This window comes from Trachypithecus francoisi, unplaced genomic scaffold (genome assembly GCF_009764315.1).
Source record: "Trachypithecus francoisi isolate TF-2019V2 unplaced genomic scaffold, Tfra_2.0 Lachesis_group20, whole genome shotgun sequence".
Lineage (NCBI taxonomy): Eukaryota > Metazoa > Chordata > Mammalia > Primates > Cercopithecidae > Trachypithecus > Trachypithecus francoisi.
Window position 1 is genome coordinate 25,056,432 of NW_022681466.1, and position 69,277 is coordinate 25,125,708.

The window sequence follows — 69,277 nt, forward strand, 5'->3', positions numbered from 1 at the left end:
CAGGTTCGAGCAATTCTCCTGCCTCAGCCTCCCGAGTAGCTGGAATTACAGGTGCGCACCACCACACCCAGCTAATTTTGTATTTTTAGTAGAGACGGGGTTTCTCCATGTTGGTCAGGCTGGTCTCGAACTCCTGACCTCAGGTGATCCACCCACGTCGGCCTCCCAAAGTACCAGGATTACAGACGTGAGCCACCGCAGCCGGCCCTTCTGTGTACTCTTTACCCAGATCTCCCATTTGCCAGTTCACTACAGTTGCTTTATCCTTCTCTCTCTGTCTCCACACACACACACGCACACACACAATTTCTAAACTGAATATGTTGCAGATATGATGCCCTTTTATCACTAAATATAGCAATGTGTTTTTCCTAGGTACAAGGAAAGATATAACCATAGGACAATTGTAAAAATCAACAAATTCACACTGATCAATACTACTCTCTAGTCTATAGACTTTATTCTGATTCCATTAATTGTCCAGCATGGTCCTTTTTTTTTCTTTTGTAAAAACAGCCAGATTTAATGGCTTATGCCTGCAGTCTCAGCTACTTGGGAGGCTGAGGTGGAGAATGGTTTGAGCCCAGGAGTTTAAGATCAGCCTGGACAGCATAGCAACTCTTCCTCTCTTAAAAGAGAAAATAAAAATTATATATATAATATTAACAGAGATATGATATATTAATATATAATATATAATAATATATATAAAGGAGATAAACATATTTGTATGAGCCTAGGAAAATGTATAGCTGAATATCCATACTTTTTAAACCTAGTTCACCTTAAAGATTTGCTAAAATCAGACTTATTGCTTTTGTAATAAATTATAATATAGAAATGTTTATTACAAATAAACAAGCAATGAATGAATGAATAAATAAAATCATCAGATGTTGAGATGGAATTGAGATCAAATCTTGTTCTACCAACTTTGGACACATTACCTAATCTCTCCAAGCCTGGATTCCTCAATCATAAATCTCCACCTATAGAAGAAACTATTTTGTTTCTTTATTTTATTTACTTATTTTTTTACAGACAGAGTCTCGCTCTGTTACCCAGGCTGGAGTGCAGTGGCGTGATCTCGGCTCACTGCAACCTCTGCCACCCAGATTCAAGCGATTCTCCTGCCTCCGCCTCCTGAGTAGCTGGGATTACAGATGTGTGCCACCATGCCTGGCTAATTTTTGTATTTTTGGTAGAGATGGGGTTTCACCATGTGGCCAGGCTGGTCTCAAACTCCTGACCTCAAGTGATCTGCTCACCTCAGCCTTCCAAAGTGCTCAGATTTATAGATGTGAGCCACTGAGCCCAGCCTGTTCTTGTTTGTTTGTTTGTTTGTTTTGAGACAGGCACTTGGTCTGTTGCCCAGGCTAAAGTGCAGTGGTGGCGTGATCACGTCACTGTAACTTTTTTTTTTTTTTTTTTTTTTAAATAGAGACGGAGTTTCACCATGGTGCCCATGCGAGTTTTGAACTCTTGGGCTCAAGTGATCTGCCTGCCTCAGCCTCCCAAAGTGCTGGGATTATAGGCCTGTGCCATGGCACCCAGCCAGCTCACTAACTTCAAACGCCTGTGCTCAACGATTCTCCCACTTCAGCCTCCTGAGTAGCTGGGACTACAGGTGTGCACCACCACGCCCGGCTAGAAGCTATTTTTTCATAAGGATTAAATGAGTTCTTAGTCCATAGAAGGCACTCAAAAAATCATTCCTGTAAAACTGTTCATCTCTTCCTTATTCCTGCCTTCTCCCCTCTGTTCATTCCATTTGGCTTAGAATGCCCTTTCCTTTCTCCCTTTCCATGGTCACCATCCTTTTCATCCTTCAAATTTCAGTCCAAATGCCACCTCCTCTAATAAGTCTTACCTGATCATGCTGAACAAAAGTGAGCTGTTCTGCTGATGCCCATAGCACTATGTCCTGCTTGGCATTAGTTGCTGGCATGCGTAGCAGTGATAGCAGAGGAGCCTGAGGGCAGTCTGCTGGGGGTTTCCAGAGAAAGGCTTTCCTTGCTCATCAAAGGCATACCAAGACCATGAGGGAAGACACTACCTAATTCAAAAAAAATAAAACAGGCCGGGCGCAGTGGCTCAAGCCTGTAATCCCAGCACTTTGGGAGGCCGAGACGGGCGAATCACAAGGTCAGGAGATCGAGACCATCCTGGCTAACACGGTGAAACCCCGTCTCTACTAAAGAATACAAAAAACTAGCCGGGCGAGGTGGCGGGCGCCTGTAGTCCCAGCTACTCGGGAGGCTGAGGCAGGAGAATGGCGTAAACCCAGGAGGCGGAGCTTGCAGTGAGCTGAGATCCGGCCATTGCACTCCAGCCCGGGCAACAGAGCGAGACTCCGTCTCAAAAAATAAAAAAATTAAAAAAATAAAATAAATAAATAAATAAATAAAAATAAAAAAAAAAAACAAAAAAAAAATAAAACAAAGAAGGCAGAGGGAGATTCGACAAAGAGGAGGAAATGTGAGCACAGAGGCAGAGATTGGAGTGATGTGGCCATAAGCCAAAGAACAACTGGAGTCACTAGCTGCTCTAAGAGATAAGGAATAGATTCTTCTCTGGCTTCCCTCAAAGGAACCAGCCCTGCCAACACCCTGATTTTGTTTATTTATTTATTTATTTTTTTGAGACAGTCTCACTTTGCTGCCCCGGCTGGAGTGCAGTGGCATGATTGATCTCCGCTCACTGCAACCTCCGCCTCCCGCCTTCGAGCGATTCTTGTACCTGAGTAGCTGAGATTACAGGTGTGCACCACCACGCCCAGCTAATTTTTATATTTTTAATAGAGATGGGGCATCACCATGTTGACCAAGCTGGTCTTGAACTCATGACCTCAGGTGATCCACCCACCTCGGCTTCCCAAAGTGCTGGGATTACAGGCATGAGCCACTGCACCTGGCCCAACACTTTAATTTTAATCCCGTAAGACTCCCTTCAGACTTCTGGCCTCCAGAACTGTAAGACAATAAATTTCTAGGGTTTTAAGCCACTACATGTGTGCAGTTTGTTCCAGCAGCAGTAGGAAACTGACACATTGCTTCTTTCTCAGGACTAGATGCAAACCTCCAGGAGACCTTCTGCAACACACCTTGGGTAGATGCCTCTCCCCCAGCCTCCCTCACACAGCACTGGCCGCAGTGCAGGCCATTGTCAGTCTCAGGACTGGTGTTTTCTCCTAGACAGCGAGCTCACTGAGAGCAGACGCCATGTCTCATTCATATCATGCTTGTCAGCAAGTAGTTACTCAATGAATGAAAGCTGAACCAAAAAAAAAAAAAAAAAAAAAAAAGAAAGTTGAACCAATGAATAAAAAAGGGAAGTTAAATTAGATTTGGTTTAACACTGGGTCTTTATCCAAGACTTCATAGTTGACTTTAGTTCTTGACTTTGACCCAAGGAAAGTAAAATATTATGCCATCCAAATAAAGATTTTTGTCCTATCCTCTTACAAAAGCAAGGCTTTCATAGTTTTTTTGGCAGTTGCTGGGATTATGGCTTAGTTTTTCAATTTGGGGATGTAAGCAAGAAAATACAGATTATTTAAAAACACGTCTGCCTGTGCCTGCAGCAATTGTTAGTCTCAATCAAGATAATTTTACTCAGCTGGGTATGGTGGCGCCTGCTTGTGAATCCCAGCTCTCTGGGAGGCTGAATCAGGAGGATTACTTGAGCCCAGGAGTTCAAAATCAGTCTGGGTAACACATTGAGATCCTCATCTCTACAAAAAAAAAAAGAAAAATTAGCCCAATGTGGTGGCATACGCCTGTAATCCCAGCTACTCAGGAGGCTGAGGGGGGAGGATCACTTGACCCCAGGAGTTCAAGGCTGCAGTGGGCTATGACTGCCCTACTGCACCACTCCAGCTCCAGCCCAGGTGAGAGGGAGACAGTCCCAAAAAAAAAAAAAAAAGATAACTTGATTCTACACGGTAGTTCAGAGCAAGTTCCTTATTTTCACTTTCAGTTTGAGAATGAGAAACATCCATGTTTAGAACAATTTTTATTAGGCATTTTATTTTTATATTGACTACAGGATCTAATTGACTTGATTAGCAGAATATATGCATTCTGTTCCAAGTCGTTTCAACCTCTTTGAAAACTGAAACTTCCTCATCTTCCTCTCCCCTTTTCTTTCTGTGGCTGCCAGCGGTCTCTCCTTTTTTTCCACCTCTCCTTCATGATCACTGCATTTCTTATTAGACAGCTCAGTTCTCAAACACATAGTGAAGGAAATTCTTTAAAAGGACCATTTTTCACTAACTACTTGGAGACAATTACCACAGAGAGCTATGAAAAATTACACTAGAGAAAAGGGATTTGCTCAAGGTCATTGACAGAAAAAGCACTAAGGCTGGATTCTTTCCAGATCTGACGCTGAAGTTGATTGAAGTTGATTCTAAGCCTAAGTAAACTCTTTGTACTCATTTTTTTACAGTGAAAACCTCATCAAACTCATTAGTTCCTGTAACTGATTGAAGCCTCCCTCAGGCATGTTAATAAAAAATTTTATTAAGAGAATCATATACACCATCTTAGAAAATAAAATAAGGAAACAGTTTTGTTTTTTTTTTTTTTTTTTTTCAGACTGGGTCTTGCTCTGTCACCTAGGCTGGAGTGCAGTGGCGTGATCTCAGCTCACTGCAACCTCTGCCTCCCAGGTTCACGCCATTCTCCTGTCTCAGTCTCCCGAGTAGCTGGGACTACAGGTGCCTGTCACCACACCCGGCTAATTTTTTATATTTTTAGTAGAGACAGCATTTCACTGTGTTAGCCAGGACAGTCTCGATCTCCTGACCTTGTGATCCGCCCGCCTCAGCCTCCCAAAGTGCTGGGATTACAGGCATGAGCCACTGCAACCAACCGAAAATAGCTTTTTTAACAAAAGCCTGTTCTCTGCCCTCACTGTTCCTCCCACTGCCATGCCCCAAAGAAAAGTTTTTTTAAAAGTTGTGGAAAAATGGACATAAATAAAATATATCATTTTAGTCATTTTTAGGGGTACAGTTCAGTGGCATTAAGTATATTCACATTGTTATACAACCATTACCACCATCCATCTCCAAAACCCTTTCATCTTCCTAAACTGAGACTCTACACCCATTAAACAAATAACAACTCCCTATTCTCCACCCCACACACCTCACCCCTGGCAACCACCATTCCACTTTGTCTCTATGAATTTGACTGCTCAAAGTGTCGCATATGAATGGAATCATACAGTATTTATTCTTTTGTGTTTGGCTTATTTCACTTAGCACAATGAGTTCAAGGTTCATGTGGCTTGTAGCATGTGTCGGAATGTCCTTCCTGTTTTGAAAGCTGAATAGCATTCCGTTGTATGGATATACCGCATTTATTTATGCATTCAATCATTGATGAATATTTGGGTTGTGTCTGTCTTTTGGCTATTGGGAATAATTCTGTTGTGAACGTTGGAACACAAATGTTTGTTGGAGTCCCTGCTTTCCATTATTTTAGGTATATACCCAGAAGTAGAATTGCTGGATCATATAACTCATTTTTAATTTTTTGAGGAACCACCATACCATCCATTGTGGTGGCCCCATTTTATATTCCCACCAGCAATGCACATGTGTTCAATCTCTCCACATCCCCATTAATACTTGTTATTTTCTGGGTTTTTTTGTGGGTGCTCTTTTTTTTTTTTTTTTGAGACAGGGTCTTGCTCTGTCACCCAAGCAGGAGTGCAGTGGTGTGATCTCAGCTAACCACAGCCTCAACCTCTCGGGGTCAAGCGATCCTTCTGCCTCAGTCACGCACCACCACGCTCAGATAATTTTTGTACTTTTTGTATAGGCAGTTTCTCACTTCATTGCCCAGGCCTGTCTCAAATTTCTGGACTCAAGTGATCCACCCACCTTGGCCTCCAAAAGTGCTGCAATTACAAGCGTGAGCACCCGCACCTGGCCTGTTGCTGTTTTTAAATAACAACCATCCTAATGGGTGTGAGGATGGTTTTGATCTGAATTTTTTGAGTACCTTCTCAAGTGCTTATTGCCCATCTGTATATCTTCTTTGGAGATATATTTCTTTTTTTTCTTTTTTTGAGACAGAGTCTCAAGCCTGTCGCCCAGGCTGGAGTGCAGTGGCGGGATCTCAACACACTGCAAGCTCTGCCTCCCGGGTTCAAGCCATTCTCCTGCCTCAGTCTCCCAAGAAGCTGGGACTACAGGCGCCTGCCACCATGCCCAGCCAATTTTTTCTTTTTCTTTTTTTTTTTTTTAGTAGAGACAGGGTTTCACCATGTTAGCCAGGATGGTCTCAATCTCCTGACCTTGTGATCCGCCTGCCTTGGCCTCCCAAAGTGCTGGGATTACAGGCATGAGCCACCATGCCCGGCCTGGAGATATATTTCTTTGGGGAATATATATTTCTGTTTTTTTTTTTGAGGAGGAGTCTCGCTCTGTCGCCCGGACTGGAGTGCAGTGGCCGGATCTCAGCTCACTGCAAGCTCCGCCTCCTGGGTTTTTTACGCCATTCTCTCCTGCCTCAGCCTCCCTAGTAGCTGGGACTACAGGCGCCTGCCACCTCGCCCGGCTAGTTTTTGTATTTTTAGTAGAGACGGGGTTTCACCGTGTTAGCCAGGATGGTCTCGATCTCCTGACCTCGTGATCCGTCCGTCTCGGCCTCCCAAGTGCTGGGATTACAGGCTTGAGCCACTGCGCCCGGCCATTTCTGTTTTATCTTCTTCTGCTACTTGCCTCTAAATGACATACTTATTTTGCCATTTTTAGATTTTCTGTTTGATAAGTGGGGATTTGCACCCCATCTCTCCTCCCTAAGTCTTGCTACTATAGTTTTTTTTTTTTTTTTTTTGAGATGGAGTCTCACTCCGTCGCCCAGGCTGGAGTGCAGTGGCCGGATCTCAGCTCACTGCAAGCTCCGCCTCCTGGGTTTATGCTATTCTCCTGCCTCAGCCTCCCGAGTAGCTGGGACTACAGGTGCCTGCCACCTTGCCCGGCTAGTTTTTTGTATTTTTTAGTAGAGATGGGGTTTCACGGTATTAGCCAGGATGGTCTCGATCTTCTGACCTCGTGATCCGCCCGTCTCGGCCTCCCAAAGTGCTGTGACTATAGGCTTGAGCCACCGCGCCCGGTCGCTACTATAGTTTTATTATTATTTTTGTACATAATGACATACCCCTTTATTTTTATTTTATAGTCTGCCCCGCCCCTTCCCTCTCAACTACTAACAGATGTAACTTCCAAGGTTAGTGATACTTACATTTACATTCTGTTCTGTAACTGTGACTAGGTCTTCTGTACTTTATCCATAGGTTGATGTTACAAGTGACAACAAAAATCAATAAATGGTGTTTTCATTTTGAGCCTGCTTTTGAAGCACAGAAGCAGGACATGGGCAAAGGGGCGGGAACAAGGGCTTTCTCATGGTAGCCAATGGCATGAGCCAAACTACAGGGACCATAAATCATGCAAGTCACTTGCAGCATAAAGGAGATGTGATGGCTCAGGCAGAAGGCCCCTTGGGGAGCAATGGGGAATTGAATTGGTTAAAGGGAAGGAAGGGAACTTGGAGGGCCTGGATGGCCCACTGCCCTGCTCCCCACTCCCCTATACTAGCCCAAGAATGCTGGGTCAACATGATTCCCCCACCATGGCTCACAGACTTCCCCACCAGCCTTCCTTCCTACCCACAGAACTTTCTCCCAGCCTTCCTTCCTACCCACAGAACCAGTGCCTACCAGGGCTTTGCAGAAATAAAACAATTCCCCCTCCTAAAAAAGGTTTGCAATTTCTAACACAGAGAAAGGTCTTAGAGTGAAGACACGAGAGGAAGGAGAGGATGGAGGAAGAAACCATCACTGAAAACTGGCCAACTACCAGTTCTGTGCCACCTACTCAATTCTTATCCAGCACTCTGAGTGAAGTTGGTATTATGATCCCCATTTGACAGATAGTGAGGCTGGAGAGGTCCCGTGACTTACCCAAAGCTGCAAAGAGACTACAGGCAGAGCTTTGGCCTATGTTTAAGAGGCTGAACCTCTTTAGGATTCAGTTTCTTTATCCATAAAAACAAAGACACATTCCAAGGTATGCCTGTTCCTTGCAGGGTGTTTGTGAGGGTCAGAGAAAATGTCCTTGAAGAGCCTGGCATGTACAAGATACCCTGAAACTGGTGGCTACGATGCCACAGCCTGTGCACCTAGGAAGAGTCAGGAAAGCCCAGTGTCTTGAAAAGCCGAGGCTGGAGCAAAGTTCAAGGAGGAACTCACTTCTCTTCTGCTCCAGGACTGACCCTCAAACTAGCCAGGAGAGTGGAAGGACCTACAAGATCAGTACCTACCCCTCACGTCATAGGCCAAGAGAGGCACAACGGTTTACCCAGGGTCACCAAGCAAGCTAGAGGCTGAGCCTGCCAGTCAGGGCTGGGACCCTAGACTTGTGAATGCCCCAGCCCTCCACTTTCCCTGGTCCGCTATCAAAGAATTAGTCTAATTAGGAAGGCACACCCTTGCAGGCCCAGCCTCCTGTGATCTCTTTGTTTCTCTGTCTCTTCCAGCCCCAACCCCACAGAAACTGAAGTGTGTGGACCCTCCCTAGGAACCGGGGTTCCAGGAAGGATTTGAGGTCATGCTCAAGATCATAAAGAGGCTCAGCGTGGACTCCTTCTCATGACCGAAATGGAGCCAGAGTTCCCAGCTAAGGGCAAAGGTCACCTCAGGCCAGGCTCCACTCTCAGCCACCCCTTCTGCCTGGCAGAGTTTACTTCATCTCCTCCTGTCAGGAGAGGGGAGGTCACACTGCCAGGGCCTTTGCCTCGTTCTTCTCCAGCTCCTTCTCTAGAGGAAGAGTCATGGCTAGCCCAAGGCAGTGTGGACCCGGAACAGGCATAAACTGTGCTACTCTTTGGTGCTCAGTGCCACCTTTCCTAGCCAGGAGCAAAGCAGGATTATCAACTTCTCTGTCCCGCAGCTCGCGCATGTCTTAGTACCCCACCCACCCCTGGAACTCAGGAACCCTCTGGAGGGGCATAAGGTTGCTTTCCATTCACACCTAGGGCAGCACAGGGAACTGTGCCACAGGCCCCAAGACAGGCAGATGGAGGATGAAATACACAGGTCCCAGTCCCTGAGGCCACCTTACGGTGCCTGGCCCTCAACCCTGTGCAGGTCAAGGCAGAGGCGGCCGAGGAGGGATGGGAGGATGCCTCATGTGAGATGGTGTACAACTGGTGTCCCTTCTGAAGCCGACATCTGGCCTCAGCTGGGACTCTGGCGCCAGCGGGCTCGCAGGGGGCTCACCCGTGACACCCTTTGTCCCGGCTGCCTCCCCACCCCCGCGGGCCCTCTGCTCCAGCTGGCATGCCTCAAGGGCGCTTCACGCCTGCTCCTTTGGCCCCTGGCTTGCAAGCAGCGGGGCCAGCTCGTGACCCGAGCGCTAAAGGGGGCAGGGGATGGACGGATCTTGACCTTGCCATCTGGCCCCGCACGGATGTGCTGCTGGCTCTCCCTCTGGGAAATCAACAAACGTTTGCGCCTCTAACATCCAGGCCCCTGAGAATGGTCGCGAGGAAGATCTGTCTCGGACTGCAGCTGCGGCCTTCGGATACAGAGGAAACCAGTGCTATTCTTCGAGGGTGGGAGGGGGAGGGTCGCGGGGTCCGAGGGGAAGGTGGCCCCGCGCGAAGTCGCCACTGCCGCGCCTCGCCCCGCCCCACCGGCCGAGACCCAGTCCGCCGCACCCCATAGGCAGAGGCCACCCTCCCCGCCTCCCCGCCTGCTCCGCGCCCGCCCCGCCCCGGCTCACTTTAAAAGTTTACTCGGGCCGGGACGCTGGGCTATGCGAGCCACTGCAGCCTACGTCGGGATGCTGCGCCTGGGGAGAATGTGCGCCGGGAGCCCGGGGCTGCTGGGGGCCCGGGCCGCCCTCTCTCGGAGTTGGCAGGAAGCGAGGTTGCCCGCTGTCCGCTTCCTCAGGTACTGGCCCCCCGCGGGAAGAGAGGGGGCGGGGCAGTTCCCTGGGAGAGGAATTTGGAGGTCCCGCCGAGCTTCGGAAGCCCCACCTCTGGACGAGTGCACCGGGGGGGAGGTACCCGCCCCCTACCAGCACCTAGGCAATAGGAAAAGCTGGCTTGGCCTGGTGGACTTGGCAGGGGGCTTTGGTTGGTGGCTGCAGGGACTTCGAGTTCTGGTCCGAGACTCTCGATTCTTTCTTCTTTATGGGCACAGAGGGCAAGGAATGTGGGCTTTAAGGAGAATATTCCGATGGGGAGGAGCAAGGGCCAAGGCCTAGGCGCCACTGCCTCTGAGTTGGAACCCCTTCATGGGCAAACTTGGGGATCAGCCCCATTCTCCCCGACCCAGGCCACTAAACTTAGCAGTCTCCTCTCTCCTCATCAGCTGCTCACTAACATGGCTTTCATTCTTTGCTGCCTGCTCCTGGGCCTATTTTCTTCTATCCTCAGTGCAAGGGGTGGGATGGAAACTGGCAGAGGATTTAAGTTCCCAGTAGTTTCACTGCCTCTGCAGCAGCACAGTAAGTAAAGCTGCCTTCCGGTGTGACCAGTCCCTGGGAGGACCCCGTGAGATGGCAAATGTGAAAGTGCTTGAGTCACAGAGAGCAGGCTGCCACCAATGCTATCAGTGCTGTTAGCTTCAGCAGCACCACTTGGGAGCCCTGTGCACCACTGAGCCTGTCCTACCACTCAATGAGGCCAGATACTAAGTCTGTGGTCAGGACACCACTTTCAACAACATCAGATGGGGTGTGGGCCTGGACGTGGAAAAAGGAGAAGTCAGAACAAAGCTGTGTCTCAGAGAACTAGATTTGTTTTTGTTTTTAAAAAGGCTAAGCAGGAAGAGTTGGAGGAACATGCAGACTCCTTTTTTGCTGGAACTCCAAGATCACAATTTTTGAACTTGCTGATTCCTGAATGCTAGAAAGCATGCAACGCCTTAACATCACTCTGCCTAATTTGCTGAGAAAACTAAGTGGATCAAGGCTGGTCAGTAGATGGGACTGAGATGAGGACAGTGGGGTCCTCTTCCCAGTGACCCTGGGAAGTCACTCACTACTTCCCAGGGTCTCCCTAGACAAGTTCAGCCCTCCCCTGACCCCCTAGTCTCTTAAGCCTCTCCTCTGGACTCATGGGTGCCCCCTCAGGCTGGGAGGACTCTAAGGAAAGTTACTCCCTGACGTGTGCATATTTTATCATACTAAATCAGACCAAAGGGGAGTCTCTCAGCCTACTCTGGCTCAGGAGGCTGCCTAATGCAAAACAAACAAAGTAATAAATAAACAAATAATAAATCAGGCCACATGGCAACATTCCTGACCTTTGACTTTTTTGTCTATAAACAAAATAGGTCACTTACCTGCTACAGCCCTGGGGCCTTTGAGAGCACCAAGCTTCAGAGAAATTGTTATTGCTATGTCAGGAGGAGACTCGTTTATACAGAGAGATGATTTTCTGAGTGTTTGGCCTACCTCCTTTCTGCCCCTTCCACTCCCTTGTGCTTGCACCCTTATTGGCTAACTGTGGTGGTTTTACCTGATTTCTGTCCTACTTTCCACTTCAGAAGCCTCAGGGCTCAGGCCGGGCATGGTGGTTTATGCCTGTAATCTCAGCACTTTGAAAAACAGAGGTGGTAGGATCACTTGAGCCCAGGAGTTCAAGGCTGCATTGAGCCATGATCATGCCACTGCACTCTAGCCTGGGGGTCAGAGCAAAACCTAGACTCAAAAAAATAAAAATAAAGGCTGCATGGGTGGCTCATTCCTGTAATCCCAGCACTTTGGGAGGCCTAGGTGGGCGGGTCACTTGAAGTCAGGAGACCGGTTTGGCCAACATGGTAAAATCCCATTTCTACTAAAAATACAAAAATCAGCCAGGCGTGGCCTGTAATACCAGCTACTAGGCTGTCTGAGGCAAGAGAATTGTTCCAACCTGGGAGGCGGCGATTGCAGTGAGCCAAGACTGCACCACTGCACTCCAGCCTGGGTGACAGAGTGAGAATCCGTGTCAAAAAAATAAAAAATAAAGGCCAATCATGGTGGCTTATGCCTGTAATCTCAGCACTTTGGGAGGCTAAGTGGGCAGATCATTTGAGGTCAGGAGTTAGACCAGCCTGGCCAACATGGAGAAACTCTGTTTCTACTAAAAATACAAAATTGGCTGGACATGGTGGCACATGCCTGTAATCCCAGCTACTAGGGAGGCTGAGGCAGGAGAATCGCTTGAACCTGGGAGGCGGAGCTTGCAGTGAGCTGAGATCATGCCATTGCACTCCAGCCTGGGCAACAAGAGCGAAACTCCGTCTCAAAAAAAAAAAAAAAAAGCCAGACGTGGTGGTGCATGCCTGTAATCCCAGCTACTTAGGAGGCTGAGGCAAGAGAATCGCTTGAACCCGGGAAGTGGAGTTTGCACCACTGCACTCCAGTCTGGGTGACAGAGAAAGACTTCGTCTCAAAAAAAAATAAAATAAAATAAAAATAAAAAAAGAAGCCTCAGGGCTGAAACCATCAGCAAACATTCCTGAGAACAGATTCTGTGTCAAGTGCCTAGCACGTGCTATGGATATAGAGGCCACAAAACTCAGTCCTCACCCTGCCAGGAACTTGCAGCCTCGTGGGAGGAGAAATAAATCAAGTTGAGCACAATTTAGTGTTGCAAGTGCCATGGTGAGGAATGCACTTGGACTTTTGTCCTCTGTTTTCTCCGATCTGCTCACACACAGCCTGCTTTCCTGATGCCCAACACCCAGCCTACTACTTATCAGATCCTGGTTTTGTCTGATAGAAAAGAGCAAGGACTTTGAAGTTATACTGTCCTGGATGACAGCCCTGGCTCCTCTCCCTGTTGGTGTATGACCTCGGGCATGTTACCTACCCTCTGAGCTGGTTAGCGCATCACTCTCACTACCTACTTGCTGTGTTGTTGGGCCGATGAACAGAAAATGCTTGCTTTTCTTCTCAGCCTTTCCTTTGAGGCAGGGCTGGTCCCTGGAAACCCTTGCTGGTGCCTGGGTGGGAATTCTGACTGATTTGAAAGTAGGAGAGGATCCCCTCCTTGGTGGCCTCTTTCTGGAACCCAATTATTTCTCCTAGCTGATTACCAAGGTGGTGACTTCCACCCAGCTACATGTCCAGTCCTTGGGTCTGCTGGACGTCCTCCTCTCCATTTGAGGCAGAGCTGTCCAGAGTCTTTTTCTTTTTCTTTTCTTTTCTTTTTTTTTTTTTTTGAGGTGGAATTTCGCTCTTATTGCCTCAGGCTGGAGTGCAATGGCATGATCTCGGGTCACTGTAACCTTCGCCTCCTGGGTTCAAGCAATTATCCTGCCTCATCCTCCCAGGTAGCTGGGATTACAGGTGTACACCACCTGCCCAACTACTTTTGTATTTTTAGTAGAGATGGGGTTTCACCATGTTGGTCAGACTGGTCTCAAACTCCTGACCTCAAATAATCCACCTGCCTCAGCCTCCCAAAGTGTTGGGATTACAGGCGTTAGCCCCCGCACCCAGCCCAGAGTCTTTCTCCCCAGAAGGAAAGAAAAAGCTCTCCTTTGCTTTCCAGAACTCCTCACGACCAACTCCTTCCCCCTGTCCACATGCCTCCTTTCCCAAGGAAGGTGGATGGGTTAGTCTGGGGCTTCAGCAAACCTCCAAGGAAGGAATTCAAGGAGAAACCTGGACTGAGCAGCCTTCCTCCAGACCTCCCCTAAAGCTGGCCTGGGGCTGTCTATGAGGCAGCTGCATCCAGGGTATTGGGAACACTCAGAGCTGGGAAGACAGAGGGATCAGTGGCTAAAGCCTCTCAGAATTGGGTGTGGTGCTCAGAGCTGGGGATCCAGTGACTTGGTGCTGATGGTAGGGACAGAGGGGTAAGTGGGCTTTGTGGACCACTCTCCATGGGGATGGCTATGCTCATATAAGACTGTAGACCTGGCCGGGCGCGGTGGCTCAAGCCTGTAATCCCAGCACTTTGGGAGGCCGAGGCGGGCGGATCACGAGGTCAGGAGATCGAGACCATCCTGGCTAACACGGTGAAACACCCGTCTCTACTAAAAAAATACAAAAAATTAGCCGGGTGAGGTGGCAGGCGCCTGTAGTCCCAGCTACTCGGGAGGCTGAGGCAGGAGAATGGCGTAAACCCGGGAGGCAGAGCTTGCAGTGAGCTGAGATCCGGCCACTGCACTCTAGCCTGGGCAACAGAGCAAGACTCCGTCTCAAAAAAAAAAAAAAAAAAGACTGTAGACCTAAGGGAAAAAACCGAGGCAAAAGTAATATAAGTAGAGAGTTTATTTGGGGCAAGTTTTCAGACTGCAACCCAGGAGCATAGACTCAAGTTGCCCTGAATATATGCTCCGATGAGCAGCAGTTACAAGTGGGTTTTTAAAAGAAAAGAAGGCAGGGTGCAGTGCCTCACGCCTGTAATCCTGGCACTTTGGGAGGCCGAGGCGGGCGGATCACAAGGTCTGGACCAGCCTGGCCAATATGGTGAAACCCTGTCTCTACTAAAAATACAAAAATTAGCTGGGTGTGGTGGCAGGTGCCTGTAGTTTCAGCTACTCAGGAGGCTGAGGCAGGAGAATCACTTGAACCCGGGAGGAGAAGGTTGCAGTGAGCCGAGATCGCACCACTGCACTCCAGCCTGGGCGACAGAGCGAGACTCTGTCTCTAAATAAATAAATAAATGAAAAGAAGAGACAGTTCCTAAGTGATTTACCAAGAACGTACATTAAAATGATTTAAGCTATTGATTCGTTATACCTTGTTCTTTGTATCACAGATTTTGTAAACCTGAAAGTAATGGGTGAAGCAGCTAGTTAGGAGCAAAATGCCTTTAAACAATTGTCCCTGGGAAGGGGGCAGCATGACTGAAGTCCCACACTCATGTCTCTCTGGGCTTGATACATTTTGCATACATCACATAGCTCAGAGAGCTGCTGAGCTATTTTTCTGTTCTTGTGAGTGACCAACGATTTACACACACATGGAAAACTACAAAATGCTATTTCTATATGAGTGCCTTGTATTAAGCCTGGAAGTGTTTTGGGTGGTAACCATAAATAGGTACAAGAAATAGACTCTTCCCATAATTTCCAAAACATGATTTACGAATGATTTGGTGACGATATCCCTATGCATTCCACTGGGGATCCTCCAGTCTAAATGTAACAGTAGAAAATAACTATGAACTTGGCTGTTGGAATCAGTGAATGGTACACATCTGTTTTAGTTACCCTCCTCTACCTTGAATGCTGTACATTGCTGCAGTCTACTGTGAAGCATGTAAAGGTAATAAAAAGATGAATGAGTTTGTTTTCACGGACAGAGCTATTTTTCTAGAAGGAGTCTACAGGGGAAGACCATAGACACACTGATTCAAGGCAGAAAGTTCGCAGTACCATTAAAGATGTCAATCAAAGCAGGAGGAATCTGGTTTGTGGAAATAGGAGGGGGGAGACTTCCCAAAGAGCCTGGGGTTAGAGCCTGATTCCTGAAAGGATAGGTCTGCAGCTTGAAGCCTTTGCACTTCCGTGAAATCTCACTTGTGCTTCAATCGTTATGAACGATCATAGCCCGCTATAATCTCAAACTTCTGCACTCAAGCGATCCTCCCATCCCAGCCTCCAAAGTAGCTAGGACTGCAGGCGAGTGCCACCATACCCAGATCATTTTTAAACTTTTTGTAGAGATGGGGTTATGAAGTGTTGCCCAGGTTGGTCTCAAACCCCTGCCTCAAGCCATCCTCCTGCCTTGGCCTCAAGTGCTGGGATTACAGAGGTGAGCTGCTGATCCTGGCCTCTATTTTACTTCAATCTACAGATGAAACTTTGGATCCAGGCAGATCTCGATTCAAATGAACCACTTTCTAGCTGAGTAGTTTTTTTCACTTAAGCTGAACTTGACTTTTTTTTTCTTTCTCTTTTTAGTGGAGACAAGGTCTCGCTCTGTCACCTAGGCTGAGTACAGTGGCATGATTACAGCTCACTACAGCCTCAAACTCTTGAGTGATCTTCCTATCTCAACCTCCCCAGTAGCTGGGACTTCAGGCCTGCATCACTATACCCAGCTAATTTTTGAATTTTTTTGTAGAGATGTTGTTTTGCCATGTTGCCCAGGCTGGTCTTGAACTCCTGAGCTCAAGTTACCCGCCTGCCTCAGCCTCCCAAAGTGCTGGGATAACAGGCATGAGCCACCATGCCTGACCTTGACTTTTCTTATGTATAAATAGTATGTTGTAAGGGTTAAATGAGATCCCATAAGAAAATGCTTAACACGCAGTTTGATGCCAAGGACATGTTCAACCCAATTGCATGGGTCAGTGAGCAACCTGTCCTAGGGGGAGCTATTTTACAGGAATGCTTGTGTAATGATGGTTTGGTCCATTCTTACAGTGACCCTGAGGCCCACAGTATAGTAACTGTGTCTGGGGAGTAGGAGGGAGAAGGTTCCCGCAGGGGAAACTGCCTAAGCAAAGGTGAGGCTGCTGGAGATGGGTGGACAGGCCTGAACTTATGCTGAGGATGGAAATAAAACTGGTCATACATTCAACAGGCCAACATGCAGGCTGTAATTTCATCTTCTGGGTTGGCCTTGCCATGGGAGTGTCCTAATAATGAAGGGTAGGAACAATTCTGCCAGTGCCTCTCCCTTTAGAACTAAACATGTTGTATTTCTAGCTTACAAATCATGCTTTCTAAACCTCAGTGGCATGCATGTATTCCTCTATTTGGGAGTTAGTTGACAGGAAAGCAAATCCCAACCCTTCCTCTCCTAACTTAGTGTGGCTTTAGGCAAGTTACTCAATCTCTGCAGACCTTAGTTTGTTTGTAAAATAGGCTGTTTGGACAAGATGTGCTCTACCTTTCGGAGAACATTCTGTGATTCCTAAATGGTCTGGAGTTTGAGCCTGATCCCTAAAACCAATAAGGCTGTGATTTGAAGTATACAGCCTTCATACGTGTGTGAAATTTCACTTGGTCTCTTATGAACTCTGAGTATGCAGCCTTCTTAACCTTCTGACATTCTGTAATTCTGTAGTCCCTGTTCAAAGAGAAGCATCAAGTTTTGTTTTATATACACATACACACACACACAGACACACACACATTTAAATATGTTTTTCTTTTTATTTTTCTTTTTGAGACGGAGTCTCCCACTATCACCAGGCTGGAGTACAGTGGCGCTGTCTGGGCTCACTGCAACCTCCGCCTCCCGGGTTCAGCAATTCTGCCTCAGCCTCCCAAGTAGTTGGGATTACAGGCACCCGCCACCATGCCCTGCTAATTTTTTGCGTTTTTAGTAGAGACAGGGTTTCACTATGTTGGCCAGGCTGGCCTCAAACTCCTGACCTCATGATCTGCCTGCCTTGGCCTCCCGAAATCCTGGGATTGCTGGACTCAAACAATCCTCCTTCCTCAGCCTCCTGAGTAGCTGGGATTACACACAAACCACCATGTGCACCCGGCTACCTCAAAGGTTTTCTTCCTAGAAAACTAAGATCTAGCCTTGTAGGTATTTTAGTAATCCTATCAAGGGAAAAATGTCTTGACTCAGCCCCCATCCCTGACTCCTGGGCACTCTTCTCCTGGGGTCTTTGTCCACCCATTCCAAAAAAAAAAACCCTGCAGCGTAGATGCCTCCTGACTCCAAGTTATTTCAGGCTACTCTGTTGCCTGAGCTGGAGTGCGGTGGCGTGATCATGGCTTACTGCAGCCTTGACCTCCCAGTCTCAGGTGATGTGCCCACCTCTGCCTCCCAAATAGCTGGGATTACAGGTGTGCACCACCATGCCTGGCTAAATTTTTTGTATTTTGTTTTGGTAGAGACGGATTTCCACTTTGTTGCCCCAGTTGGTCTCAAACTGCTGGGCTCAAGCGATCCTCCCACCTCAGCCTCCCAAAGTGCTGGGATTACAGGTGTGACCCACCACACTGGCCCTTCTATGTCTTCTTGAGAGAGTTTTCTGAACCCAAATTATCACTTCTTATGTATTTTCTGTACGTACTTACAGACACCAGTGGTTCCATTCAAGATGCTGAAAATGGGCCAGGCACAGTGGTTCACACCTATAACTCAGCACTTTGGGAGGCTGAGGTGAGAGGATCACTTGAGCCCAGAAGTTTGAGACGAGCCTGGGCAACGTAGGGAGACACCATCTCTACAGCTAATACTTTTTACAAATTAGTTGGGTGTGGTGGCATGCGCCTGTGGTTCCAGCTTCCTGGGAGGCTGAGGCAGGAGGATTGCTTGAGCCCAGGAGGTCAAGGCTGCAGTGAGCCGTGATCATGCCACCACACTCTAGCCTGGGTGACAGAGTGAGAGCATGTCTCAAATAATAATAATAATAATAACAACAAAACAAGATGCTGAAAATGGAAGCTTCCACCAATATAGAGTATCTTGTTCAAAATCATTACTGGGCTGGGCATGGTAGCTCATGCCCATAATCCCAGCACTTTAGAAGGCCGAGGCGGGTGGATCACCTCAGGTCAGGAGTTCAAGACCAGCCTGACCAACATGACAAAAACCCGTCTCTACTAAAAATACAAAATTAGCTGGGTGTGGTGGTGTGCACCTGTAGTCCTCGCTACTCGGGAGGCTGAGGCAGGAGAATCTCTTGAACCTAGCGGGTGGAGGTTGCAGTGAGCCAAGATAGCACCACTTCATGCCAGCCTGGGCGAAAGAGCCAAACTCCATCTCAAAAAAAAAAACTTTTTTTTTTACTGTAGTCCTTACTACTCTTTGTAGTCGTTTGTAGTTTGGTCTTTGTAGTTGGTGTTTTTCACAGGTCACATACTCCTCAGGGAGGTTATGTTGAGTGGTAGAAAGTTCTTGGGGCTTTTTTTTTTTTTTTTTTTTTTTTTTTTTGAGACGGAGTCTCGCTCTGTCGCCCAGGCTGGAGTGCAGTGGCCGGATCTCAGCTCACTGCAAGCTCCGCCTCCCGGGTTTACGCCATTCTCTCGCCTCAGCCTCCCGAGTAGCTAGGACTACAGGCGCCCGCCATCTCGCCCGGCTAATTTTTTGTATTTTTTTAGTAGAGACGGGGTTTCACCGTGTTAGCCAGGATGGTCTCGATCTCCTGACCTCGTGATCCGCCCGTCTCGGCCTCCCAAAGTGCTGGGATTACAGGCTTGAGCCACCGCGCCCGGCCTTTAAAATGTTTTTTTTTTTTTTTTTTTTTTTTTTTTTTTTTTTTGAGGCGGAGTCTCGCTCTGTTGCCCGCACTGGAGTGCAGTGGCCGGATCTCAGCTCACTGCAAGCTCCGCCTCCCGGGTTTACGCCATTCTCCTGCCTCAGCCTCCCGAGTAGCTGGGACTACAGGCGCCCGCCATCTCGCCCGGCTAGTTTTTGTATTTTTTTTTTTTTAGTAGAGACGGGGTTTCACCGTGTTAGCCAGGATGGTCTCGATCTCCTGACCTCGTGATCCGCCCGTCTCGGCCTCCCAAAGTGCTGGGATTACAGGCTTGAGCCACCACGCCCGGCCAGTTCTTGGGGCTTTATGGTATAATTACATAGAGTAAACTGCACAGATTTTTTTTTTTTTTTTTTTGAGATGGAGTTTCACTCTTGTTGCCCAGGCTGGAGTGCAGTGGAGCTGCACAGATCTTAAGCGTATAGTTTGATGAATTTGAACAAATATATCTACCTATTGCTCAATATCCCAAGATACAGAATTTGTTCATTACTCCCAAACAGGGCTGTTCAGTAGAAATATCATGTGAGCCACATATGTAATTTTACAGTTTTCCTTCTTTAAAAAGTGAAGAGAAGTAGGAAATATTAATTTTACTTATTTATTTTTAAATTTTTTTATAGAGATGGGGTCTTACTATGTTGCCCAGTCTGGTCTTGAGCTCCTAGATTCAAGCGATCTTCCCATCTCAGTCTCCTAAAGTGCTAGGATTACAGGTGTGAGCCACCATGCCTGGCTGGATACATTAATTTTAATGATATACACTTTTTAGCCTAGTGCAGCCAAAATTATTTCAACATGTAATCAACCTTTGAAAATTACTCATGAGATATTTTACATTTTTTTCATAAAGTCTTCCAAGTCGAATGTTTATTTAGTGCATACAACACAGCTTAATTCAGACTAACCACATTTAAAGTGCCCCATAGCCACATGTGACTAGGGCTACCATATAGACCATGCTGTTCTAGAAATTTCTCTTGTACCCCTTTCCAGTCAATTCCCTTCCCCAGCCAGAGACAACTGCTGCTCTGATTTCTGTCTTCATGGATTAATTTTGTCTGTTCTTGAATTCTAGAGTATGTATTCCACATACTTTTGTGTCTGGCTTTTTTTTTTTTTTTTTTAAGACAGAGTTTCACTCTTGTTGCCCAGGCTGGAGTGCAATGGCTCAATCTTGGCTCACCACAACCTCCACCTCCCGGGTTCAAGCGATTCTCCTGCCTCAGCCTCCTGATTAGCTGGGATTACAGGCATGTGCCACCACGCCTGGCTTATTCTGGATTTTTGTAGAGATGGGGTTTCTCCATGTTGGTCAGGCTGGTCTCAAACTCCCAACTTCAGGTGATTTGCCCGCCTCAGCCTCCCGAAGTGCTAGGATTATAGGCGTGAGCCACCGCACCCGGCCTGTGGCTGGCTTTTTTTGCTCAGAAGCCAAGAAGTGCTTTTGGGAGGAACAGCTCATTAACCTTGACAAAAACTCACAAAAGTGAGTTTTATATACTAAATAGCTCAATGTTTCAGAGTTCTGTATGTATTCTAGCTAGTACTATTCCTTTGTCAGACATATGGCTTACAAATATTTTTTCTCACTTTGTAGCTTTTTTTCATCCTCAAAAGGGTCCTTTGCAGAGCAATTTTTTTTTTTTTTTTTTTTTTCAGAAAGGCCTCACTCTATCACCCCAGCTGGAGCACAGTGGTACAACTACGGCTCAGTGCAGCCTCAACCTCCCAGGCTCAAGTGACCCTCCTGCCTCAGCCTTCCAAGTAGCTGGGAATATGGGTACATGCCACAAAGCCCAGCTAATTTTAAAATTTTTTTCATAGAGATAGGATTGCACTGTGTTGCCTAGACTGGTCTCCAACTTCTGTGCTCAAGTGATTTTCCCATCTCAGTCTCCCAAAGTGCTGAGATTACTTTGCAGATGTGAGCCACTATGCCCAGAACAGAGAGCAACTTTAAAAAATTATTTATAAAGTCTAGTTTATAAAGTCTAGTTTAGTGAGTTTTTTTTTTTTAGGTGGGGTCTCATTATGTTGCCCAGGCTGGTCTCCAGCTTGTGGGTTCATGCAATTCTCCTGCCTCAGCCTCCCAAGTAGCTGGGACTACAGGTGCATGCCACTGCACCCAGCTCTCAGTGAGTTTTTTTGTTTGTTTTTAATGGATCATGCTTTTGGTGTTAAGTCTAATAACTTTTTGCCTAGCTCTAGGTCCGGAAGATTTTACAAATGTTTTAAGTTTTACATTTTACACTTAAGTCTGTGATTCATTTTAATTTTACTTATATAGAATGTGAGACTTAGTCAAAGTTAGTTTTTGTTGCTGTTGTTGTTTTCCTGCGACAGAGTTTCACTCTTGTTGCCCAGGCTGGAGTACAGTGGTGCAATCTCAGATCACTGCAACCTCCGCCTCCCGATTTCAAGTAAATTCTCCTGCCTCAGCCTCCTGAGTAGCTGGGATTACAGGCGTGTGCCATGCCACCCAGCTATGTTTTGTATTTTTAGTAGAGATGGGGTTTTGCCGTGTTGGCGAGGCTGGTCTCGAACTCCTAACCTGAGGTGATCCACCCGTCTCGGCCTCCCAAAGTGCTGGGATTACAGGTGTGAGCCTCCGTGCCCAGCCAGTTCTTTTTTTTTTCCCTGAGGCTCTTGTGTTTTTAATGGGCAGCATGCATTAAAATGGCCATCAATTAAGAAAATGACCATTTACTAGTGCTCTTTTGGGGATTTTGTTTGTCACAACAGCACCTTCGTCTTGAATAATAGTTGCACATTGTAACTAGTGTAAATATATCACCTATTTATTCAGGTACATAAAAGTTATAATTTTATTTCAGGATAAAACAACTATTACAGGTTCAGACTCAGCAGTTCAGGGTTGTCCCTCCTGCACAAGCATTGGCTATCTCTACTCCCATATCAACGACCACTGGAAGGTCAACCACTAGCCTAGTGTCTGTGCAAATCAAGGAAAGGAGCCCCCCAGGAGGATGCAGCCCCATGGCATGTGGCTTGGCGAGTGGCACATGGACTAGAAGAGTGAGATCATAAAACTTTGGGTGGTGTGCAAGGGAGATGGGGAGAGCCTGCCTTTCAACTGCCATGAGCTAGGAGATACATTGGACAAATGAGCTAGAACACAAGAGTGAACGTGTTGAATGAGGACTGAGGCTTTGCTATGAGTACAGCATGTGAATGTCATGGACAGATCAGGGCTCTTGCTTATTGCATAAATGTTGGTCTTGGCTGGGCACAGTGGCTTATGCCTGTGATCGCTGCACTTGAGGAGGCTGGAGTGGGAGGGGTGCTTGAGGCCAGGAGTTTGAGACCAGCCTAGGCAACACAGCAAGACCCTGTCTCTACAAAATAAATAAACAAATAAATAAAAAACCCAGCTAAGTATGTGACTCTTGCCTGTAGTCCTAGCTACAGGAGACTGAGACAGGATAATCACTTGAGCCTAGAAGTTCCAGGCTGCAAGGGGTCATAATCATGCCATTGCACTCCAGCCTGGGCAATAGAGCAAGACCCTGTCTTAAAAAAAAAAAAAAGTTGGTCTTGACCTTGACCCTTTACATGACAGGTGCCGTGGGTCTCCTGCCATGCCGGGAAGTTGCTTCATCTTTTGGATGTTGTAGACAGCCTTCTTAGGAGATCATCAAGCCCCTTGTATTTTCCCTCTTAAAACTTTCCTTTGAAAAAAAATTGAAACACAATTACATGGAAAAATAACAAACACCTGTGTGGCTGACACAGAATAAAAATTTAACCTTTCTTGTTTTCAGAAAATTGTAAATGAAATAAAACACTACAGATTGAAGTTGAAGTCCCTTTTCTGTCCCTCCTCTAGCCAACCCCCACCAGAGAGCCACCATCATAAATTTAATATATGTTGTGCTGAAGCACATTTTATACTTTTAGCATGTCTCTGAGTCCATAAGTAGTACAGTTGCCCCCCAGTATCTATGGGGGGTTGGTTCCAGGACCTCCCTTGTATACCAAAATCCTTGGATGCTCAAGCCTGTGGTATAAAATGGTGTCGTATTTTCATATAACCTATGTGCATCCTCCCATGTACTTTAGATAATCTCTAGACTACTTACAATACCTAATATAGTATCTACACATCACTTCATTCGTGTGGATTCGTTATAGTACTTAGTGAGTAGCAAGTTCAAGATCTGAGTTATTAGTTTTACCTGCTGTATAGCAGTCCATCCTATGACTATATCTCTAGCAGTGAAATTGCTGTGCTGAAGAGTTGACATTTTCAGCTTTTTTAGGTATTGCCCTGGCGAGATTGTGCTACTGTGACCACCAACAGCAACCAAGTTTTGCTATTTTCCCACATCCTTGCAAATATTTAGTATTGCTGGACTGTAAAGTATCTGCTGCTGGGCTCAGTGGCACGACCCTGTAGTCCTAACTACTTTGGAAGCTGAGGTGGAAGGATCACTTGAGGCCAGGAGTTTGAGGCCAGCCTGGGCAGCATAGACACTGTTGCTGAGAAAAAGAGTTTGCCACTCTGGTGGGGGTGAAAGAGTATCTCATTGTGGTTTTAATTTATACTTCCCTAATTACCAGTGAGATTGGGCATCTTTTAAAATATTTATTTGTAATGTCTTCTGTGTCTATTCTGTTCCTATTCATTGCCCATTTATTGTGTGAGATTATTTGTCCTTATTGATTTGTGTTTTTTAAAACACAGGCTAAATATTAATCCTTTGTCTCTTATATGTAAAATGAAATTTATAAATCCAGGCCATTGCTTGTCTTTTAGCCTTGTTGATGATGTATGTTTCTCTGTGGACCTAGGGACCAGCCTCCTATTGGGGGTAAGGAGCAGAGGCCAGTCCATGGCTTGGAACAAAACAGGATATTGCTTTAAATTTCATTTTGAAAGCTTCACTGGTGGCTAGCTAGTATGGCACCCTCTCCAGGAAGCAGGGGGTGGCCTCAGCATGGGGACTATTCCTGCAGTTCTCTGGGCCCCTCACAAATCAAGTTTCCGATTCCTTCATCCTCCCTCCCCAGTGGCTTCTGAAGAGGCCTTTCCTAGGGCCTGAGGCAATTCCATCCCCCAGGAGGGGCAGGGTCCACCTGTAAACCTCTGGCCCAGGTTCCAAGAACCTCTACCCAGAAGGTAATATGTAACAGGAGGCAAAACAAACAGCTTCTCCTCTTATATTCTCCATGGCAGACCTGTTTGCCCAGGCATTTGCAATCCTCCCTATCAACTGTGGCTCCCTCAGAGCCCAGCTCTGCCCAGCTCTACATGACCGTGTCAGAACTGTGCAATCCTTTGTGCCCACAGTGACCTCTAGCCCCTGACTTTAGTTGCCAGCCCCGAGTGTCACAGAATGCCACAGCTATTTCACCTGCATTGCCCTGAACCAGCTGGCTCATGTTTTCTGTCCAGTTCCTGCTGGTAGGCAAGGCTGGGCTGGGCAGGGCTGACGCTGGGGCAGAAGGTTTGCCAGGTGGGTCCGACCAGGTGGCTGCACAGGTAGGGTGCAGAGCCACTATGGGTTGCTGCCAGGAGAGGTGAGCTGGCTCACAAGAGCAGAACAATGAGAGAAGAGGCAGCAAAGAAAAAGAATCAGACACCACAAGGAGATCATGGAAAAGTCAGTGTGTGCTCAAGGACTGCTAAGTGAGAGGCCTAGTGGGAGAAGCTGCTGAAGGGGCCATCCCGGGAGGGGCTCCCCATGGGCCAGAGGCACTCAGAGGGCTCCCCATCAGCCTGCAGGGCCCCCAGGGCAGGACGTGGATGGGCTGAGGAGTAAAGAGCAGTACTCTTGGAAAGGGGTCCAGATTTGCCACCCATCAGGGTCAGAACCTTAAGAAAATGAACTCCTTGCCAGGCGCGGTGGCTCAAGCCTGTAATCCCAGCGCTTTGGGAGGCCGAGACAGACGGATCATGAGGTCAGGAGATCGAGACCATCCTGGCTAACCCAGTGAAACCCCGTCTCTACTAAAACATACAAAAAACTAGCCAGGCAAGGTGGCGGGCGCCTGTAGTCCCAGCTGCTTGGGAGGCTGAGGCAGGAGAATGGCGTAAACCCAGGAGGTGGAGTTTGCAGTGAGCCAAGATCCGGCCACTGCATTCCAGCCTAGGCGACAGAGTAAGACTCCGTCTCAAAAAGAAAAAAAAAAAAAAAAGAAAATGAACTCCTTGCTTCTTCATTCTTAAAAAGAAATGGTCTGAGAGTAATGTGAGAATCATATGAGACACCCAGGCTGTGCGGTGGCACGATGTCGGCCCACTGCAGCCTCGATCTCCCCAGGCTCAGGTGATCCTCCCACCTCAGCCTTCCTAGTAGCTGGGACCACAGGTGTGCACGACCACACCCAGCTAAATTTTTTTGGTGTTTATTGTAGTGATGGGGTTTCACCATGTTGCCCAGGCGGGTCTCAAACTCCTGGGCTCAAAGGATCCGCCCACCTTGGCATCCCAAAGTGGTGAGATTACAGGCGTGAGCCACCACGCCTGACCTGGTGGTCCTTTTTAAGTCACAGGGCTCTAAAAAGATTCATTTTGTACTGCATTGGGGTCTTGGAAGCCAGAGAGTCCTGGGTTTGAATCTCAGGTTGACTGTTTACATGCTCTGTGACTCTGGGTGAGGCGCTGCATTTCTCAGAGGCTCATTCCCTCATCTGTAAAATGGGTATGGTATCTTGGTCAGGGAGTGGTTAGGAAGATCACAGGAGATCAGGCATGCAGGGTCTTTAGAAGAGAGCTGGCATGAGGACACAGCAATAAACATCAGCTCACATTTTTCCAAAATCTGCTTTATCACCTACAGTATATTAGACATTTTCCATGTCATTAAATATAGTGTCTTCATTTTTTTAAAAAAAATTTATTTATTTATTTGTTTATTTATTTTGAGACAGGATCTTACTCTGTCTCCCAGGCTGGAATGCATGGCACAATCATGGCTTACTGCAGCCTCGACCTTGTGGGCTCAAGCAGTTGTCCCGCCTTAGCCTCCCAAGTAGCTGAAACACAGGCGCACATCACCATGCCCAGCTAATTAAAAATACTTTTTTTGGCCGGGCGTGGTGGCTCACACCTGTAATCCCAGCACTTTGGGAGGCCCAGATGGGTGGATCACCTGAGGTCAGGAGTTCAAGACCAGCCTGGCCAACATGGTGAAAGCCCATTTCTATTAAAAATATAAAAATTAGCCAGGCATGGTGGTGCATGCCTGAAGTCCCAGCTGTTTGGGAGGCTGAGGCAGGAGAATTGCTTGAACCCTAGAGGTGGAGGTTGCAGTGAGCTGAGATTGTACCACTGCACTCCAGCCTGGGTAATAAGAGTGAAACTCCATCCCAAAAAACAAAACAAAACCACACTTTTTTTTTTTTTGGTAGAGACAGGGTCTGCCATATTGCCCAGGCTGACCTCAAACTCCTGGAATCAAGTGATCCTCCCGCCTTGGCGTCCCAAAGTGCTGGGATTACAGCCATGAGCCACTCTACCTGGCCTTTTAGTTTAGTTTTGTTTTAGAGACAGGGTCTTTCTCTGTCACCCAGGCTGGCATGCAGTGACACATTCATGGCTCACTGCAGCCTAGACCTACTAGGCTCAAGCGAACCTCCTGCCTCAGCCTCCTGAGTAGCTGGGAGCACAGGTGCACACCACCACACCTGGCTAATTTTAAATTTTTTTGTAGAGACGGGGTCTCAATATGTTGCTCAGGCTGGCCTGAGCTCCTGAATTCAAGCAATTTTCCTGGCTTGGCATCCCAAAGTGCTGGGATTATAGGTGGTGAGCCATTTTGCCTGACCATGTATTCATTTTCCAGTGGCATAGTGTTGCATTGTATATGCTCTCTGACTTAGTTATCTAATCTCTTACTCATAGGAATAGTTTCTTTTCCCCCAGTTCTTTGCTAAGCAGCAATTAATGTCTCTATTCATACCTTTAGGCATTTTTTAGTTTGGTTTTTTTTTTTTTTTTTGAGATAGAGTCTCGCTCTGTTCCCAGACTGGAGTGCAGTGGCACGACCTTGGCTCACTGCAACGTCCGCCTCCTGGGTTCAAGCAATTCTCGTGCCTCAGCCTCCCACATAGCTGGGACTACAGGTGCATGCCACCGTGCCCGGCTAATTTTTGTATTTTTAGTACAGATAGGGTTTCACCATGTTGGCCAGGATGGTCTCGATCTCATGACCTCGTGATCCGTCCGCCTCGGCCTCCCAAAGTGCTGGGATTACAGGCGTGAGTCAGCGCATCCGGCCAGGTTTTTTTTGTTTTGTCTGTCATTGTTGTTTTTTAGAATAAAGCCCTAAAATTAGAATTGCCAGGAGGCCAAACAGCCTCTCCCCTTAGATTCTCCATGGCAGACCTGTTTGAAAAGGTATGCATTTTCCAAATGTTAATAGAAATTACCAAATCAGAAGGAACCCAGATTTACAGATTTTGAAGCTAATACAGTTTGGGATGCCCTGTTTCTCAACAAGAAAAAAAATTCTCAAGTATCAGATTTTGTGAAAACTGAAGATTGATTTAGAATAAGAAAAGAATTTGCTACCAGTTGCTGCGAGCTTGAAGATTCTCTTTTGAGCTCTGTTTAAGCAATTTGTCAGAAATGCTGACAGATAAATGCTTCCTGATTTGCAGCCAGCCTTCCCTCTCCAATTTCCAGGCACGCCCAGCACTAGGATGGTAGGTAGGGGCCAGGCGGTGGGGGGCGGGCATGCTGAAGTGTAAGTTTCTTAGGCTTTCTGCCTTCGTACTTACCATCTTCTAAAAATCTTATACCAATTTACATTCTGGTATATTTCTCCACATGCTTGCCAACATTCCATATAATCAATACCTTGTTTTTATGTTGAAATTCATAGCCATTTTATTAATCTTCTCTACTTGGGGAGTTTTATTTCGGCCCTATTGAATGCAGCATGATAATTTAGTGATCTAGCTTATCCAAAATAACCTCTCCCACTGATTGCATAAAGCCAGCAAGAACATGAACCTACTTGGGTTACAAGGATGAACTCTTATTTAGCTGCAACTGCTTTCTAGTACTGCCTGTGAATACTCTTTGACAAAAGTGCCTGTCGTGGAAATTTGAAATTAAACATAGACTCCTCTAGAAAGACAGCAATCTTTGGTTTGGGTAGAGGATTACTGATTTCTTCTATTTTCTCTTCTTGTAATGTTTCATTTATTACATTATCAGACAGGTTGAATTATGTTATATCTTATATAATTTTTGGAATAGCAGCTTTTTGGCCCCAGTGGTATAATAATTTAGATAAATGATCAAAAGGAATTGAGTCTGAAATATCAGCCACTGCCTGGGCACGGTGGCTCACACCTGTAATCCCAGCACTTTTGGAGGCCGAGATGGGCGGATCACTTGAGGTCAGGAGTTTGAGACTAGCCTGGCCAACATGGCAAAACCCCATCTCTACTAAAAATACAAAAAAATTAGCCGGGCGTGGTGGTGCATGTGTGTGGTCCCAGCTACTCTGGGGGCTGAGGCAGAAGAATCGTTTGAACCAGGGAGGTGGAAGTTGCAGTGAGCTGAGATCCCACCACTGCACTCCAGCCTGGTGATAGTGCGAGACTCCAGCTCAAAAAAAAAAAAAAAAGAATAAGAAATATCAGCCGCTAAATGATCAGAGACTAGACATCTTCCCCAGCCCCTGACTTTCTCTGTCTCTCTACACACACACACACACACACACTTTTGCCACCATTTGAAAATAAGTTGTAGGCATCATAAAATCCATATTTTTCATCTTTGCTTATCTCCTGGGCAACAAATGCCTCATGGTTGTTTTTCCTTGGTCTGTGATGTGGGCACCTCTTCCTATGCTTACCGGCCATTTGTCTTCCATCTTCTGTGACTTTGTGGCAGATTTGGTCATTATAATCTTCTGTGTGTGTCACTTGGTCTGTTTTAGTGGAAAAATGTTAGCAGTTAGATAATGTGGCTTTTTTTTTTAAGAGACTGGGACTCACTCTGTTGCCCAGGCTGGAGTGCTGTGGCATGATCATAGCTCACTGCAACCTTTAAGTCCTGGGCTCAAGTTATCCTCCTGCCTCAGCCACCTGAATAGTTTAGACCACAGGTGCACGCCACTACCCCTGGCTAATTTTTAAATTTTTTTATAGAGACAGGATCTGACTGCATTGCCCAGGCTGGTCTTGAACTCCTAGACTCAGCGAATCCTCCTGCCTGGCCCTCCCAAAGTGTTGAGATTATAGGCATGAGCTACCATGCCTGACTTACATGAAGTTGTCAATTAACCTTTTTAGCAGCATCTTGGACCAGTTGCTTAACTTTTTCATCTCAATGTTCTCCATCTTTAAAACAGGAATAAAAGTCCTTATCTCCCACAAATTGCTGGGACAATTTGCCTCCAAAACCTGTATGATTGCATTACAGAGGAGATACTCAGTGTTCTTTTTCTCTTCTGTTCAGATACCCTGCAGATTTACCCATCTGTGCCTTCCCCTCTGAGAGTGCTTATCTTTTTCATAAAGCAGAATCATTACATTCCCGACTTGTCATCAAAGGTGTCTACAGGATGGGCATGGTGGCTCGCATCTGTAATCCCAACACTTTGGGAGGCCAAGGCAGGAAGATTGCTTGAGCTCAGGAGGTCAAGATGAGCCTGGGCAACTTAGGGAGACATTCTGACTCTACAAAAAAAAATTTTGTTTTGATCATCTAGGTCTGCTGGTACATGTCTGTTGTCCCAGCTACTCAGGAGACTGGGATAGGAGGATCGCTTGAAATTAGATGGTCAAGGCTGCAGTGAGCTGTGATCATTCCACTGCACTCCAGGGTACGCTTCAGAGCAAGACCTCATCTCTTAAAAAAAAAAAAAAAAAAAAAAAAATTGTAAACCTGCCCTCTGGATCTTGCTGGAGCCTTGCATTCAGTAAGCCATATTCTAAATGAGCAACTCTGTGTCATCAGCTGCTCTGTACTCCTGAACCTGTAGAACATGCATCCACATCTGAAACAGGTTGACAGGGCTAACAGTCACATTGTCCCATGACTGTCCAGAAAACACATCCTCAGGAAGGAAAAGCCCACAACATTCAACATTAGGACTGTTTATTTTCTTGAGTAATTTCTAAGACAGAGATCATGAACAGATGTGTTTTCTTGCTTGCCCAGCTTTATTTATTAATGTATATATTTTGCACAGACGTGCTATGTGCTGCTTTTTTTTTTCTGACAGAATGTTAAATGGGTACTGTAATGTTGCTAAATTTAGTTTATTAATTATGACTATATTGGCAGTAGTTTAAGCCCTAGAAGGTTTTTTTTTTAAACTTCATGTTGAAATATATGACAGATTCAGAAAAGTACACTTTTTTTTTTTTTTTGAGACAATCTTGGCTCACTGCAATCTCCACCTCCTGGGTTCAAGCGATTCTCCTGCCTCAGCCTCCCGAGTAGCTGGGATTACAGGCACGTGCCACCATGCCTGGTTACTTTTTGTATTTTTAGTAGAGAGGGGTTTCACCATGTTGGTCAGGCTGATCTCGAACTTCTGACCTCAAGTGACCCACCCACCTCGGCCTCCCAAAGCCACCACACCCAGCCAGAAAAGTACATATATTTTAAGGCCCACTTGATGCACTTTTGATAAACTGAACACACCCATGTAACCAGCACTCAAATCAAGACACAGAACATGACCAGAAACCAGGAGTCCCCTCGTGACCTCTTTAAGTCACTGACCCTCACCAACTGACCATTCTCCTGACTTCTAACAGCATAGATTAGTTTTGCCTATTTTGTACATATAAATGGAATTAGACAGTACACCTTTTAAAATCTGGCTTCTTTCATTGAACATTATTTTTATGAGATTCATTCAGATCGCTGGGCATAATCATAGTTCCTTTGCTCTCATTACTGTATAATTACAAATAAGTCACCACTTATTTATCTATTCCATTGTTGATGGACATTTGGGTATTTTGAATATTGGAAATGATACAAATAACCTAGTACCTGTCTTTTGGTGAGCACATGTTTGATTTCTATTGGATATATACCTAGGAGTAGATTATGCACATTATTTTTTAAGTGTACATTCAATGGCTTATGGCATATTCATAGATATGTGTAACCATCACTATGGTCAATTTTAGAACATTTTCATCACCTCACAGAGTTACCCTATGCCCTTGTAGCTATTATTTCTCTGTCTTCCCATCTCTCCCAGCCCTAAGTCACCACTTAATCTGCTTTCTGTCTCTATAGAATTACCTATTCTGGACATTTCATATATATGGAGTCATACTGTCTTGTATGATCAAAATAAGGATGGCCAGGCATGGTGGCTCACTCTTGCAATCCCAGCACTTTGGGAGGTTGACACAGGTAGATCACTTGAGCTCAGGAGTTCAAGAACAGCCTGGGCAACATGGCGAAACCCAGTCTCTACCAAAAGTACAAAAATTAGCCAGATGTGATGGTGCATGCTTAGAGTCCCAGCTACTCGGCAGAGTTGGGACAGGAGGATCTCTTGGGCCCCAGAGGCAGAAGTTGTAGTGAGCCGGGATCATGCCACTGCACTCCAGCCTGGGCCACAGAGTGAGACTCTGTCTCAAAATAATAATAATAATAATGATAATAATAATAATAATGAAATGATCAAAGTGTGATTTCACAAGTCACACAGTTTATTGCCATACAAAGAGATTTTTTTTCTTTTTTGTTCTCAGTGCTTAAAGCAGGAAGAATAAGAAAACAAATCTCACAGGGAATACAGTCAATAGAGGAGCTCCCTTAGCCGTATAGTGAGTGAGTTCCAGTCTGTTAGAGTCCAGTTATTAAAGTCTAACTGCCCACTTAGGATGAAAGCAAGCCTCTGTGGAAAGTAGTCTAACTGAAGCTTGAGGCGTACGTTTATAGGAGAGATTCTTAGCTAGACGGCTTGACCATGCTAGAGGGTATACCGGAGTTGGGTGAAGCTTTGGAAATTAGCTCAAAGGCTAATAGAGTATGGCCTTAGCTCAGCCTGAGTTTTCACTCTTCAGAGAAGCTCTCAGACAGAGTGTAGCCATGCCACAGCCCAAGGTCTCAAAGTGTCTGTCAAACTCTTGGGTTTATACGTACAGTCCGGCGTTGCTTAACAACGTGAACACATTCTGAGAAATACATCAGACGGTTTTGTCGTTGTGCAAACATCATCAAGTGCACTTACACAAACCTAGATGGTAGAGCCTATTACACACCTAGATGTGGTAGAGCCTGTTGCTCCAAGGCTGCAAACCTGTACAAATTGTCACTGTCCTAAAGACTGTAGGCAGTTGTAACACAGGGGTAAGTATTCATGTATCTGAACATATCTAAACATAGAAAAGGTATAGTCAAAATACGGTATTACAGTATAATCTTATGGGACTGCTGTCGTATATGCCATCCATCATAAGCCAAAATGTCATTTTGCAGTGCATGACTGTATTTTAGAGTCCAGTAGTTGAGGTCAATAGCTCACACATGGGGTCTGGTAAATTGTGATGCTGTCACATTTTCAAGGGGAGAGGAGTCCACTCTGTGTTCTTGTCACAGCAAAACATGTCACTCCCATAGCAAATGTCAACATAAATAACAAACAGAAAAAAATTCTTCAAGTATAATGAGTTTAATTGGGAAAAAGCATTGCCACGAGGAATATGCACACCACAGTAAACTATGGGCATATTCATGGGGGTAAAGGAAGACAAGGATTTTTAAAGGTAAAATGAGGGTTACATATGTTGTCTTGAAACAATTATCCTTGGCTACAAGGATCAAAAACAAGGGTGGCATCCATCCAGGGCTGGACAGGCAGTCTCTGGGCAAATGTCTTCACAGAAGTATTTTTTGTGTGTGTGTAAGATTGAGGTAGCCTTTGTGCAAGGTTGTGGTTTTGGCAAAGTCTCTTGTGATTTCTTTTGTTATCAGGTAGTCATGCACCAGAACCCTCCCTGCATGTTCTTACCTAGCTCCATTTTGTCAGGGTTTGACACAAGTGACTCCATTTTGATTCTAACAACTTTTTCACAAACTATGTATGTATTTAGAATTATTTCAAAGTTGCATAACATATACAATATGTAGTTTTGTTGTTGTTGTTGTTTTGAAGACGGAATCTTGCTCTGTCACCCAGGCTGGAGTGCAGCGGTGAGATCTGGGCTCACTGCAACTTCCGCCTCCTGGGTTCAAGCAATTCTCCTGCCTCAGCCTCCCGAGTAGTTGGGACTACAGGCGTCCACCACAAAGGCTGGCTAATTTTTGTATTTTTAGTAGAGACAGGGTTTCATCATGTTGCCCAGGGTGTTCTCGAACTCCTGAGCTTAGGCAATCTGCCTGCCTCAGCCTCCCAAAGTGCTAGGATTGCAGGCATGAGCCACCACGCCCAGCCCAATATGTAGTCTTTTGTTACTGGCTTCTTTCACTTATAAATGTTTTCAAGGTTCCACCATGTTGTGGCATGTATCAGTACTTCATTTCCTTTTTTAAAATTGCTTTATTGTAGTAAAATACACATAACATACAATTTACCATCTTAACCATTGAAGTTTGCAGTTTAGTGGTATTAAGTGCAGTACACTCACACTTTTGTGCAAGCATCAGCACCACCCAACTCCAGAACTTGTTCATCTTTCCCAACTGAAATTCTGTACCTGTTAAACGATAAGTTCCCATTGCCCCCTCCCCAGCCCCCAGCAAGCACCATTCTACTCCTAGGCAGCTTTTACCTTCAGTTTCTTTCCTCTTTCACTTAATAAATGAGAGGGGCCATTGCTGACAAATGGGATTGCTTCTCTACGTGGAGGCCTTCTTGCATATATGTGATTGAGCTTATCCTAAAAAAGGGTAACAGAAAATGTGGTTGTAGAAAGAGGTGGAGACACAAACTGGCCGAGGATTTTCATATTGGGTGTCCTATAGGCACAGCAGCCCCACCGCAGATCTGCCTGATTCTTTGGCATCAAGGCGTTGATCCAGCTCACGCCTGTAATCCCAGCACACTGGGAGGCTGAGGCAGGTGGATCACTTGAGGTCAAGAGTTTGAGACCAGCCTGGCCAACATGGTGAAACCCCATCTCTACCAAAAAATACAAAAATTGGCCAGGTGTGGTGGCACATACTTCTAATCCCAGCTACTTAGGAGGCTGAGGTGGGAGAGTTGCTTGAACTCAGGAGGCAGAAGCTGCAGTGAGCCAAGATCATGCCACTGTACTCTAGCCTGGGAGATAGGGTGACACCCTGTCTCAAAAAAAAAAAAAAAATGATCCTGCAAGCCATTTCCATGTTGTGGATTTGCTGGCAGGTTTCATGGCTCTCCTGCTGTCACTGTCAGCATAGCTTCTCGTAATACTACCGACGCTTAATGTCCTTAATGAGTTCATCCACGGTGAGCACTCTGTTTAGGGTCCTGTATGTGCCTTCCACATTCCCTTCCTGTGCCATCATAGTCCTGGCAATGAACTTCAGGTTTTAAATCCATGAGCTTGGATCTAAGTCTCCACTCTGCCAAACCTGACGTTCCATACCCGGATGACCCTTGGAATCCAAGTAATGGATTCCATTGTATGGACAGATATGCCACATTCTGTTTATCCATCCATCTGTTGCTGGACATTTGGTTTGTTTCCACCTTTTGGGTATTGTGCATAGTGCTGCTGTAAACATTCATGTACGGGTTTTTGTTTGTTTTGTTTGAGACAGAGTTTCACTCTGTCACCCAAGCCGGTGTGTAGCGGTGTGATGGTAGCTCGCTGTAGCCTCGACCCCTCAGGCCCAAGTGATCCTTCCACCTAGGCCTCCAGAGTAGCTGGGACTACAGGTGTGTACCACCACGCCCAGCTAATTTTTAAATTTTTTTTTGTAGAGATGGAATCTCACTATGTTGCCCAGGCTAGTCTCAAACTCCTGGGCTCAAGCGATCCTCCCACCTTGGCTGCAGAGAGTACTGGGCTTACAGGCATGAGCCACTGTGCCTGGCCCAAGTTTTTGTTTGAACACATGTTTTTAGTTCTTTTGGGCATGTATTATAACTAGGAATGGAATTGCTGGGTTATATGCTAATTCTGTATTTAACTTTTTGAAGAGCCACCACACTGTTTTCCAGGCAGCTGAATCATTTTACATTCCCACCAGCAATATACAAGGATTACAATGTCTTCACATGCTTGCCAACACTTATTTTGTTTTCTGATTTTTTTTTTTTTTTTTGAGACAGAGTTTTGCTCTTGTCAACCAGGATGGAGTGCAAATGGCACAATCTTGGCTCATTGCAACCTCCGCCTTTCGGGTTCACGCGATTCTCCTGCCTCAGCCTCCCAAGTAGCTGGGATTACAGGCACCCATGACCACACCTGGCTAATTTTTGTATTTTTAGTAGAGACAAGGTTTCATCATATTGGTCAGGCTGACCTCGAACTCCTGACCTCCGGTGATCTGCTTGCTTTGGCCTCCCAAAGTGCTGGGATTATAGGCGTGAGCCACCGTGCCCAGCCCTTGATTTTATTTTATTTTTTGCCTTCCGGGTGAGCATGATGTGGTACCTCATTGTGGTTTTAATTTGCGTTTCATCTGCTTGTTAGCCATTCACAGATTACCTTCAGCAAGATGTCTACTATTTTTTAATTGAGTCATTATGTGCATTAATTTTTTTTTTTTTTTTTTGAGACGGAGTCTCGCTCTGTCGCCCAGGCTGGAGTATAGTGGCCGGATCTCAGCTCAATGCAAGCTCCGCCTCCCGGGTTTACGCCATTCTCCTGCCTCAGCCTCCCGAGCAGCTGGGACTACAGGCGCCTGCCACCTCGCCCGGCTAGTTTGTTTTTTGTATTTTTCAGTAGAGATGGGGTTTCACCGTGTTAGCCAGGATGGTCTCGATCTCCTGACCTCGTGATCCGCCCGTCTTGGCCTCCCAAAGTGCTGGGATTACAGGCTTGAGCCACCGTGCCCGGCCATATGTGCATTATTTTTAATTCATTCATTTGGTCATTCATTTGAGCACCTCTTATGTTCCTGGCACTCAGGCACTTGGGATAAAGCAGTGAACACGTTAGTTGCCAACACTGAAAAGTCAGGAGAATTCTTAAAAAATAAAAAATAAAATTTCTCATTCCTGACTTCTCTACTCAGATCTGGGCCTGAGTTCTCAGGAGTCAGCCTACTGCCGGCACCTTTAAGGTGGGGCTGTGCTTTGTTTCTTCAAGGCTCTTATCTGGCCTCAGTCCCACCTGGGCCCTGAGAGCCTTGGGTTTTACAATACCCATGCTAAGTAGCTGATGCCTCTCCAAGTAGTTACTTTAGTTCTGAGTTGAGAACAACTGGCACCGCTGTTTTTCCTCTAACTCCTTAAGCTTCCCATGTCGCATTGAAAAGAAAATCCTAAGGCCGGGCGCGGTGGCTCAAGCCTGTAATCCCAGCACTTTGGGAGGCCGAGACGGGCGGATCACGAGGTCAGGAGATCGAGACCATCCTGGCTAACACGGTGAAACCCCGTCTCTACTAAAATATACAAAAAATTAGCCGGGCGAGATGGCGGGCGCCTGTAGTCCCAGCTACTCGGGAGGCTGAGGCGAGAGAATGGCGTAAACCCGGGAGGCGGAGCTTGCAGTGAGCTGAGATCCGGCCACTGCGCTCCAGCCTGGGCGACAGAGCGAGACTCCGTCTCAAAAAAAAAAAAAAAAAAAAAAAAGAAAAAAAATCCTAAAACCAATCCCTTTAAGAATGGAAGTTGGGATACCGTGGCTCATACCTGTAGTCCCAGCTACTTGGGAGGCTAAGATGGGAAGGTCTCTTAAGCCTGAGAGCTTGAGGCTTCAGTGAGCAGTAATTGTGCCACTGCACTACAGCCTGGGGTGACATAGTGAGTCTCAAAACAAAACGAAAGAATAGAAAAAGAAGTGTCGAGTCTCAAAACAAAACGAAAGAATAGAAAAAGAAGTGTCGCGTCGAGGGGTGGGATTGGGGGAGGGAGAGCGTCAGGGTAAATAGCTAATGCATGCAGGGCTTAATACCTAGGTGACAGGTTGATAGGTGCAGCAAACCACCATGGCAAACGTTTACCTATGTAACAAACCTGCATGTTCTACACAGGTATCCCGAAACTTAAAATAAAATTAAAAAAAAAAAGAAAGAGAAAGAAGTGGCCACCCTTTATGCCCCAGGCATTTGGGGTGTGGGCAAGGAAGGAGAATTGGTTTGTTTATGCTCCCTCTTTCTAAATGATGGGTGGTTCCTGTGTTTATGAGCACATGGCATTGATATGAGTTTGTAGAACTCTTAATTCCTTGGAAGAGCCGCCTGTTTCCAACTCAGCCCTGCCCTACCCTGGCCCGTTTCTTGGGAACAGTTAGTAGAAATTGCGGAAGAATAAAATTGAGGTTATATTTATCTCTAATGATCAGATAGGATATAAATTCCAAACCAGAAGGAACAGGAATCACCTATGCCCACTCCTTTCACCCAGATCTGAGGGTGGGGCACAGGAAGGCATGGCTGTAACATTGAGGCGGTTGCACCACGTCCTCTGCTCCTGGCTCGGGTGTTCATCAGCCACATGGGCCACTTGATCTCTTTGCACTTCAGCTTCTTTACCTGTAGAACGGGAGTTCATGATTCTCACCTGCATTTAAAAAAAAATTTTTTTTTTAATTTTGAGACGAAGTTTCTCTCTGTTGCCCAGACTGGAGTGCAGTGGCACAATCTTGGCTCACTGCAACCTCCACCTCCTGGGTTAAAGTGATTCTCCTACCTCAGCCTCCTGAGTAGCTGGGATTACAGGCACACACTACCACGCCCGGCTAATTTTTTGTATATTTAGTAGAGACGAGGTTTCACCATGTTGGCCAGGATGGTCTCAAACTCCTGACCTCAGGTGATCCACCCACCTCGGCCTCCCAAAGTGCTGGGATTACAGGCATGAGCCACCGCACCTACAGAATCATATTAGTGTGTCTTGAAGAAACCCAAACTGAGAGTGACTGAAAGAAGATGGGGCAAGGGGAATGATTGTGTGTCCTGATTATTATCAATATCAATATCCTGGCTATAATATTGTACTATAGTTTTGCAAGATGTTAACATTGGGAAAATTTGAATATTGATGGTGAAGAGTGCATGAGATATTTCTGTATTGTTTCTTTTTTGTAGTTTTTTGTGGTTATTATTATTATTATTATTATTTTTTTTTTTGAGACAGGCTCTTGCTCTGTTGCCCAGGCTGGAGTGCAGTGGGCGTGATCAACCTTGAACTCCTGCGCTCAAGAGATCCTCCTGCCTCAGTGTCCCAAGTAGCTAGGAGTACAGGTGCATGCTACTATGCCCAGCTAATTAAAAAAAAAAAAAATTGCCAGTGTGGGCAACATGGCAAAACCCCATCTCTACAAAACATACAAAAAAATAGCCAGCCATGGGGTCATACACTTGTAGTCCCAGCTACACAGGAGGCTGAGGTGAGAGAATCACGTGAGCCTAGGAGGTCCAGGCTGCAGTCAGTGAGCCATGACTACACCACTGCCCGTGAGCCTGGGCCTGTCTCAAATTTATTGTTTTTGTTTTTGTTTTTGTTTTTTTAGAAACATGGTCTTGCTCTGTTGCCCAAGCTGGTCTCAAACTCCTGGGCTTGAGCAATTCCTCTGCTTTGACCGTCCAAAGTGCTAGGATTACAGGCATGAGCCACCGTATCTGGCCTCGATATTATTTCTTACATCTGCATATGAATCTACAAATATCTCAAAATAAATAATTTAATTTTCAAAAGTGAAAAAAGAAAAAAGAAAGGAGATGGGAATTTCTTTATCTGGGAGACAGCCAGTCTGTGACTGGTGTGGTAACTCCTGCTGTCCAGGCACCAGGCTCCTCTCTTATTGCTCTGTGGTGCCCAAAATCACTATGTGGTCTAAAATGCTACCATTATTTTCCTGTCACAAGCAGCATTCCAGCCTGAGGAAGAAAAAAAAGAGAAGATGTCCCTTCCTTTGAAAGTTTCTTCTCTGAAGTTGCACACGCTACCCCTCTTTAAACCCCACTGGCCAGAACCTCACCATCTGGCCAGACCGGCTGCTGGGGAAGCTTGGAAACCTGGTCTTTATTTCACACAATGTGGCCAGCTAGATGTCTGAGGGTGTGTCGTGAGAGAAGAAGGACCTGTTGGGGTTTCTGTCACACCACCTGTCAGAGCTGCTGTGAAGACACAGGAGAAAACACATATGCCAATTGAACGGGATTTTTTCTTTTTTCTTTTTTTTTCCCCCATAAATCAGCCTGTTGATTTCCCAACTAGAATTTCCAGGAGACACTGTTTGGTCTGAAAACCATGGTGAATAATGGAAAACCAAGTTCCAAACCAAATGGGACTCCTGGTCATTGTGAGAATAGGAGGATGCTTATTATGAGGCTGAACACCTGCCGTCCAGGCTGGAGTACAGTGGCACCATCCTGGGTCACTGCAACCCCTGCCTCCTGGATTCAAGAGATTTTCCTGCCTCAGGCTCCCAGGTAGCTGGGACTACAGATGTGCACCACCACGCCTGGTTTATTTTTGTATTTTTAGTAGAGATGGGGTTTCACCCTGTTGGCCTGGTTGGTCTCAAACTGCTGACCTCAGGTGATCCATCCGCCTCGGCCTCCTGAAATGCTGGGATTACAGATGTGAGCCACCATGCCTGGCCAGTTCCCAGACTTTATAGGTAGGGAAGGTGAGCTCTAGAAAGGAGAAATCCTGTGTCTTAATTTAAATTCCCCTGAGAACAAGGACTTGGGTGCAGGTAGTTTATTTTGGAGAGTGATCCTAGGAAGTGGAGATAGGAGGTAGAGAGAGCAAACAGGGAGTGGGGAAGCGGATGAGGGGATGTTATTAACATCTTCACCCTAGGCAACAAGAGCTTCATTCACCTGGACCTCTGAGAAGGTACAGATACCTCCCAGAAAAGGGGAGACTTGGAGCTCCAGCCCCATGGGGTTGACTGCTGTCTCTGGAGGCATGAGCTCCTCTTCCAGGCTGGGCTGGCCTGCAGAACCAGGGACTCCCACATTGAGGAAGTTCCTGTAGCTAAAATCAAGGGTGGGCAGAGGAGCTGTGACATGAAACACCCGTCACCCACCCAGCCAGCGGCACACCTGCAATGAGACCTCGGATCCCCGACTCCCTGGCCTGGTGCATTCTCCTCCCGTCCCCTGAGCTTCAGAGCATCAGCCATGTTCCTCCTTCACTGTGGTGCTTGTCCTCACCTCCCAGGTGAGGAGTCTAAGAAAACAGCCTTTCCGTCCGCCCTTGTCGTGACAGACCCTCCAGTGGGATGGCAGCGGCTGCCTCGCCCATTTACAGGGCAACCCAGTTTTGCTCCCTGCTGCCCTGAAATTTGTTCCTCCCAGAAACTGTCCCTCACAAGGCATGAGCAGTCAGTCAATAGAAGATATACATGGTCTTCCTAGCACAACAGCTGCAGAATGAGCTGTGGAGTGCCCTGTCAGGAGTCCTGACAGCTTCAAACTTTTCCCCTCTAGAAACTGCCTGACGTGCCCCAACCCCAATAATCATTGTGCATTTAACTTAGGGGTTGCCTCACCCTTGGGAGATCCAAACCCCAGGCTGACTTCCTGTCCTTCATGGAGAAGGCTCTTGTCCCCAGTGTACTACTCAGTTTCTACTCAGGGCCAGTGACCTGGAGCCTTGGCACAGAAAGCCTGGAAGAAGCTGAGGTAAATCACACTGCTTTGGCCAAGCAGACAGGTGACCTGTGAGAGGTGGGAACAGCCTCACCCTGAACACTGCACCCTCTGATATAAAGGTACCTGGTGGCCAAGCGCAGTGGCTCACGCCGGTGATCCCAGCACTTTGGGAGGCTGAGGTGGGCGGATCATCTGAGGTCGGGAGTTCAAGACCAGCCTGACCAACATGGAGAAACCCTGTCTCTATAGAAAATACAAAATTAGCCAGGCGTGGTGGCGCATGCCTGTACTCCCAGGTACTCGGGAGGCTGAGGCAGGAGAATCGTTTGAACCCAGGAGGCGGAGGTTGCGGTGAGCCGAGATCATGCCATTGCACTCCAGCCTGGCAACAAGAGTGAAACTCTGTCTCAAAAAAAAAAAAAAAAAAAAAAAGTGCCTGGTGGCCAGGTGCAGTGGCTCACACCTGTATTTCCAGGACTTTGGGATGCCAAGGTGGGAGAATCACTTGAGCCCAGGAGTTTGAGACCAATCCTGGCAACATAGTAAGACTCCATCTCTACCAAAAAATAAAAATAAAAATAAAAATTAGCTGGGTGTGGTGGCACACATCTGTAGTCCCAGCTACTTGGGAGGCTGAGGTGGGAGGACTGCTTGAGTTTGGGAGGTCGAGGCTTCAGTGAGCCATGGTTGCACCACTGCACTCTAGCCAGGATGACAAAGTGAGATCCTTTCTCAAAAACGAACAAACAAACAATGAAAAAAAAAAGACCCCTGGGAAGTCCAGGTGTCACAACCCTATTCCCAGGACTGCGTGTCCTCACTGGCCTGCTCTAGGTAACAGTTTCTGAGCTCTTACTCAGACCTAGGTGGGAATGTGAACAGAGCAAATTCTGTTCCCATAGAAGGTATGCTCTGGTTTCCAGACCTTCCAGGCCATCATTGGATATGTGCTCGGCCTGGTGGACTCCAGGTAGAAGCTCCAGGGGCCCCCTATGCTGAGGACCACACTCTTGCAGGAGGATGTGGAGGTTTGGAGGGACATGCAGCATCTTCTTTCATCAGTAGGGGGATGGGAAGAGGACCACTTTTCCACTCTAGACCTCTGCAGATCTCAGTAGACCCTGAGGACCCACAGATTTCATAGACATGTGGAAATGAGTGAAATTACAAGGGTGAAAAGCAGGGGGAGCTGAGGTTGGTAGTTGAGATGTGGGGAGTGTGGGGAAAGAAACCCCACTCTGTCCCATGTATCCCTGGAGAGAGAGTAGGTTATCTTCCTTTTGTTCTCTTCCTTACTGAATAGTCTTAATCTGAGAGTTGAAATGATTTGTTTACACACCTTTCTCTTCCTACCACACTGTGACTACTTAGAGGGCTGGAAGCAGTGTCTTATCCATCCCTGTATCCCTAGCACCTGGCACAGGGCTGGCACACAGTAGGTGCTCACTAAAGCTTGCTTGAATAGATGAGTCAAAGACGGTTGGGGTGGCTTAGATTGCCAAGAGAGTGGTTGTCAAAGTGTGGTTCATAGAATCCTTCTCATCCAGGCCCACTTCAGAATCACATGGGATTCTGTTAAAAATTCAGATTCCCCCGGTCCTCTCCCCAGAAGCTCTGCAATGAGTAGGCATTGCAGGGACCCAGGAATTTGCATTCTTTGTGAGATCCTGAGATGATTCCGAAGCAGATCTCCATGGACCACATCCTGAAAAACTGTCCCTTGGAGGAGGGAGTGACACTGGTTGAGAAGGTTCCTTCTGATGTCCCTGGAGGGACAAGGGAGGGATCAGCCCATCAACACAGATCCTGGTTCCAACATCCATCCATCCCTCTTCACTTCATAAAAGATGTGGGTCCATTTGGGCCCATGGGTGGAGAAAACCCCAACCCCAGCACCTGGAGTATGGGGGCTCTCCTTATTCTTCCAGGCCTAATGTCCTCTGCTCCGGGCCCTTTGGTTTCAGCTGGGTTCAAGTTCCAGTCACTCCTCCCATTCTCACAGCACTCCCTCTCATTTTCTGTGCTCCAGCCACAGAGACAAGCTCTCCTCTGCTGGAAATGCCCTCCTCTCCCTTCTCTGATGATGAATACTTCCTCACCCTTCAGCTCTCAGCTTAGGCATAACTTTCTTAAGGGAGTTTTCCTTGGAGTCCCGGGTGATCCCAGATTCCCTCTTACAGGTGCTCCTAGGACCATGGTCCCTTCCTTATCTCAGCTTTCTAAACATACATTCATCATTACTAAGGTTGACTGCACTCCTCTCTTTCTGACCAGACCCTTAGCTCTGCAAGGACAGGGACTGTTTTTGGTTATGTTCATTTTTTAGCACTGGGCCTTCTCTGTGGTGGGTGTTTACTAAATATTTGTTGGAGGAATAAATGTTAGCTAATTACTCTGTAGGGCTGAGGAGGCCATAGTGCGGGTGGCCCCAGGACCCAGGTCTAAGAGAGGCTACCTTAACCCAGCTTTGAGGGGACAGAGAATGGGCCTCAGATGGGCTGGGGATCCCCCCCACAGTCTGCCTCATGGCTCCCATTTCCTGATTTTCTAGGCTGTTCCCACCCATGAAGAGCTAATATGTCTAATTTTCCCAGAGACAGGGAGCTTCTTAGAGGAAGGACTGTGGCTTGTTCTATCTCTAGTCCTAGCATAGTACTTGGCACATATGGGTGCTCACTGAATGTGTGTTGAATGCGTGGTCGATAAATGCCATAAATGGATGGTAAAATGCCTGTCGATTACAGAGCACTTCAGCATTCCCAGAGCACCTTTGCAGGCCTGTTCACACTTGAACCTCATGGCCCCCCTATGGAATAGGCAAGGCAGTCTGTTCATCCCCTTCTAGCCAAAGAGTAAACAGATAACTTGCCAGGTCTCACTGGGTTTTGTTGGTTTGTTGTTTGAGACAGGGACTCTGTCACCCAGGCTCAAGTGCAGTGGTGCAACCATGACTCACTGCAACCTCTGCCTCCCAGGCTCGAGTGATCCTCCCCCCTCAACCTCCAGAGTAGCTGGGACTAAGGCATGCGCCACCATACCTGGTTAATTGTTAAAAATGTTTCATAGAGACAGGGTTTCCCTATATTGCCCAGGCTGGTCTCGAACTCCTGGGCTCAAGTGATCCTCCTGCTGCAGCCTCCTAAAGTACTGGCATTACTTTACAGGTGTGAGCAGCCGTGCCCGGCTCAGGTGTCACAGTTAATAAAAGGTGAGGAAAGTTCAGTGGAGCAGTAATGGAAGTGCAGGTTCTCCTCCAGCTTGACGTGCCCTTACTTGGGGGTCGTTTCTTACCTGGCAGGGCTGGGAGGAGATGGGTAGTTCCTGAAAGGCTGATGGAGAAAAGTGGGGAGTAGGTTACTACTCCCGTGACTGCCCAGACCTCTACCCAGACCTGTGTCCACCTGTGCCCTGAGATGGATAGGCAGCCACATGTGAGAGGTGAAGAGTCCCAGTCCCAGACTAGAACCCCAGCCAGGTCCCGAGCTGGCTGCTTCCTCCACTTGACATCCTCAGCTCAGTACTCTCAGGCTCTTGGTGCCCCTTGCTTGTCTGACATCTGGCCCCTTTTCCTTAACTGGCTGCTTTCAGCCAGCTTCTTAATTCCCTGGAGACCGAAACTGCCTGCCTTATGACATCATCTGAGAGTGGGAGCTGGAGCCCAGGTGCCATTTGGCGTATAGGGGCTTTCTGCTTCATCTGCAGGTGCCCAGGATCTTGTAGCACCTGGCACTGGACATCTACAGGCCTGTGGAATAACAGGGGCCTCCCAGCTGCCTCTCTTAGGGCCTCCATCTGCCCTCTCCTTTATTCCTTTCCTATTCTGTCTTTGGCTTTCAGGCCCTCAGGAGAAAAACTGGCCCACTAAGGAGCCTAAAATCCTAAGGCCTTGGATTCCAGCCCTGGGTCCAGGCACAGCTTCCCTGGTTCCTTAGGAAGGACCCCAGTGACCTGTTTATTCTCCAGGAGGCAGGGCCTGGGGGCGAAGGCATGGTCCTGCTTTGTAAGATGTGTCTGCGCAGGCAGGCTCTCCCAGGCTTCGCTAGGGCATCTCACCTTTCCCCTGAAGGTGAAGGAGGGCCCTTTGCTCCAGCTTGGTGTAACCTTGTCCGTATCCTGCTGCCTTGGGATTAGGCTTGAGGCTGGGAAAAGGGTCTGGGGGATTTTAGGCTTACAGGAAGATCTGGAGAAAACCTAGTGGTTTCTAACACGTTGTCAGCAGCCTACCCCCTGACTTGACTGAGTGTGCCATGCCCTTGGTTCCAGGGAGGCTGATCTGGGACAGTCAAACTCATAGCTCCTCTCCCTACAGTTCCAGAGAGGTGGATCACATGGCTCCCCTGCCCGCTGGAGGCCTCAGCTACGTTCAAGGGTGCACCAAAAACCATCTTATCAGCAAGACTGTGGGCCGGTGCCTGGAGGCCACAGCACAGAGGGTCCCAGAACGAGAGGCCTTGGTCGTCCTCCATGAAAACGTCAGGTTGACCTTCGCCCAACTCAAGGAGGAGGTGGGTCCTGACCTGGAAACCTCAAAGTGGGCAGGTGCTAGTTCCCAAGCTGCCCTCGCGGGGCAGAACCAGGAGCATGGGCACCTGGCTATGGGGCAGTGTGCTAGGGCTGCCAGAGAATCCCAAAGGATGGCAGGAGAAGGAGACAGGACTGAGGCACAGGGGGTCCAACACCTCCTGTATCAGCAGCTCCTGGAGCACTTGTTAACTATGCAGGCTCCAGGGCAGACCCACTGAGGCTGGGAATCTGCCTGTCCCTTTGTCCCCAGTGATTCTGATGAGAACTCCCGGGCTAAGGGCTGAGGGTGGGCGTCTTGGGCCCCTTCTTGCTTGCCCCATCTCACCCCTTGTGCCCCATCTTTTACACCAGGTGGACAAAGCTGCTTCTGGCCTCCTGAGCATTGGTCTCTGCAAGGGTGACCGGCTGGGCATGTGGGGACCTAACTCCTATGCGTGGGTGCTCATACAGTTGGCCACTGCCCAGGCGGGCATCATTCTGGTGAGGAGGGGCTTGCTTGGCACAGCTGGGTGTGCGTGGGGGAACATCATTCAAGGGGAGCCCCTCAGGCCCTCAGCCCCCAGGACCAAACTAGTGCCTGGTTGGTTTCAAACCAGGTAGTGCTTTCTGCTGAGGCCCACCAAGGAGGCCTCCGGGAGTTAGAGGGGTGTAGAGCGCTGCCTCTATGCCTCCTGGGGGTAGAGGGGCAGCAGGAGGGACAGGGTCTGCCCAGAATACTGATATGCCCTCACCGCTTCCACCAGGTGTCTGTGAACCCAGCCTACCAGCCTACGGAACTGGAGTATGTCCTCAAGAAGGTACAGCTCATTTGTCAGGGAGGGGCCCGGCTGGGGCCTGGCACAGGGGGCTGCACAGACTCTGCTTGTCACAGAGTCTGATGGTGTGAGCTAGGGCATGCGTGTGTGGGTGACATGCAGAGTGTCCTTCCTTAGGTCATAGATGGTTGGAAGGTGGCCCCAACTCCATGGAGAGGGTGGTTGGTCAAACACAAACCTGGCGTGAGTGTGCAGGGACGGGGGCATGTGTGTGTCAGGGCAGAGGTGTATGTATGCGTGTGTGTCCATCCTCATATGTGATGCATGTGTGTCTCAGGGTGTGGTGTGTGTGTCTTGGGGTTGGTTCATGTGTGCATTTGTCTTGCAGTGTGGGGCCGGGGAGTGTGCTGGAGGTGTGTGTGTCAGAGGCGCGTGCCTCTGTATGAGAGCAACTGATTAGTGAGGAATCCCCCAGAGCTCCCTGCTGACTGCAGGTGGGGGACTCCCCTTCCACAGGTGGGCTGCAAGGCCCTTGTGTTCCCCAAGCAATTCAAGACCCAGCAATACTACAACATCCTGAAGCAGATCTGTCCAGAGGTGGAGAATGCCCAGCCAGGGGCCTTGAAAAGTCAGAGGTGGGTGTGTCCCGGGTTAGTGGGTGGTGCGTCATTGAGCATCCCTGATTCCTTCACTTACTACCCACCCTGCCCCCTCCCTCAGCCCCTGTCTCTCACCATCCTCCCCACCCCCAGACTCCCAGATCTGACCACAGTCATCTCAGTGGATGCCCCTTTGCCGGGAACCCTGCTCCTGGATGATGTGGTAGCGGCTGGCAGCACAAAGCAGCATCTGGAACAGCTCCAGCACATCCAGCAGTTCCTGTCCTGCCATGACCCCATCAACATCCAGTTCACCTCGGTAGGGCAGAGGTCTCCAGGCCCCAAGCCCAGGTGGACACATGCCCCCTGCCTCTGTGACACTTACGCGGGGATGGGGAGACAGCAGAGAGTAGGCATTCTTTAGTGAGACTGGCCTTCAGCTGTCCTCTCTGCCCTGGAAAATATCAGCACCTGGTATCCTTGTCACATTTCCTCCCCCAGCCCCCTGCCCTCTCCACTCCAGCCCTCTTGTTTCCGGTGCAGTGGCAGATTCACTGAATCAACACAGGTTAGAACTGCTAGAGGCTGCCCCTCATTTAGCTGATGGGGAATCAGAGACCCAGAGAGAGAATTTGCCCAAGCCAGCTTGTGGGTGGCAGAGTTCTCTGGGCCATATAGGTGGCATGAGAACGGAGACCTTATCTTCTGCATTGCTGGACCCTGACACCTGGCATTGTGGTAGACCTTTTGCAAATATACTGAACAGATGGATCTGGGGCAACAATCCCTGTCTCCTGATTCCCGGTCCAGTGCTCTTCAAGGCAGTGGCCCAGGGTTGGAAGGAGATGAGAAGGAGACCAAGCCATGCCCTGCTTGCCTTGTCAGGGAACAACAGGCAGCCCCAAGGGGGCCACCCTCTCCCACTACAACATTGTCAACAACTCCAGCATATTAGGAGAGCGCCTGAAACTGCATGAGAAGGTGAGGCGACTCTAGGCCCAGGGCAAGGCTGCAGGAGGGATGGCTCAGGCAGGGGTGGGGGGCTGGCTGGGCTCCCCTTGCCAGCTAGAGGAACTGGCTTCTGGTTCCAAGACAGACCCAGCCTCCTGTCTCCATCACCAGACACCAGAGCAGTTGCGGATGATCCTGCCCAGCCCCCTGTACCATTGCCTGGGTTCTGTGGGAGGCACAATGATGTGTCTGATGTACGGTGCCACCCTCATCCTGGCCTCTCCCATCTTCAATGGCAAAAAGGCACTGGAGGCCATCAGCAGAGAGAGGTGGGCACTGGTGAACAGGCTACTTGTAGGCTGATAAAACCCTCTTGTTCCTCACTCCTGGGCCCTGACACCTTTCCGAGCTGCCTCCTCCCTCCAGCCAGGAGACTGGGGATGGGGACAGTGGAGGACCCCCAGGAGAGGACCAGTTCCTGCCTCAGGAGCTTCTCCTGCCTGTTCCCTTTGCTGCAGTTTCATGGTGGGGTGGGTGAGAAGAGCGAGTTCCCTTCCACTTCCAAGCCTAATTGCAAGACCTCCTCCTATACAGAGGCTCCTTCCTGTATGGTACCCCCACGATGTTTGTGGACATTCTGAACCAGCCAGACTTCTCCAGTTATGACATCTCGACCATGCGTGGAGGTGGGGTGGGGCCAAGGGTAGCCAGGCTTGGGGAGGGGGCTGCTTCCCCTACAGGAATGGCCTGGGTGAGTTAGCTCCCAGTCTTTTATTTAGGGGGCAGGAAGGACACTGTAAAAATGTGGGTGGGAGGGAGGGAGATCCCCAGTGTCCCAGGACACCAGCCCAGGGCCAGCTGCCAGGTGTAGGAAAGGCTCGGGGTCAGGGGAGAAAAGGGAAGGTTCCTCCCTGGAACGAGCTGTAGGTAAAAGGACTCCACTGGGCCTGGAGAAGTGGGGAGCTGTGTCAGCCCCTCTCTCTGTGATTCAGGTGTCATTGCTGGGTCCCCTGCACCTCCAGAGTTGATCCGAGCCATCATCAACAAGATAAATATGAAGGACCTGGTGGTGAGTGGTGACCGGGGCCCGGGCTGTGGGCAGGCCAGGCCTGGGATGACAACAGATTGACAGACATGGGGATGAGCCCAGGCCAGATGTTCAAAGGTGACCCTTGCAGCCAGCCCTCCCTCCAGAAAGCAGATGTGATAAAAGATAGTCTGACCTCATCAGCACCTGGTGGGTGAAGGAAATAGGTGGCAGGGGACTAAATATCATACATACATACATTTATATTTATAGAAATCTCAGGAAGAAATTGCAGCATGGGAAGATGGGCAGCAAAGCACCAATGTCCTGCTAGAATGTCCTGGCAGGTGGGGGCTGGCAGAGTTGGGGCATGGGCTTTAAAACCCTTTCTGGAAGCAAGGGGTGGGGCAAGGATCTGATGATTGTTGCCACGTGGCAGGGAAAGAGGAACAGAGGAAGGATGATCCTGAAAGGGTGGCCATCCTGATGACCAACCCGTTGTGGTTCTGATTGACTTGGGGGGATCTCAGCAACAGCTTCTCTGAGAGGAGCTGGAGGGTGGGGAAAGCATGATGGCTGGGGAGGGGCTCAGCCTTCCTTCTCCCCAGGACATTGCTGAGTGGAGCTGGGTTGGTAGTGGAGTGCCCGAGGCCCCCTGCCAGGACGTGTCTAGGTGTGGGCAGCTCTGTGCATCAGCAGAGGCTGTGGGGAGAAGGTAGGGGTGGAAGTGGGAAGGTCAGTAGTCTCTCCGGTGGAAGGCAGTGGCCAGTCACCAGGACTGGCTGAGTCAGAACCTGCAAGGAGGCAAGGATCGATGTCAGTACTCCAGCAACCCAGATAATGCTTGGAGAAAATGATGGAAGTCCTGGGCAGGAGCTTTTCCTCCCTTTGAAAGGGGCCCCAGTCCTCCCCTCCTCTCTCTCTAAAAATGGAGGGTCTGCCTGCCCCTCCAGTGGGAAGGGGTACCCTGGAAGATACCAGCTCACTTGCTGGAATCACCAAAGAGGGATATAGGGGACCTGTTTACCCAGCCCCCACCTGTTTAATGGCGGCCAGCTTTCTTGGACCTCTTGGTAGGGAACTTGCAGCTGCGGAAGGCGTCCGTGTCACGGATGCGTTGGCCCTTGAACTTGGCAGGTGAGGCACAGGTGGCATCTGGGCGGGAGGCCTTGGCTTCCAGCCACCTGGAGAGACAGAAACTTGCTGGGTCTGGGGAAGAAGGTGGGAGTGCTGAGGGGAAGGGCAGTGAACTATGGGACCAGGATTGACTTGGCCACAGGATAGTCTGAAGCTGTCATCTTCATTTTACAGATGGGGAAACTGAGGCTCCCAGGGTCCCATGCCTATTAGGTAGCAGATCTAGGATGCATGTTCAACATGTCTTAGTGTGGGGCTAATGTGTCTCTATCACATGAGGGTGGGCTCTGGGAATGACATGGGGCTGTTCTTACCGCCGAAGACCCCGGAGCTGGCAGGTACACTTCCAGGGGTTGTTGGTAAGGGTGAGGGTCTCCAGGCTGTCGAAAGGGAAGTTGGAAGGCAGCTGGTTCAGGCGGTTGTTCTCCAAATGGGCGTGTTTCAGTGTGGTTACACCCAGGAAGGCACCATCTGAGAACTGGGGAGCAAGGTGGTCATGAGTGAATGAGTGAGCACCCGAGTGCCAGAGTGGCAGGGTCCTTCCCTGAACCCGAGCCATAGCGCTTGGAGGAGTTTCCCGGTTTTCAAGGCAGTGTGACCAAGTGGTCTCAGATGATCCAATCTATACAACCCTCTTTGAGACAGGTGGTGTTATTTTCTTTTCTTTTCTTTTTTTTTTTTTTTTTTGAGACAGAGTCTTGCTCTGTTGCCCAGGCTGGGGTGCACTGGCACGATCTCAGCTTACTACAACCTCCACCTCCCGGGTTCACAGCATTCTCCTGCCTCAGCCTCCCGAGTAGCTGGGACTACAGGCTCCCACCACCACACCGGACTAATTTTTTGTATTTTCAATAGAGACGTGGTTTCACCCTATTAGCCAGGATGGTCTCGATCTCCTGACCTCGTGATCTGCCTGCCTCGGCCTCCCGAAGTGCTGGGATTACAGGCTCAAGCCACCGCACCCGGCCAGGTTGTGTTCTTTTCAATATGCAAATGGGGAAACAGAAAAAGTGCTGTCCTTTGCCCTGGGTCACAGCAGTGGGTAAACAGTAGCCACAGGACCACACCCAGCTCCTCTTCCCCTGGCACCACAATCCCTGCACAAACACTGGGACTGTGGAGCTGCCAGAGTTTGGCCCCAGCAACCCAAACTGGTACATGGTGAACTTGGTCTGTGCTTAGTGGAGTGGGCAGTGGGCCCAGGCTCCCCACAGTCCCAGGGTCCTAGGACTTCCCCCAGCTCTGTCCTCACTGCTCCCCCACTGCCAGCCAGACGCTATTTGTGAAGCCACCTTGGTGGAGCCTTTGGCCAGGTTGGATGGCTCCAGAGGAAATGTTCTATTGGTGCCCACACCTTTGCCCAGGCGCCACAATTCCTGTCTGGCCTCCCCTGCCCCACACCAACCCCTGATTCGCCACTCTGCTGCCCACTGAAAGACCACTCTGGCACTGGTGGGCCACAGGGGACTCCAGCTTCAGCTGGGGAGAGGCAGGGCTGAAGGGCAGGCTTGAGCAGGCTCCATCTACCCAAACAAAGGTTGGCTGCTGCCCAAGTGAGATTCTGCCCACATCTCCACCCCCGTGCCCTCTCCTGTGGCCCACATTGAGGTATGAAGGTCTCCAGTAACCAGACTCTCCTCTACCTTGTTGGTCCCCACCCACACCTCCTGGCTGAAGGCCCTGTACCAGGGTGATTTTTCCAGTCTCAGAGAAGGGATTCTGCTCGGATCCAATGTAGCCCCAGCTGGCCAGACACTGGGCACCCCAGGGGAGAAAGGAATGAGTGAGGAAGCAGACAGGAAATGGGTCTAGTGATGGGGGAGGGCAAAGGGCAGTCAGCAGTCTGGAGACAGTGAGGCATGCCAGTCTTCCCTATGGAGAGACACCTGGGGTCTTGTGCCAAGGATTGACAATAGTGGTCTTGCCTTTGCCCCTTCACGGAGCCCATGGGCATGATGTTTGCAGCCTGGGGGAGCCCTTGGTCCCATGCCTACTGCGCTGCAATGGACTTGAGAATGCAATGAATTGTGTCTGTGCGGCTTGGGCAGGGCCATCCACCGGGGCCTCTGTGGGGCATGGAGAATGCCTTCCTCAGGCATTTGCTCCCCCTCACTCCCCAGTCCCCCACTCCCCCTTAGCACATACGCACAGCCCCCACCAGGAACAGGGTCTCTTTGTGGGCCTGATCTGCCCAGCTCCTCTAGAAGGCTCCTCAATAAACAAACCTTCCTTTATGGGGTGGTAGGTTTACTGGAGACGGGAAAACAGCAGAGGAGGGGTGGAAGGCCCAACAGGAAGAGGTGGCTGCTGCCCACAGTGGGGGGTTTGGGAGCACTGGAGATGGCCCTAGGGGGCCATTTGTGGGGCCAGGGCAGCCCCACTCCTTTTATATGTAAGAATCCTAGGAGGGCAGTGGCCGAGACTGGCAGCCGACAGGGATTAGGGTAGGGATGTGACAAGGTGAGGAAGGGAGGTGGCAGAGCTGTTCACCTTGGAGATAGCCAGAGGGACAGGGAACCTGGGGACAGGGGTTGGTGCCAGCTGTGGCTCTGGCTCCTGGGGCCTCCAGGAAGGGAAGAAGGAACCAGGGGAGAGCCCGCAGCCAGGAGCTCACCTTCTCTAGGTTGGTGTTGTCCAGCCAGAGGGTCTCCAGGTATCTGCCAAAGGACTGGAAGGCATTGTCCGGAATGCTTTTCAGGGGGTTGTGGGACAGCTTCAGCTCCTCCACCACCCGTAGCTTGCTCAGGGCAGCCGAGGGGTAGCTGGACAGCTGGTTCCTGTCCACGTGGAATTTGGCGAGGTTCTCCACATCGTCCAGGGCCCCGGGCTGCAGGGAGCTCAGCGCGTTTTCGGACAGGTAGAGCCAGCGCAGGTCCTTGGCTCCCTGGAAGGCGCCTGCGCGCAGCTCACGGATTTTGTTGTTGTTGAGCTGCAAGATGAAGAGGTTGACCAGCGGGGAGAGCAACCCCCGGGGCAGCTCGGTGACCTTGTTGTGGTCCAGGTAGAGGTAGGTCAGCTCGGTCAGGTCGTCGAAGGCACCTGCGCGCAGCACGCGGATGTCGTTATGGGACAGGTACAAGTAGATAAGCTGCTTGAGGCCGCGGAAGGCACCGGCGGCCACCTCGCGAATCTGGCAGTGCTGCAGGTGCAGCGACACGAGGTTCGGCATGGCCCGAAACGAGTTGGCAGCCAGCACCGGGAAGTTGTTGCGCTGTAGGTTGAGCAGCTTGGTCTTCTCTGATACCTTGGGGATCTTCTGCAGCCCCACCTTGTCGCAAATGACGTGCTGCAGGTCGCCGTGGCAGTGGCAGTTCTGGGGGCAGGCGGCCAGCGCCGGCAGCAGACCAGCCAGGAGGCCGAGGCTGAGCAAGAGCATTGGGCTGGCCATGGCCAGGACTCCTGGGGCCGGGGCTGGGGGCAGCAGCGGCGGCGGGGCACAGGCAGCGGCGAGTCCTGGGCGCTCGGGTCTGCCGCCCTCTTTATACGGTGGCCCTGACCGCAGCCGGCAGCCGAGCCAGCTCCTACGTGGAGCATCGAGGCCACTGGGCTTAACTCGCTCGCGCCCAGAGATGCGCCCCCGCCCTCCACGGGGAAGGGGGCGGGGCCCTTCCCCAGCCGGCGACCGTGCATGGGGGAGTGGGACCGTGGCCCCCGAGCCCCGGCTCTAGCCCCCTGCTCTCCTGTGCTTCTCCTCTGCCTACCGCCTTTCCCGGGGCTTTTCTGGGAAGGGGGAATGGTGATGTCTGGAGCCCCGAGTTTACATCATAGAGAGGGAGGCGTTCCCTGAACTTATTTGTTTGCTCAAGTTTGAGCCTCCACGCCGCACCATCCACACACGCTCGGCCGGGTGCCCTGGATGCGAGGCGGGAGGAAGCGGGACCGGACAGCCGGACGCGTCTCCCCGCGGTGGGCCAGCTGGCGGCGCTTTAATGGGGTGCTTGTGCGGCGCCGGCCGAGCGTGAGAGCCGCCCCGGCGTCAGGCTCCCACTTCGGACGCGCTGAAGTTGGCCCTGGGGAGACCCGAGCTCTTTCCCCACCCTGGGGCGCGCCCCCACCCCTCTCTCCCAACCCTGCTTGCGCCCCCATCCCCTTTTTCCACAGCTGAAGGCTAAGCAAAAAATGTGGGAACTCAGGAAGGGTGGCCAACGGAAATGGCAAACACACCTGGAAACCACAGGCCACAAGCACAGTCTCACCATCCTCCCTCCTTCATCGCCCCGAAATATCCCCATCCCTCATCCCCAACCCTAGTGGTCAGGACCCGCCCCTGAGGGGTCTCAGGGTGGCGGCTGAGTGGCGCCGAGGTGTACTTGGCAGAGGCCACATTCGGGCAGTGGCCCCAGGACTGTGAGGAGGGTGCGGGAGGGGGCGGGGCAGGTCGAAGGACCAGCCCTGGACGGCTCTGGCTGCCAGACCCTAAGTTCTGTGGGCAGTCCCGCCCCAGCCCGCCAGATTTCTGTGTACCCACTTGCCAGCCACGATGTCCGGATTCCTGTGGAAAGGGGAGGGTGAACAGGCAGGGTCACAGCTCTGGCCTCAGGATGAGCTCCAAGCTGCCTGGCACAGGATATTGTCTGTGAATGGTGGAGGGAGAAAGCAGACCCCACATTGAACCAAACCCCAGTCGTGCCAGAGCCAGAGCAGCTGATATGGGGGAAGCTTGGTGTAGGGAGGAGGATGGATGAGATCTGGTGTCCGTTGATTAAAAGGGACCTAGGACATGGGGTAGCTAGCCTCTCTCCCCTTACCCAGTACCCTCGTGTTGGAGCCTGATTTCCAGCACCTGCCCTTTTCCCAAACCTCTCTGCCCCTTGCCTCTAGGATAGGGGGGTCATACTTGGCCTAGACCATTCCTTGATGGTATTTAGGCTTCTCCAAGGCTGGCTTCTGGTTTTTCTGTTGCTCAGGCTTTCCAACCACTGGAAATGGGGGAGGTGGTGGGGGAGTGCCACTGGTTTTTAAAATCACTGCTTAGGTTGTTTTTTATTTTGATGGAAATAAATTCACGGGAAACTCTCCAGAGCTTGGGGGATGCCTGCCCCAAGGCCAGGCACTTGTTCAGGGTTTGCGGAATGGGGAGGGGGGTGGGTTGTGTTTGTGCCACTCCTAGCTGGGCCAAGGCAGGCTGGCTTTCTCATCAAGTATATGGGGCCTTTGGCTTGGAAGCGAGGGGCAGGGGGTGTGGCCTGAAATCAGGAAGGTGGGGTTAAGGCAGCCAGGGGATGGGGGAGAGAAGGGTGGGGTGATGGTAATACTGGAGCCACAGGCACAGACAGGTGGCTGCTCCAAGGAAACGGGGCACTGAGAGAGCTCCAGCTGGAAGAGAATGGTGTCCCTGCTCTCAAGTTTCCTTCAGATCTAGGGCCCTGCAGAGATCTAGCTTGCTCACTCCCAGCATCTCTGCCTCCTGACCCCAGGCCCCTACCAATGATGTCTCTGTTTCCACCATTCAGCTGTCCTCCACTTTCCCTTTTCTTTTATGAATTCCTTCCCATTTCCCCAGATAGCTCACCCGATCCCTCTGCATGCGCTGAGCCCTCTTCAGGCACCCTTTCTGGACCCTCTAGGTTGCTTACGGAACCACAGAGAACAGTCCCGTCACATTCTCGAACTTCCCTGAGGACACTGTGGAGCAGAAGGCAGAAAGTGTGGGCAGAATTATGCCTCACACAGAGGTGAGCCCCTGACCAAGACTCCGAAGCCCCACCTCCCATCACCCAACTGGGGTGCACCCAGCTGGGACATCTGTTGCTTTTAGTGAGAGAGCCAAATGGCTCACTCAGGATGCCTAGAGCTCCCCAGCAGCAGCGGTGTGCTAGGGAGCCTTCTCTGTGGGCTAAGCATGAAAGGGGGAAAGCTGGAACAGTGGCTGTGAGTGGCTGCCAGCTGAACTTCTCCGCAGCCTCCCTTCCTGTCTGAGGTGTGTTTTTGCCAAGCCCACTGTCTGTTTCAGGGCAGCCAGGGTAGCCTCAAAGAGGAGCCAGAGCACAGAGAGTTTTCCTACATAGCTTCTTTTCCTCCAGTGGTCCCCGCCTCTCGCTTTAGCAGAGTTTCTCTTCTTGCTTGGCATAAACACTTCATTTCCCAAGCAGCCTATCCCTTTGGGGGGGTCCCTTTGCCCCTCAAAGGTTACCCCAGAGTGCATCTCCATCTTAAACGCCCAGCCATGCCTCCTTTCCTGCTCCAACACTGGGGCTGTGCCAGCTGGCTCCTGATTTCCCCTGCACCCTTCTGCTCCCGCCCCTGGGGGATTGCTGCCCCTGTGCACAAGTGGCTGCTTCCGCTGGTGCTGACCGCTGTCCTGGTGTGAATATGCCCTGCCCTCTCGCCAGAGCAGCCCTGTACCCAGGGTTTGAGTAGGGATGTGAGCCCCCTCCCATGTGTCCTACAGCTGCACTGCCATTCTCACTAGGATGCTCACCTGGAAGGGAAAGAGAGGCAGACATCACTCACCCCATTTCACAGATGCAGACAGGCACATGGAGGCTCGGCTTTCTTTGGCATGGTGGCCATGGCTCTTTGCTCTACCAGACTTTCAGACTCTGCCTCTCCTATTCACATGGTGTTGCCATGCCACTCTCTTTGGCTTATTTACTGCTTAATGGGAAGTAAGAGGAGACTCCCTTCTCCTCTGCAGTTTATAATTCTTCAGCTGGCTCTGCAGTCCACAGACCTCTTTCTTTGCAGCAGCTGCCTGCCTGCTCTGTTTCCTCAGCACTCCCAGTTTGGGCCTCAGCTCTTCTTTCATGTCCAGCTCATGTCTCTGACTGGCTTTGGGTCGACTCTAGCCTTTGTCTCCCTTCTCTGGATGGGGATAGGCAGAGCCAGGGGGCCTCATTCCAGGTGGTTGAGTTGGGGGGCTGAGAGCAGGCAAAGCTCTCTCCATTTCTGAGGACCACCTATGCTGAAGCAAGAGGATAGGAAGCCCCAACCTGAGGCTGTCCTGTCCCAGGCCCGGATCATGAACATGGAGGCGGGGATGCTGGCAGAGCTGAACACGCCCGGGGAGCTGTGCATCCGAGGGTACTGCGTCATGCTGGGCTACTGGGGTGAGCCTCAGAAGACGGAGGAAGCAGTGGATCAGGACAAGTGGTATCGGACAGGGTGAGAAGGCAGGGCGGGTTGGAGGCTCTGGCTGCTGAGGGGCGGCTGGAGGTCTTGAGGCTGAGCTGGGAACATTAACCTGGCACCGTGAGGATGTGGGTATCAAGATGACCCCTCACATGCTGGAGACTTAATTTCCAAAATGTATATGGTGGGGATGATCATACATAGCACAGAAGAAATCAACTGGGTCATCATCCTACACCAGCAGCTGCAAAAGCTGAGTCCAGATTCAGTCACTCATTTGTTAGCTCAGCAAATTCTTACTAGAATTCCTTATGTGCTAGCACTGTTCTCGCTGCTGGAGGTCCAGAGGAAAGTAAGATGAGAAGTATCCTCTTTTTGGAGGAAAACAGATGATGCCTGACATCGATAAATAACACCAAGAAAATAGGCCAGGCACGGTGGCTCACACCTGTAATCCCAGCACTTTGGGAGGCCGAGGCAGGTGGATCACATGAGGTCAGAAATTCGAGACTAGCCTGGCCAACACAGCGAAACCCCACCTATACTAAAAATACAAAAATTAGCCAGGCATGGTAGCGCATGCCTGTAGTCCCAGCTACTCGGGAGGCTGATGCAGGAGAATCAATTTAACCTGGGAGGTGGAGCTTGCAGTGAACTGAGAACGTGCCATTACACTCCAGCCTGCGCGACAGAGCAAGACTCTATCTCAAAAACAAACAAACAAACAAAAAACACCAAGAAAATAAAATAGGGTTATAGGAGAGAGAGTGGCTGTGGTGGGGAGGGGAGCTTCCCTTAGATTGAGTGGACAGAGAAGATGTCAGGAGACATTTGAGTTAAGACCTGGAAAGAAGCCAGTCGTGAAAAGCATATGTATAGATATGTTGAGAGAGAGAGAGAGAGAGAGAGAGAATATGTTATAGGTATTGGTTTGTATTTGTCTGCCTCCCCTCCCCTTACTAGACTATTAATTCCAGAGACTGTGTCTTGTTCCTGCTATGTTTCCCAGAGTCTAGAGCAGTGGAAGACACACAGTAGGTGGTCAATAAATGTTTCATGAGTGAGCAAGCAAGTGAGTGAACAAGGCAGAGGTGACAGGTCGCCCCGGGCTTTCCTTACAGAGATATCGCCACAATGAACGAACAGGGCTTCTGCAAGATCGTGGGCCGCTCTAAGGATATGATTATCCGGGGTGGTGAGAACATCTACCCCGCAGAGCTCGAGGACTTCTTTCACACGCACCCGAAGGTGCAGGAAGTGCAGGTGAGGCACCCAGCTCAGGTGAGCCCCCAGAAACAGGAAACACACATGAACAAGGTGATGTCTGATACTTTTCCCTGGCCCTGGAAGGTCGTGGGAGTGAAGGACGATCGGATGGGGGAAGAGATTTGTGCCTGCATTCGGCTGAAGGACGGGGAGGAGACCACAGTGGAGGAGATCAAAGCTTTCTGCAAAGGGAAGGTGGGAGCCTCCACCCAACCAAGCTGATGCTGCTCGGTTCTTTGTTCGCCCACTCCTCTGCCAACCAGCCTGGGGTGGGGGTTGCTCTGCCCTCGACGACGCTGATTCCCAGCCAAGCCAGCCCCTGGTCCCCTTCCCATACCTCTGTGAGCTTGCCCAGCCTCACGCCTTACCTCCCTCCCTCTGGTCTGCAGATCTCTCACTTCAAGATTCCGAGGTACATCGTGTTCGTCACAAACTACCCCCTCACCGTTTCAGGAAAGGTGTGTAAGGTGAAGGAGACTGGGGAGGGCAGCCTGGGCTCTGGGGTCCCATGGGGCCCCACCTCTGTTTGCTTCAGCAATGGGTGTGGAGAGGCTGGCAGTAGGCTGACCAAGTCACCTAATCCTGGTTTGCCTGGGGCTTTCCCTGTTTTGGCACTAAAAGACTGAGAAACCCCTTATTCTTGGGCATACCAAGACAATTGGTCACCCTAACTCCTTTTTCTTTCCTCTAGATCCAGAAATTCAAACTTCGAGAGCAGATGGAACGACATCTAAATCTGTGAATAAAGAGGGAGGAAGGGTCTGCCCAGGCCCTCCTCCTGTCCATCCTCCGTACTCCCCTTGTCTGTCCTTGTGATTTGGCATAAAGAGCTTCTGTTTTCTTTGGCCTCTTGCTGGTGGGCTCTCTTGGCAGCTCCTATGGGATGGAGAAGGGAAGACACTGAGGGAAACTAGCACTTTCAGACCGCCTATTCCTTGTCATTGAGAGTGCAGAGCACCTTGATGTGGATTATCTACTTAATTTAACCCTCACCCTTGGTATCCCTTTGAGATCCCAACCCATTTTTATTGTTGTTTTTTGAGACGGAGTCACCCAGGCAGGAGTGTAGCGGTGCAATCTCAGCTCACGCAACCTCTGCCTCCCAGATTCAAGTGATTCTCCTGCCTCACCCTCCCAGGTAGCTGGGATTACAGGTACCCACCACCACCCCCAACTAATTTTTGTATTTTTAGTAGAGGCGAGGTTTCACCATGTTGGCCAGGCTGGTCCTCAAACTCCTGACCTCAAGCAATCTGCCTGCCTCAGCCTCCCAAAGTGCTGGGATTACAGGCATGAGCCACTGTGCCTGGCCCCAATTTTTTATTTTTAATATACTCTAATTTAATTCTTTTTCACATTGTTGCCAGATTAGTCTAGCAAGAAGTATTCTTTTATATATATATAACGGCTTGATTGAGATATAATTCACATACTATCCAGTTCACTCACCCCTCCCCCGTTTTTTAGAGACAGGATCTCATTCTGTCACCCATGCTGGAGTGCAGTGACATGATCATAGCTCACTGCAGCCTCAAACTCCTTGGCTCAAGCAGTCCTCCCACCTCAGCCTCCTGAGTAGCTGGGACTGTAGGAATGTGCCACCATGTCTTAACTAATTTTTAAACATCTTTTTGTAGAGACAGGATCTTGCTATTTTGCCCAGGCTGGTCTAGAACTCCTGGGCTCAAGCAATCCTCCTACCTCAGTCTCTCAAAGTGCTGGGACAATCCACCATTTAAAGTATAGAATTCAGTGGTCTTTAGTATATTCACAAATATGTATAACTATCACCACAATCAATTTTAAACATTGTCATCACCTAAGAAAGAAACCCCATACTCTTTAACTATTATCTCCCATCCCCAGCCCCCTTCCTCACCAACCAGCCTCATTTTTATTTTTTATTTGTTTTGATTGGTGAACCTGGGGCATCCCTAGTAGGCAGGGCCAGATAAAGCAGGTTGTACCTTGACCCAAGAAATAAAAACAGCTGGGTTCCAAAAGGCACATAGGTTCCCAGCTCACAGGAATGGAAACTTGCCTCTTGCCTGCCCCCTTACCTCCCAGCATGCCTGCCCCCTTACCTCCCAGCGTGCCTGCCCCCTTACCTCCCAGCGTGCCTGCCCCCTTACCTCCCAGCGTGCCTGCCCCCTTACCTCCCAGCGTGCCTGCCCCCTTACCTCCCAGCGTTCCTGCCCCCTTACCTCCCAGCATGCCTGCCCCCTTACCTCCCAGCATGCCTGCCCAAAGCAGCAGCAGCCTCCTCTTAACTTTTTCAGAAATGAACATAGGTTTAAGGTACTTTCAGTACCAGTCTCTAGGCTAGGTATTTTCACATTATTTTCTCTCCAAATCTTCCCAACAATCGTATCAAGTAGCCATTGGTCCCACTTCACGAATGACCCAACAGAAATTCAGGGAGGTTCAGTATCTTGCTCAAGGTCGCACAGCTGGATCAGAACCCAGCTGTCTGTTAAGCAGGTTCACTGCACACTGGTTACCAACTTGTCAAAGTCCAGTGAGGTGAACACCCACAAGTTACATAACGCTGAGTCCAGTGAGGTAAACACAAGGGACATGCAGTGTGTTTATTACCTATAGGTAGACAGTAAGGGACAACAGAAGGCTGGGATTCATTTGGAGCTGGACCCCTAAGGCTCAGAAAAACTGCTGAGGCAGATGGGGGATGGACTGTTGTCGGCGCATGCCCAACTTTTTTTTGTTGGTTTGTTTGTTTTGAGATGGAGTCTCGCTCTTTTACCGAGGCTAGAGTGCAGTGGTGTGAACCCCGGGATTCAAGCAATTTTCCTGCCTCAGCCTCCCTAGTAGATGGGATTACAGGCGTGCACTACTACCATGACCAGCTATTATTTTATTTTATTTATTTTTAGTAGAGACAGAGTTTCGCCATGTTGGCCAGGCTGGTCTTGAACTTCTGACCTCATGTGATCCACCCGCCTCAGCCTCCCAAAGTGTTGCAATAACAGGTGTGTGCCAACACGCCCAGCCAGCCAGACTTGTACTGAAGCTGAGGGATCCCCGAAACCAGCCTGCCCTGTTTTTTGTTTGTTTGTTTGATACAGAGTCTCACTCTGTCTCCCAGGCTGGAGTACAGTGGCACGATCTGGGCTCACTGCAACTTCGGCCTCCCAGGTTCAAGCAATTCTCCAGCCTCAGCCTCCCAGGTAGCTGGGACTACAGGTGCGCACCACCACGCCTGGCTAGTTTTTTGTATTTTTAGTAGACACGGGGTTTCACTGTGTTAGCCGGGATGGTCTCAATCTCCTGACATTGTGATCTACCCTCATCGGACTCCCAAAGTGCTGGTATTACAGGAGTGAGCCACCTCGCCCAGCTTCCGCCCTGGGTTTTATACCCTGAGGCCATGTGACATGTTGGGCTGAAGTGCTGAAGGACATCCTTTTTCTAGGGGGACTGGAACAGAGCATGGCTGTGCTGGCCAGACCTTTCTTCCTTCAGGATGTTGCATTCTCTGCACACTCTACAGTTTTATTTATTTATTTATTGAGACAGAGTCTTGCTTCGTCACCCAGGCTGGAGTGCAGTGGCACTGTCTCAGCTCACTGCAACCTCTGCCTCCCAGGTTCGAGGGATTCTCCCTGCTCAGCCTCCTGTGTAGCTGGGATTACAGGTGCCCACCACCACGCCTGGATAATTTTTGTATTTTTGGTAGAGACGGGGTTTCAGCATGTTGGGTAGGCTGGTCTTGAACTTGTGATCTCAAGTGATCTGCCCGCCTCGGCCTCCCAAAGTGCTGGGATTACAGGCATCTACAGTTATTCTTGAGAACTACAAGCAAGAAAGAAGGGGAGACCCAGGTCAGTTCAAGGCCACTGGGAGAACCGTCCTGCACGGCCTGCCTCTGAAGCCCATGATGTTTCTGCTTTGTGGGACAATTCTTCAGGCGCCTGCTTCCCCAGGCCTTCCCTGTGCTGTCTCGCCTGCACACACCATCTGACTGTCCCCCCAGTACGTACACCTCCAGATGCTTGGGTTGCCCTGACCCAAAACAGTCTACTCTCCCGGCCAAGCCAATTGCCCCTGGGATTTTCTGCTCCTGCAAGATCCAGCGCATAGCCCTGGCGGCGGCTCATGCCAGTACAATCCTTGGTTACTCCGGATACTGAGGCAGCAGGATCGCTTGAGGCCAAGGAGTTCAAGACCTCCCCTCTCCCAGATATTTTTAAATGAAATTAAAAGGAAGATCTAGCCCAAGTGCCTCTTCTCCTCTACTGACTCCCACACTCTTATAACAGATGACCTCACAGCACTGGGCGCACGGCTCTGGTGTCCAGCAGGCAAGGAATTAATTAAGCCTTGCCTGTCCTGGCCGGTTGGCTTACCTCTCTCCTGTCAGAATGCAACCTGGCTTTCTGCACCTAGATGTCCCCAGCGCCCAGTTCTGAGCCAGGCACATCAAATGTCAAGGAATTGACTAAGAGCTCCTGGATAGGTCCGGGAACTCGCCCGGGCACACGGTGCCAAAAGGCAGGTAGCCCGCCCCGCGGGCTGGGGAAAGAACCGACAGGCGGCCGCGGTGAGCGCCCGGGCGCCCGACAGGTGGCGCCGCAGCCCCGGGCCCGGGCCCTCTCGGCGCGCGGTCACGCAGCCCCTCTTCCTTCCGCCGGCTCCGGACTCACAGTGAGCCCTGCGCGCGTCTCTTACTCGCCCCGCGCCGCGCTGGGCGCCATGGTGCTCCCCGGAGCCCAAGCCCGCGGCTGGGCGGCAGCAGCCAGAGCGGCCCAGAGGCGCCGCCGCGTGGAGGGCGCAGGAGGGTCCCCGAGTCCTGAGCCTGTGGGCCGGCGCTCTGCGCTTTACGTACACGTGAGTAAGGGCGGGGGCGGAGCCCGCGGTGTGTGGCCGCAGCGGTGGCCGTGACCCTGGCGGTCCAAAACCCAGGTGGCGGCTTGTCACTCTATGAACCCGCCTGCCGTGTTTCCGTGCCCCCGTACGAGGTCTGGGATGGGACCCGGTGCCTTGGCAGGGAAATGACTTGGTACAGAAACCTGAAGTCTGCTTCTCACCAGCTCGGTGACTGACCAAATGGTTCAAATTTCACAACAGTTTTCCTCTTAGCAAGACAAATTTTTTTAAGAGCCGTGTTCTGATTCGGTAGCTGGGAAAATGGCCCGTAGGAAAATTGTATGAAAATTCTTTGATCCCAGAAAGAGCTTGGATTGCGTTCCTTCCTGACATCTGCTGGTTGGAAGAGGCAGCGTAACAAATGTTGGAGTGAGCCTCAGTTTTCTCACACTGAGGTGGATATAATAACCCCAGTGCGACTGCCTTGGGGAGTTGTGTGGCTTAGATGTCCTAGCTACTGTGGAAGGACCTCGGGATGGGGGTGGGGATGGGATTGGGGATGTGTGCGACTAAACCCTGGAAGTGGCCAGGGCAGCTCTCACTGTGCACCTGCACCCACTGCCCCCAGTGGCCTTACTGCGAGAAGCGCTGCAGTTACTGTAACTTCAACAAGTACATCCCTCGCGGCGTAGAGGAGGCTGCCATGCAGAAGTGTCTGGTGACCAAAGCGCAGACGCTGCTGCGGCTCAGCAGGGTGCAACGGTGGGTAGTGGGGGCTGTAGGCAGCGTTTTGGGAATTATTTAGAGGAGTGGTGGGGGATAGGTGCAGGCATCCCTGAGGGCTCCCCCAGGTCTCATTTCTCCATCTTCTTTCCCCAGGGTGGAGTCTGTGTTCTTTGGTGGGGGGACTCCCAGTCTAGCCAGTCCCCACACGGTAGCTGCTGTCCTGGAGGCTGTGGCACAGACAGCCCACCTGCCTGCAGACTCGGAAGTCACATTGGAGGCTAATCCCACTTCAACTCCAGGCTCCAGACTGGCAGAGTTTGGGGCAGCAGGGGTCAACAGGTTGTCCATAGGCCTCCAGGTAACCCATGGCACCCAGCCCATCCCAGTGCACCCTGCCCTTCAGTGCTATCTCCTCTTTGGTCACATTCATTCATTGGACAGACATTGATTGAGCACATTCTGGGTGCCAGGGACACAGTAGGGCCTAGTGTGACACTTTTGTAACTCCTTAATTGTCTGCTGCTGTCATAGACCACAAACTTCATGAGAAAGGATCAGGTGTGGCTTTTCTATTTCAAGCACCCACCATAGTGCCTGGCACATAGTAGGTGGTCAAAAAGGATTTGCTGCATGACTGGAGACACGGGGGATGCAGACATGTAGCCAGATTATTGCAGCATGGTAAATGCCACCTGTAAAGGGGGTCTCTATAAAAGGCTTCCAGAGTACAGCCTGAAGGGAGGTCATGCTGATGAAATCACTGAAACTTTTCTGGAGGAGATGATGTTTGAATGAAGAGGAGTTCACCAGGTGAGGGGGTGTGGGGGAAACAACACAGGACATGGAAGAGCCTGGCATCTTTTGGGGGAGCTGTGAGTCATTCCTTGTGACTGGAGAGGCTGGAGACAAGGCTGCAAGGTAAAGTCCAAAACCTTTGATGCCTACTAAGGAGTCTGGGTTTTGTCCTAGTAATGATAGGTAGCCGTTGAAGGTTTTTAAGTAGGGAGAAACCTAGTCCTCTCAGGTTGAGCTCTGATATTTCCATAGGACTTCTGGGTTGTGGGCTTTGTTCTGATGGGTACTGAGAGAAACACATCACTTCTAAGATATGCTTACCCCAAAGTGCATATCTTGAATCTAATTGTGAGGAAACATCAGGAAACCCTGAATTAAGAGACTTTTACAAAATTATTGTGGTTAAGAACAGACAGCATGAGATCTACCCTCTTAATAGATTTTTAAATGTACAGCACTGTTAACTATAAGCAGTGTTATACAGCCAATCTCTAGAAATTATTCATTTTAAATAATTCATTTAAATAATAATTATAATAATCATACATAATTTATTTAAATTCATTAAATTATGCATTTTAAACAACTGGCCTGTATTCTTCAAAAATGTCAATGTCATGAGAGACAAAGGCTGAGAATCTAAAGGAGACAAAAGAGACAGCTGAATACAATGTGTGGCCCCTGACTGGGGAGGAAGGAGGAAATTACTACAGTAGATGTTATTGGGACCATTAGCCAAATTTGAATATGACAGTGTATTATGTAATGGTGTTGTGTCAGTGTTGCATTCCCTGAACTCTGTAATTGGACTGCGGTTATGTAAGAGAGTGTCCTCGTTCTTTAGGAAATACACACCTAAGTATTTAGAAGTTAGGGAGTATAATATCTATAACTGCTATTCAATATAGTGGCCACTAGCCACAGACTAGTGAGCATTTGAAATGTGGTAAGTTAAGTTTAATTCGCTTAAATTTAAATAACCACATGTGGCTACTACCTTTCATATTGGACAATACAGATACTGAATATTTCCACCATTACAGAAAGTTCTTTTGGACAGTGCTAGTTTATAACACTATGATTTGGCATAATCACATGTATGTATGTTTAAAAAGAAGTCTGGACAAATGGTGAATCTAGATGAAGGTTTTTTTTGTGATTTTCTTTCAACTTTTCTATAGGCTAGAATTATTATTATTATTTTTTTTTTTTTTTTTTTTTTTTTTTTTTTTTTTGAGACGGAGTCTCGCTCTGTCGCCCAGGCTAGAGTGCAGTGGCCGGATCTCAGCTCACCGCAAGCTCCGCCTCCCGGGTTTACGCCATTCTCCTGCCTCAGCCTCCCGAGTAGCTGGGACTATAGGCGCCCGCCACCTCGCCGGCTAGTTTTTTGTATTTTTTAGTAGAGACGGGGTTTCACCATGTTAGCCAGGATGGTCTCGATCTCCTGACCTCATGATCCGCCCGTCTCGGCCTCCCAAAGTGCTGGGATTACAGGCTTGAGCCACCGCGCCCGGCCTAGGCTAGAATTATTTTAAAATGAAAAGTAAAGTAAATAAAGACTGTTGATTTTGGAGTCGAACGGTCCTAAATTCCAGGTCGAACTTTGCAATTGTATGGCCTTGGGCAAGTTGCTCAACACCTCTGAACCTCAGTTTTCTCATCTGTAAAATAGAACTAATATTGGAGGGTTACAAAGGAGGTTACAAAGATTAAATTAGACACTACGTAAAGGTGCTTGGCACATAGCAACCCTTCTGTGAACGGCAGCTCTTGGTGCCAGCCTTCCAGCTCCTGCCTTCCAGCTGCCTGCCACATGCTGCGTTCTCCCTGTTTCCGTGTCTGCAATGGGGTGGAGCGTTCTTTTCGCTCTCTGAGCTGCTGATATGCTTACACCCACCCTCTTTTCCCAGTCCCTAGATAACACCGAGCTCCGGCTGCTGGGACGGACGCACTCGGCCCGCGATGCTCTGCGGACGCTGGCAGAGGCCCGGCGCCTCTTTACCGGGCGAGTGTCTGTGGACTTCATGCTGGGGCTGCCGGCCCAGCAGGTGGGGCCGTGGCTTGGGCAGCTACAGGAACTGCTGCACCACTGTGACGACCACCTCTCCCTCTACCAGCTGTCCCTGGAACGGGGCACCGCACTCTTCGCCCAGGTGCAACAGGGTGCCCTTCCAGCCCCTGACCCGGAGCTCGCAGCCGAGATGTACCAGAGGGGCCGGGCTGTCCTTCGGGAGGCTGGCTTCCGCCAGTATGAGGTCTCCAACTTTGCCCGGAATGTAAGTTCTGGGGCTGGTGGCTGGAGGTGGAGGATGAGCAGACTGCAGTGTGACCGGGGCATTGTGACCTTCTGAAGAGAAGGATCCTGACTGGGTGCTCTCAGGCCTGAGATGGTGGGACATTCTAACCTGGGGCCCCTTACCTGAGCAGAAACTAGACCCGCCCTCTTCACTCTGCACTATTTCCTCCCTCCCCGCAGGGGGCGCTCAGTACCCACAATTGGACTTACTGGCAGTGTGGTCAGTACCTTGGCATTGGGCCTGGTAAGTCCTGTGAACTACAGAAAGAATGACTCAGGAGAGGAGTGTCGTGGCTGTGTGATCTTGGGCCACATTAACCTCTCCAAGCCTGTATTTTCTCATATATGTAAAATGTGGCAAAAAATAATACCTCCCTATAGAACTGTTGAGCATGAATTATAAGGGGCTTAATGTCGCACCTTGCACTGCGGTTCTCAGCCTTTAGTGTGTGTGAGAATCTCTTGGAGGGCTTGTTAAAACCCAGGCTGCTTAGCCCCACCTCCAGAATTTCCAATTGGACAGGGCTGGAGGAGAGCCCAAGAATTTATATGTCTTGGCATTTTGGGATAGATGATTTAAAAAGAGAAAAGGGCTTGGTGTCGCGTGCCTCTAATCCGAGCTACTTAGGAAGCTGAGGTGCGAAGATCGCTTGACCCCAGGGGTCCAAGACCAGCCTGGGCAGCATAGTGAGATACCATCTCAAAAAAAAAATAAAAAGAATTTACACTTCCAGTGTGTTAGAGGCAGTTGCTCTAGGGAGCACATGATTTAAATCTGGTAAACACATAGTATTAACAGCCATTAATGTGGGGATGGTTGTTGATGTTGTCAGGGTCCCATGGGTGATTTATGCCCCAGGGGGCTGGAAGCCACACCCGGGAGGCTCGCATCCAGACACTGGAGCCTGACAACTGGATGAAGGAGGTGATGATGTTCGGCCATGGCACCCGGAAGCGTGTCCCCCTGGGCAGGCTGGAGCTGTGAGCATCCAAGGGCACAGGGCTCTCCCCCAGGGTCCCCACACCCCAGGACCACCTCTATTTGTACATCTTTTATTTCCTGCCTTGCCCTGGCCCCTGCCCTGCCACATACTGTATGGTCCCTGTTAACCTCTAAATGCATCCCAGTGAGGAATCTGGAGAATGGGAGGCGCACAGGCCTCCTCTCTAAGACTCCTTGATGATTTTTCTTTGAGGCTGGAGGAAGTTTTGGCCCTGGGGCTACGCACCGATGTGGGGATCACTCACCAGGTAAGGAGTTGGGATTCTTGCACACAACTCCCTCCTAAGTCTTGCGGAATCAGTGCCCCCTCCCTTCCACCCCCCGACACACATACACCTCCAATTTCTGTGAGATTGGCAGCTAGAAGTGGGGCCCGGGTCCAGCCGAGGCCTGATGGGCAGAAGCAGTGAGCAGTGGCGCATAGCTAAGAACCCGAGACCAGGGCTGCAGAGACCCAAGTTCCAGCCCCCATTTTACTGTAACCTTGGACACAAATCCTTTCACCTCTCTCAGCCTCAATTTTCTGAGCTCTGTGAAGCAATAGATAGATAAAAGGTTTCCACTTGTTTTTAAGGAGCACTGAAACCTCTCATAGGAAGCACAGTAGATAATGATCAAGCAAACCCAGAGCTTCTCTGGATAAAGTCAGAGCCATAAAGCACTGGCTGGAGCTGGCTGAGAGGGGAGGGAAGAGAGGAGGAATAGAGGAAGGCCTGGCCTGGCCTGGCTGGAAGCTGGGTTCCAGCCTCAGTGGAATAGGAGTGAAGGTGCCCTCCTCCCTGCTGGCCCATTGGCCTGGTTCTGGTTTCATGCATGTCAGCTGCTGAGATCTCCATGCTGGACTGCACCCTCCCCCACTTCTCTCCACACCCCAACTATGTAGCCTAGAGTAGCCAGGCCAGCTCCCCACCTCTGACCCTTAGGCTTCCCCAGCACTGGCAGCAGTTTGAGCCCCAGCTGACCCTGTGTGACGTGTTTGGAGCGAACAAGGAGGTGCAGGAGCTGCTGGAGCAGGGCCTACTGCAGCTGGATCACAGGTGTGTTGGGGGGTGCCAGGCAGAGGGGGCTGAGGCATCCCAGGGTGCCCTGACTACAGCTCTCCACAGACCCAGGAGAAGTGAGAAAGACTGACTGGTAAGGAGGGCCTGCGGGTGCTGGGGGCTTGGCCCTGCGGGGGGATGGCTTGAAATTGGTAAAATGAAGTAGTCACCTTCAGGCCTCTTGGTTTTCCAGGGGTCTTCGGTGTTCCTGGGAGGGTCTGGCTGTGCTGGACTCTCTCTTGCTGACCCTCCTGCCTCAGCTCCAAGAGGCCTGGCAGCAGAGAACCCCCTCCCCTGTGCCAGGAGGATGACCAAATGTTCCTGTGTTCCAGGGTAACGCCAGGTGGGTTTTGAGGGCTGGGTCGGTACTTCAGACATCTCTTCTCCATTGTCAGGTGCCATCTCT

At 49.5% G+C, this 69,277-nt stretch overlaps 3 protein-coding genes and 1 long non-coding RNA gene across 5 annotated transcripts in view; 2 read left to right on the forward strand and 2 right to left on the reverse strand.

Moving 5' to 3' along the window:
• Positions 1–1,564: 1,564 nt before the first annotated feature.
• LOC117067223 lies at positions 1,565–28,721 on the reverse strand. The gene is made up of 3 exons (XR_004430657.1): positions 28,710–28,721; positions 9,803–9,975; positions 1,565–2,056 (listed from the first exon to the last, which is right to left on the reverse strand). It is a non-coding gene; the product is annotated as an uncharacterized LOC117067223 (long non-coding RNA).
• ACSF2 (acyl-CoA synthetase family member 2) lies at positions 9,746–59,028 on the forward strand. 2 transcript variants are annotated; one of them, XM_033183465.1, is made up of 17 exons: positions 9,891–9,972; positions 40,294–40,423; positions 45,167–45,362; positions 45,733–45,861; positions 46,125–46,178; positions 46,653–46,771; positions 46,889–47,054; positions 47,621–47,716; positions 47,858–48,015; positions 48,281–48,372; positions 48,679–48,755; positions 55,418–55,525; positions 56,803–56,954; positions 58,043–58,184; positions 58,272–58,382; positions 58,577–58,645; positions 58,879–59,028. In XM_033183465.1, the coding sequence occupies exons 2-17, from the start codon at positions 40,311–40,313 to the stop codon at positions 58,927–58,929; spliced, it is 1,833 nt and encodes a 610-aa protein (XP_033039356.1). In that variant the 5' UTR covers positions 9,891–9,972; positions 40,294–40,310; the 3' UTR covers positions 58,930–59,028. The 2 variants fall into 2 exon arrangements, with proteins under 2 accessions (XP_033039355.1, XP_033039356.1); XM_033183464.1 differs by lacking the exon at positions 40,294–40,423 and having other exon boundaries at positions 9,746–9,972.
• On the reverse strand, positions 48,953–53,398 carry CHAD (chondroadherin). The gene is made up of 4 exons (XM_033183469.1): positions 52,465–53,398; positions 50,165–50,328; positions 49,752–49,897; positions 48,953–49,507 (listed from the first exon to the last, which is right to left on the reverse strand). Exons 1-3 carry the CDS (start codon positions 53,236–53,238, stop codon positions 49,756–49,758), a joined length of 1,080 nt encoding a protein of 359 aa, XP_033039360.1. The 5' UTR covers positions 53,239–53,398; the 3' UTR covers positions 48,953–49,507; positions 49,752–49,755.
• A 2,849-nt stretch (positions 59,029–61,877) lies between the features above and the next one.
• The window catches only part of RSAD1 (radical S-adenosyl methionine domain containing 1), an 8,413-nt gene continuing 1,013 nt past the window's right edge, over positions 61,878–69,277 (forward strand). Inside the window, 9 exon segments of the mRNA XM_033183468.1 lie at positions 61,878–63,032; positions 63,640–63,773; positions 63,891–64,095; positions 66,443–66,808; positions 67,009–67,072; positions 67,662–67,809; positions 68,025–68,079; positions 68,765–68,868; positions 69,065–69,214. Coding sequence (XP_033039359.1) covers positions 62,592–63,032; positions 63,640–63,773; positions 63,891–64,095; positions 66,443–66,808; positions 67,009–67,072; positions 67,662–67,809; positions 68,025–68,079; positions 68,765–68,868; positions 69,065–69,182 — 1,635 coding nt within the window. The 5' untranslated portion in view covers positions 61,878–62,591 and the 3' untranslated portion in view covers positions 69,183–69,214.

What these genes read in the sequence shown, in the direction of transcription:
- ACSF2 (XM_033183464.1), top strand. Translation starts at nt 9,836, where the DNA reads ATGCGAGCCACTGCAGCCTACGTCGGGATGCTGCGCCTGGGGAGAATG. An exon ending in TGGAGTATGTCCTCAAGAAG is followed by an intron (nt 46,179 to 46,652) that starts GTACAGCTCATT and finishes CCCCTTCCACAG; the next exon opens with GTGGGCTGCAAGGCCCTTGT. An exon ending in TAAATATGAAGGACCTGGTG is followed by an intron (nt 48,756 to 55,417) that starts GTGAGTGGTGAC and finishes TGGACCCTCTAG; the next exon opens with GTTGCTTACGGAACCACAGA.
- CHAD (XM_033183469.1), bottom strand. Translation starts at nt 53,238, where the DNA reads ATGGCCAGCCCAATGCTCTTGCTCAGCCTCGGCCTCCTGGCTGGTCTG. An exon ending in ACAACACCAACCTAGAGAAG is followed by an intron (nt 50,329 to 52,464) that starts GTGAGCTCCTGG and finishes CTTGCTCCCCAG; the next exon opens with TTCTCAGATGGTGCCTTCCT. An exon ending in CAGCTCCGGGGTCTTCGGCG is followed by an intron (nt 49,898 to 50,164) that starts GTAAGAACAGCC and finishes CTGTCTCTCCAG; the next exon opens with GTGGCTGGAAGCCAAGGCCT.